This window comes from Daucus carota, chromosome 8 (genome assembly GCF_001625215.2).
Source record: "Daucus carota subsp. sativus chromosome 8, DH1 v3.0, whole genome shotgun sequence".
NCBI classification, from domain to species: Eukaryota; Viridiplantae; Streptophyta; class Magnoliopsida; order Apiales; family Apiaceae; genus Daucus; species Daucus carota.
The window spans coordinates 10,573,223-10,645,311 of NC_030388.2; the positions used below are offsets into that span (position 1 = coordinate 10,573,223).

Here is a 72,089-nt window from a genome sequence, read left to right on the forward strand (position 1 = left end):
GAGGTATTATTATTAATTTAGTAACTGTGGACTTGATATTTATCGTTAATTAATTAGAGAATCTCTTGGATTATAAGAAAGGTAATTAAGGAAATGAGCTTATAGATTATTGGAAGTGTATATTTTGTTACCCTTCATTAATTTAGAAATTTATAATTAAAATATGGTTATAAAGGTATAAAAGATGATATAAATATTTAGGGGTAATTATCTAAAAGAAATTATAAATGATTAAATTCTTAGTGTTAAGATCTAAAGGATATGCTTAATATTATAGAAACTACTCCTAGTAAAGGGGAAATATAGATATTCATCCTTCGAGATTAATTCCTTCGAAGAAAGGTATACTAAATTCATTACTTTATGTGATTTGGAATATTTTACTGTCCGGAAAGGCAGATCTTATCTGAGACGGAATATTATAGCAACAGACGACAGACAAGTTTATTTATTCCCTACTTTTGCTATGCCAATGTGCATTATTTATTTGTTGGATATAATATATGCTATTTGAAATTCTGCTTGCAATCCCGATAATTTTATACTCGAGTATTCCTGCAGATCGAGCAGAAGCAGTTATTTGAAGATTGGACGTTCATTTCTCGCATTTATTATCTAATTTCATTTCGTGATTTGAGTTTATCCATTGTTCGGGTTTACTCACCATTCAAAGAAATTATCAATTTTTCCGATTTTCGAACCCTTATATCTTGTAATCCTGACGAAATAATATTATTATTCCGGCACTTTCATTGCTACAAGGCTAACTCGGTTTGCAATTCTTCACTTTGCTTTCGTCTCAAATGCCTAATTCATTTCTTTGAGTCATTATTTTATTTCAAGAATGAATCAATTAGCTATTTCAGTTTATGATTATTCACGTCATTCAAATATCTAGATCCTTAACTAGAATTCATTCATTCTAAAAAAGATATGATATTCTTGTACAACTTTCGGTTAGCAACTATTCTATTCCTATTCCCGAAGGGTATAATTGACTTAAATTCTTGTTACACCCTCAATCTTATTTAAATCCTAGAGCCCTAATCTTAAAGGGATAAATAATCCGTACAAGGTTTGATAACTAAGAAAGATCGGCTTTCTCGTTCGTTGTTGATTTGGATTACATAATTCTTCGTAATCCAAAAGACTTTGATTTCATTTCGTAAAGGTGCATTCGTTCGCACCAGAAAGTGACTTGGAGCTTTGCTAAGAAAAAAAGGCATTTCTTGTACTCAGGGGAAGAATCTCACAAACTGGTCAACACGAATGATTCTAATTCGTGGAAGAGAAGTGTTATTACTGTTTCTGTGTGGGACAACTTAAAGGGTTGAAAACAATAACTCTTATGCTAGCAACAAATGGGGGAAACTGTGTGTCCCCGTTCGAAGTCGCGATCAGACTGCTAAGGCGTTACGGGGTGGTATCTACTTAGTGGCGGTGATCGAGCCATAGGGTGGAACCATCAAGGATGGAGACCAGTGTTATTTTTATTCTTTGATTTCTTGAGATCCTTATGTGATTATCTGCAGCTCTCATTTTAAATCTGCTTAATTGTTATATCTGTTTAAACTCCTTGATATACATATATCCGTGAAGTTGCACTTGAATTGAGAACTTGCTGAGCAAATCATTTGCTCATACTTGCAATATCTATTTCCTTTAACAGTAAAGACAGAGTATGGCTCGAAAAAGAGGACAATCAGGAAGCGTACCATGGCACGGAAAGGGCAAGGCGTGAAGTCAATGCAAAGAAAATGGTACAAAGACAGACTCTCACAGTAAGGGTGTTTCACTTTATAATTATAGTAGTAGTTGGTACCTTTAGACTTATTATTGTAATCATAATCTAAGAGCATCTCCAGCAGCTTAGCTATATGGTGTCCTAAGCTATTATTATAAGGAATATCACATAAAACACAACTCCAGCAGAGTCCTAGCCATCCCTTAAAAAGTTAGGATGCCCACTTTATTCCTCATTTTTAAGGATTGTGGAACCATTCCTCATACTATTTTGAACAATAAAATATTCACTTCTCTCCTTTTCCCCCCTCTTTCCTTCCTTTCTCTCTCCAACTTACAAGTTCAATATAATATTATAATAATAATAGGGAATAGAAATATGGAATGTTGTTGGAGTTCCCATTCAATAAAATGTAGTAATCCCTTAAAAATTGAATATTTTATTATATATTTAGGGAACATGTTAGGACTCTGCTGGAGATGCTCTAAGACTATGTGTAAGTGCTGTATCGATCCCTGGACTTGTGGGAAGTGTGAGTTATAATATAAGATGATTATGTTATGCTATGTTTATATGGCGACCCAGACTCAGGGAATACAATGGTTATTTTAATGTCACATTTTTTATACTTTTGTTATAAATCATTTATAAATATACTAAAATAGTTAAAATTCTGATCAAGTAATAATCAATAAAATAGATATATTTTTAAAGTAATAATTGATAAATATGGATAAGTCTCGTAGAGTAATATTCTTTTTTGATCTTATTGTATAATATACTAAAACTTTTAAATAAGTGAAATATGTTAAAACTAGTTTTACATATTAAAATTTAAAAAGGTTTTGATCAATATACCGACCAATCATCGATTCAAATATGATATATATATTTTTAATATTTCTTAAGAGCATGGATGTAAAAGTTAAACTTATACGGACATAAATTATATTTTGTCAATTATTATATCAAAATATGAAATAACAAAAATTTGGAGTCAGAAATGCAAGGAAATCGGGCATGTTTTTTGACAAACAAAAGATTTTATTAATACGAAACACAAACCCAGCCTGGACAAACCCCCGAACTGTCAACTACAATCTGATTGTGAAACAAAGAACGAACTAAACGAATAGTCGTTTTGTTTTTAGATCTCTTAACAAATAGAATATTCATATTCTTTAATCTAAAAAGTATTACAATGATATCTCGAGCAATCCAACCTACATCAGTTATGAAACTAGTAGTATCGCAATTGACCTTCACATAAGCATCATCTGTAGCCCAATGTTTAGAACTATCAGTCAAATCAACTGATCCTGGAGCACCAAACGTCCCCAAAACATGAACAATTATTTGTTGTGAAAGGTGAGCTCTTGCAGTATCCACCATCGTTCCGAAATCGATGCAAGTCTTACTGATCTCCCAAAATACCGTATGAATCCTTTTCAGATTGATAATCGAACGACACATCAAGTCACATAAAAATACGAAAACATGACACAATGACATCCCAAAAAGATGGGCACACAATGACATTCCCAAAAGATGGGCACACAACCTTGATAACAAGGTACTCAAACAAGATTAGATCTTGATTTTATTGAAAAACTTGTAAAATAATAGAGGGGATGAGATAGCAAAGGGGTTAATTGGTGAGAAGATGAAGATCTGGGAAGGCGGAGAAGTGACGGCTGAAACCCTAATACAGGAGTCGACTCTCAAAACGAGAGAGAAAAGAAAACCCTACCCGTACTTGAAATCGGGCATGTTAGGTAGTCTTTTAATGAAATTAATGAATTCTAAAAAAGGGATAAGTTTTATGGAGATGACATTTTCATCTGAGACTTGGAGACCACTTATGTACTACAACTAAAATACTCCATAAAAACATTACAAAACGTATTATTTTCCGAATCATGTTTTACAAAGATCATTATTTTATTGACAATTTTGCAAATTTTATACAGTTGGCAAATAAAACAATAAAAAACATATTATTTTACAAACATGTTTAGTGTGCACAACATTTGTTGATGTTGCAGAACATGTTCTGCTTATTTAGCATAAATAATTTTCAACATTTATCAATGAAATAGTGATATTTATCGAATGTATTTCGCAAAACAATAAATTTGGTAGTGTTTTAATTGCTGAATATAAGTGGTCTCCAAGGTCTCCGATGAAAACGTGGTCTCCTCTATTCTCTTCTAAAAAAATATGTATTTATGAAACTTTTAGAAATAAATATTAAAAAACTAGCTATTTCGTATTCATTATTTAGTAAAACAAAACGGTTGTTATCAAAAAAATATATATTTATAATCCTCAAAACCAAATTATCAATCATGTAAAATAAATTCAATCGAAAATACGTAAGACAAATCATGACTAAGAATTAAACTCTGAACTACATTGCAGATATAACTCCAGGGTCGTGTTCTCTATCAACCGGTTGTCAAGGAAAAAGTTATCTAACACACTGTACGGGGTCGTTAGATTTACATTTTAAAAGCTCAGATTCAATTTTGAGTTTTTAATGTATCCGCGGAAAAGAGAACTCCTTTTCCGTGGATATTATCCGCGGAAAGTAAATCTTCCATTTCACGGATATTTATAGCGGATATATTAAAAATTCGGATTGAATCTGAGCACTTGAAATCTAAATCTAACAACCCCGTATTAAATAATCCTTTCCCAACAATAGGTGGGCAGAGAACAGGATCCATAACTCCGGCTCTCTAAACTAAACTTCCCATGTCACGAAATTTGATGTCGTGGCGCCGCCGATTTAGAAGGAGGCGGTAGGTGATCAAGTGGGACTTGTGTTGTGTACGTGTCCACATCTATTTGAGCCCACTTGTTATTGTGTCAGGTCAGCAATCACCCTTCTTACTGCTTCTAGGAAGCTCGACTCTTCCCAATTTTCATCTCCCTGCATATTCAAGTATATCATCGATTAATTTCGACTAATTCGAATAATTCTCAATTAATCTAATTAACTTTTGATTAATTTTTATTTTGTGATTTTATCAATTAAATTCGATTTCCACATTTTATCACACTAATAAAATTATATTAAAATTCCTATTCAGTTCTCCGTTTATGTGAGCCTCCCCAAAGCAGGAGATGCATATATGTATGTATTCATTAGCGAAATTGAGTGTGTAGTGTCAAAAGAGACGTTGGACTATTGAATATGAGATTTTAATCATTTAACTTGGCCAAAGTCTCATGTGAAAACGACGGGTAAATTTTTTGCAAGTTCATGCACATGCAAATATTTATGTGAATGGAGAAGTTTAACACTATTATATGAAGGGGCTGTTTGGGCAAGTTTAAAAGAAGTGACTTCTTGCTTAAACTAAAGAAGTGGAGCAGAAGTGAGAAGTAAATAAATGAATAAAGCGTTTGGAAAAGAAGCAGAAGCTGTGAGAGAGAAGTTAGGATTCCCAGCTTCTTAAAAATGCTTCAGCTTCTTTACACAAACGGATCAAGAAAAGCAGAACCCAGAAGCAGAAGCTGCTTCTAGTAAACAAACAGCCCCGAAGTAGGTTAAATTCCACGACAAACGCTTAAAACTTATTCGTCGACGGGATCTATATATCAAATAAAATATTAATAATATATTTATTATTTTTAAGATAAAATTGCTAAAATGAAATTCAATACTAACAAGAGCTATATCTTTTAATTAATATAAAGAAATGCTATCTTAACATTAATTTCATAATAATTTATGTGTTAAAATTATGTGTTCAACATTTATCATGAGAAGAGCATCGCTCTTCAAATAAACTTTCAATTCTAAATTTAAGAAATATGTAAAAGAATAATGCTCAAATGAGTTTTTACGCATATAAAGAAAATTTTAATTAAATAATATTTTCTCACTTGTACCTCTAATAAATGTATGAATGTATTCTGCACTCATTAATTGTTATACAACTTTCAAGAAGGGTAAATTTGAAATAATATCAATATATTTGCATTGAAAACTAAAAATAAACAAGAATTATGGGAAAAAAATGAAAAAACTGACGGAGGGAGTAATGAATAACAAAAAAGAAATATTATTTTCAGAGCTCATTCTTTATTTCCAGAGCCACCAATCAAATTAATTTTTTCCAAGAGCCTTTTATTGTGTATGCAGGGGATATTTTTGTCTTTTCATTATTTTTTTGCTCTGGAAATAATAAAAGTGCTATGTATATAACATTTTTCATAACAAAACCATATTATACTAACCTCAATCTTGAATCTCCAAACAAAATCACTGACTGCAGCAGTTCCCACCATCTGTGTACTGGCTTCTACAGACAATAACCCCACATTCGCAACTTGCCTCAAGAACTCCAGAACCCTAATCACAATATCTGATATACTGCATTCTCCTCTAACACGCACTCTCAAGTCCAAAACCCGAGCCTCTGATGTCGTTTCAGCCACGTTCGCAATCAGAATGTCGAGCCTGTGATCACCAGCATTGGTTGATGGCAATGAAGTACCACCGATAGTTTCTTGATTGTTTGCTTCATTGGTTTCTTCATGTTGCTGTGAAAGTAAAATCTGGTTTCTTCTGTTTAGCTCTCTAACTTCGGAAATGAGTAGATTCATGTACTCCACTGTGCTATTCAGCACTGATGCTTTGTCCTTCTTCACATGCATGGAATCACAGGCAATATTACATTTAAGTATTTTCGGAGTATACATTAGTGGTGGATCCAGGATTTTTTTTTCCGGGACGCAAAAGAAATTAAAAGAAAAGGGCAAATTCAAAAGTGCGGTAAATTTTCCGTCACGAATTTATTTTCGACTACAACTATGACGGGAAAAGCTGGAGCGAGTGATCGAATTATGCGGTCGAAAATAAATTTACTTTCGACCGGCTTTGTTTTCGTCCGTTTTTAGTTGCTTTTATTATTTGTGACCGTGCTTGCCATCGAAATTAGTTTCAGGTCGAAATTAGCCGTTTCTCTTATACTAAATATGTGTGCCCGTTTCTAGATCCGTCCATGTCAATCTACGAGACACAAGTGTTGTGTATATATGTCATGCATACCTTAGATCCGGGAGGAAGTAGAGATCTCAATGCTTCGAAGTTCTGATTAAGCCTTTCTCTTCGTTTGCGCTCTTTGATCATATGCTGCAACTGATTGCTTCCAGACCGGCTTCCAGTTTGGCTTCGTTCTTGGCCCCTCATTAGGCTTGAACTACTTCTGATGAACTCCACGGCTAACTTCAACATATTTGGTCTACGAGGTCTCGTAATCTGTCTACCAGGGGCTAAAACTGACCTCCTATAAGTCTTGAAAGCACTACTTCTTTGTGGGGGCTGAGGTGAAGAAGCGGAAGAAGTTGGTGAAGGAGATGTAGAAGAAGAAATGACCGCTAGAATGGCTTGTGTGATTGCAGCATCTTCGCTTTCTATGGTGGGGAAATTAACGTTCCGGATTTGATTTAAAGTATCAATGGTTTCTTGGAAAGCATCATTAGTATTCGGGCTTGATACGAGTGGTGGAAATGGTTGTTGAAGAGTAGGGTTTGGATTGTGTGAAGTGCTGGCGATATTGGTGGAAATGGGTAGTAATGGAGGTGGTAATGAAGGTGGAACTGTCTGATCAGTTGGCTGATCAGTAAGCTCTCTTGGAACAACTTGCAGAGAGAATTCTTGAGGAAACAGATTCTTCATTTGGGCTTCAACATTAACCTTCAAACTTAAACACAAAGTTATCAACTAGTCTCACCTTATACAATTTAGTTGTACATAGAACAAATTCAGTTATATATGCATTTACAATGTTTACATGTGATGGAGTCAGGTCCACAAGAGACGACTGCTGCAACATACTTACTTGGGAAACCGTAGAAAAGCCTAGCTCAATCTCTCCACTTCTGCACCCCATAAATATAGAGGTCTGTTCTTAATCAGTCCAATAAGAGAAATGTAAATATGTTATTCATGGCACTGAGGTTGTGCATGATGCATGCCGAAGCACACGATCACTCACACAGACACATCTAACACACATTTCAATAGAAGGCGAAAAGTTAATTGACAAACCTTGATCCGAGCTTCCTGCATGTACAGGTATATGCAATTAGTAATTGTTATCACTTACACATGAGCAAGATATTAACATAATTAAGACTATGAATCAAACCGAAGAACTTAAAGTGCACATTATGGTACCTGATAAAATTGCAGCTGTACTTGGGTGGATGTTAATGTTTGAAGCTCTAATCCCTTATACTCAAGGTATGGAATACTATTCTTGAAAGCAATTCCAGGAACACGGCTACAACAAATTAAAGTTGATCAGTAAACAATAATAGTATTACTCGATCTCAACCGCCTACAGACATGCCATGAAGTTACCAGTTCTCCTAAAACTTAGTATACCGTTTGAGAGTAAATGTTAACATGGACTTCAAAAATTGCATATATCTAAACCATACCCATCATCGACGGAGAGAACTGATTTCTGATACACATAAAAAAGCCTGCTAGGAAGAGAAGTCACTGACAACGACGATGAAGAACCACCAATAGCTAATTTATCAGTGTATTCTTCATGGTAGACTCCATCCAAGAACACTAAACAGCTGCACATTTTGTGTTTGTGTGTCAACATTAAATAGTACATAACATAATAATTAAGAAGATGAGGAGAATTAGAGCATGATATCAAGATTACTTAGAGGGTTGAGGCAAGTAAGACCAAAGGCAAACATAAGTGCAGCCAAGTGAGGAGCTCATCTGGTGGAGATAGGCTGTCCTATCACCTTCACTAAGCTTGAATATGGATTCCATTTTTGTATTTGCTCAATCTCCACTAAATTAAACTACCATATTTATATTAATCTATGTATGTGTCGAAAGTGACATGAGATTTATTGTGTCATAGTGTGTACACACAAATACACACTAGTGTGTGTGTGCATGTATAATGTATAATGGCCATGGAGATGCAAGAGAGATGATGATGGTTTGAAAAGTATTGCAAGGAAAGGAAAGGGCTTGTGATGAGTAAGTTGGTGGGGGCCACATGAGAAATTGGGATATGTTTGGTTTGGGGAAGCTTGAAAAGTAGAAAGGCAAAAATCGATGGAAGAAAAGTATTGTGGGGGTAAACTAGGGTATATGGAGTTGGGAGATGGACCAGTGGGACCCGGTTGGGCCACACAAAAACATTGAAAAGTATGGTCAAAGTCGTCCAAGCTTTTGGATCAGTTGGTATGGAATTTCAAATGGGTCAAGCTAGGAAGCTCACCTTATTAACCACCCCTAATGATTGTTTACCCATTTTCGTTTTTCCAGGTTTATTTTTTCACCTGACTGCAATTGTTGTACTCCTTACGTCTCAATTTATAGGTCCCTTTTGAAAAAAAATTTTGTCTCAAAATATTTGTCACTATTTTCTTTCAATACAAATTTATCTTTATATTAATTGTGATTATTTTGGAACTCAACTGTATTCTCAATTTTCAATACACTAAATCTCTCTATTTATTGTGATTTTTTTTGAAATTCAACTCTATATTCTCATTTCTCAATGCATTAATTAATGATAGATGAGATAAAATCATATATAACCAATTTTTTTCTTAATATGCGTATTTATTCCAAAAGGGACCTATAAATTGAGACGGAAGGAGTAGTATTTTTCTTTTTTTGAAAAACAACTGTGTCCTCCCTCATTCCCATTTTATGTTAGTTTTCTTTAACTTTTACGTAGATTAAGAAAAAACTAGTAAAAAAGAATATATATAGTTGAAAAGTAGGTGAAGTAGTGAGATCTAACACAATTTAATACTATCTTCGTCCATTTTTACTTGTAACTTTGATTGTTTGCACATAATTTAAGGTGATTAAAGAACATATTTCTACTTATTATTTTTAAAATTTTCATTTTCTGAATTAAAGTTTATAGTTTATATTTTTATTCATAAAAAGAAAATTTTAAAAATAATGAACGAAATTATGTTTTTCAATCATCTTAAATTACGTGTAAAAAATCAAAGTGACAAGTAAAAAGGGACGGGGGGAGTAATAGATTTGAGATAGTTGACGAAAGTAGTGAATGTAATAGTGTTAAAAAGGGTATAAAATATAGAACTAGTGAGTCTAATAATAAAAAGTAGTGTTCAAAAATAGTAAGTATAATAGATTTATCTTTTTGGGACGTTCCAAAAAGATATAAGAGGCACATAACATGAGGGAGTAGTATTTTTAAGAGTTAAGAGGAGTTTGTAGTCCTTGTAATCGCAGAAAAATATTCATATTTTCAAACTTAATAATCGTCCTTCAAACCTAAAAAAAAAAATCAGTTTATAAGTTTTTATTAAAATTTTCCATTGATATTAAATATGAAGTATTAGTTCAGTGGTATTTTCGTACTTACACAATACCATTTTTGGTTTTTATCGAAAAATTATCTAATAATTCGATTTTATGCCTAAAATATTTTTTTTACTTTAATAATAATAATACTCAAAATATCATTACTTAAAAGAAATTAAATATAAGATTAAGTTTTTTTTACAATTTAAGAAATTAATATTTGTGAAAAAATAATCTGGATAATTTTAATGAGATTGAAATTTTTATACTTAATTCCTGTTAAGTATAATAGTTGGGAGTACTAGTGTCAAAGTAAAAAAAAATATATTGGGAATATGTCATGTATACTACTTTTTGGATCTTATTTACAAATATACCACTCTCTAAAAATCTTTTAAATATACTATATTTTGAATCTTATTTTCAAAAATACCACATTCTCTAATTCATCTTTTCATTTCTTATTACTTATCTTTCCTCCTCTCTCACCTCACCCCCTCTCTCTCTCTCTCCTAAAATCAATTAATCTCTCTTCAATACCTCTCTCCTCTTCGATCCGCACTATCATCTTCTTACTCTTCAACCCCTCTCTCCTCCCCACCACCCACCGCTCGTCCCCGCCCATCCCCCTCCCCGACGAACTCTCCAACCTCTATATCTTTTTGATCAGAGGTTGAATCGATCATCAGAAGAAGAATTAGGCAAAAAATTAAGATACATTCTGGGATAATCAAACTACCATCGAAGAGAAGCAAATGAAAGACTTTCATAAAAATTCTCGTAGAATCGAAAATAAAGTTTTCTTTCTGTACATGCCAAATCATGAATTAGTAACTGCATCCAATTTCCAAAAAAAAAAATCCCAATTGTTTCGAACTTTCCATTTCTCCTAAAATCAATTTCTAATAAATTGTTGACGGAGGTGTGGGGGAGTAGCGGCTTGCCGGAAACTATTGTCCCCGGGTAGTGTTTAGTGAAAAAGGAAGATGAAAGAAGCTAGCATGTGCAGAGTGAGTATGCGTTGTTGGTGGTAGTGACTGGGTTGTTTGCTGTCGGTGACAGCATAGTTCGAGATTTGAAGCAAGCTGTTGGTATTTAAGAAAAAGGGCGAGAGTAAGGGTGGCTTTGTTTATAATAGGCCGTAGGAGGAAGTCTGGTGGGTTGTTGCGCCGTCGATTGGAAAACAGTGGGCTCAGTGGATTGTGGTGGCATTTTGTATTTGTGTTGGTTGAGTTTGGGTGTTTATACATGTATGTATCCGTGTGTGCATATTGGTATGAGTGTGTTTAGTCAAAACATTTGGTTAAATTTCTATTTTTAAACCCCTCCAAATCGTAGACATAGGATTTCCAGTTTTCTTTTGTTTTGTTTGATATTTTGAGTTGAATTTTGAGTTGATTTCTAGGTTGTTGTTGTAGTTGTTATTTAGGTTCTAATGTTTGGCGCCGCGGTGGTTATTTTTCTACTTGCAACCGGTTACAATTTAGTATGCAAACAAATATAATTTTCAAATTCTTTTTTCAAAATTATATTTCTGGTTGCATATGGTTGCTAGCAGTTGCATATATGGTTGCATATGCAACCACCGTATTTTTGAAAATATTTTTAGGAATAATAGCTTTTTTGCAATTTGTTTTAAAAAGTGGTAGTATTTTCGCAAAAATTCTTTTAAACTTGGTTATGTATAAAAAAAAAGCCCTTAAATATTTAAGGTACAAAATTGAAATATTAAATAATTTTTTTATATAAATAAATAATTCTATTATAAAAGTACGAAAATTGCCCTGGACTAACTTTTCATATCTGACATTAACGGAAATTTTTAACGATGAGTTATAGACTGAATTGTTTTTTGAAATTTGGAGGCGAATTATCAGATTTCAATACGTTTCTATGATTGAGCCAAAATTAAAGATTACAAACCGCAATTGACTCTATTTCCAAAAAAAAAAGAAATTATTGAAACCAGATAGTTAATCGCACATGAACAACATTTGGCATATCTAGAGTGTTTACTCTCTTAACCTCTTCCTTATCATAAGCTTAACCTTTTCATAATTAAATTATCATTTTATTCGTGTTACGTGTCGAACTGTTATTTTTTAAATAAAAATGGACTTGTTAATATATAAATATAAATATAGATTATTCTGATATAATTTATACAATTTAATTATGTAAATATAGATATTAATTTTTTATAAATAATAATATTGTTTTTTATGTCCACTAGATATAATTAACTATAAATGTCGTTGTTATTTATTAAATAAAATATATAGTAAATCGAATTTTTTTCAATTAAAAATTACATAAGGATCGACTACTTGTTCAAGAATCACAGAATGCAATCCATTCTCCTAATTTGAGAACATAAAATCTGAAAAATCTAGGTTCAGCTCATCCTGATTCCTGAATTTTACGAATGCTGTAACATCCCAATTTTTCGGAATATTAAAACTAAATTCAAAAGTAAAATACAACTCAATTTATTAATTTAAAATTCTATGACAATGATATCTATTACCAACACGCAAGTAATAACTATAATCCACGTGTCAAACTTCTCCTAATTTAATATCCTAAAACTCTAAATACAATGCACAACAACTTGCTTTTGAATCAAACTTGAAAATTGTAAAACGGATGAGATACACAGCTCAGCAAGTAACAATTTGGCTCCCAATTAATCGCGAAATCAGAGGGCGTTTTTGATAAAACATTGTTCCTCAAGATAGTAATAATTTTTAAAATACTTGTAAAAGCAAATACAACCCACAGTTTATACTGTAGAACAGAAATAAAAATCTTATAAGCACGATAGTCTTGCTCTACGGCCACACTTTCCCAGTGACCGATATCTTATTCTTATTCTTTTACCACATTTACCCAGTGACTAGAATCTAAACTGCAATAATCACGCGCCCTTAATAGGAATCTAAAGTTTGACACTTGTGCGTCTAGTAAGGGTGTCTAAGAGCAAGTCCAAGAGTGCCCTAAAATCATGCTCTAACTCAAAATCTAAAGCATTTGAAGTAAAATGGTGTTCCAACAATGTCCTAGTGGTGCCTCAAAACACTAGGACATCTAACAAATGTCTTATTTTTGAGGCACAATCATGCATGCCCTAAACCAATTTTATCAATAAAATATTAGCTTACTTACATTCCAACACACCTCACTCCTCTCTCTTTTTCACTTCCCTCCAACAATAATTCAAATATATTATTATTTAAATAATAAGGCACAATATTAAGGCATGTTGTTGGAGTTGTTATCTTAAAATGATGTCCTAAATCTCTAGGCCAATATTTTTTATTATATATATAAGGCACTTGCTAGGACACTGTTGGACTTGCTCTAAGGCTAGTTGCGAAACTATAGTATAAATTTCGAACAGGTTCAAAACATAGAGACTAGGTCATCAAAGATTCTCATGTCTTATATCTTATAATTTATAAATCTCGAAACAAAATTCTTATTCTTATATCTTATACAAATATCCGAAATTTGCAAAATCAAAATATCTTTTTTGAAAATAAAAGAAAGTCACAAAGTACTTACCTGACGCAAGCTCAAGAATTCACGGCATCGTAGATTATATATCCAATCTTTCATCAAAATCATCTCATCTAAAACTCCAAAAACCTCCATGATTCAAATTTGCTCAGACCGATAATCACCTGATTTGACCGCCTAAACGATATTTTATGGAAAAACTCAAAACACAAAATTTGTAAAGGACAAAAAGACCTTTATGAAAAGGTATTGATCATTAAAAACGAAGTCATAATGAATCGAGAATTTAATAAACATCTGCTGATCCGAAATTAAAAGAGAAAAATGGGATCTGAATAAGTTTGCTAATTTTGTGAACTAAAGTTGTAGATATTTAAAGAGTTTTTAAAAACATCAAGAATAATCAAATAGTATCGGATTAAGGCGAGTCGAAACGGTCCTAGTATTACTCTTATTCTGTTATGATTTAATGTAATTAAATTTGTACTCATAATTTCATATGTATCTACGTGATTATGTTTTTAGTCATATTTAGAAAATTTGCACGCACTTAACTTATTTATAAAATAAAATAAATTGTTTTTAATAGTGTGTATCGTATGAATCTTTCAAAATTCAATTATGTCAATAAAAATCTCATAAATTTGAAAAGATTGATTAATTTGATTATGTGAATCTTTTTTCAACCACTAAAATAACAAAAATTTTGTTTTCGTAGATTGTAAATATTCATTGTAAGATTTCAAGAAATTAATCCTTCTCAATTTAATTTTTGTTTATTTTATATTATTCATATCATTATAACTATTTATTTATCCATATAAAGTGATGTTTAAATTAGATAAGAGTGAATTTAATCCTGTAAATTGAACATATTTTTGAAATTTTAGTATGACTTTTTTGTATATTTTTTAAATTTGAACTTTTGGGTTTCATCAAATGATATATTTGAATTTTTGAGAAAATTTGAATTATATTGAATATTTAATATATTTAATTTTATAATACTTATTTGGGAAAATAGATTTTTTTGTCACCGAACTTATTATGCTTTTAGAAACTTGCCACTCAACTAATTTTTTTTTCTTTTTAGTCACTGATGTTTGGTTCGGAATTTTTTTTGCCACTAAAGTTAGGTTCGGATTTGATTATTACCATTATATTAATTTTTTGTAGTATTATTAAAATATAGTGATAACTTGTAATATTTTGATGATTTGATATATGTCTATCTTTATATATAGTACTTTTATGTACCTAAGATTGTTTATCTTCGGTGATAAGAGTTAAACACGTATTTTACGGTTTCTAAAAGTGTACTCTCATAAATTATTTTATTTTTTCTTCCGAATAAAAATTTAGTGTTTGAATTTATATATGCAAAAAGAAAATCTCATAAATCATTGAAGATTAAGTTTTCCTCTCTATTTATTTATCTTTATCTTGAAAATTATAATAAGATAAAGTTATTAAAATTTATGAGGATAAATTTAAGAGAGATTTTAGGCTGAACTAGGTGATTGAAACTTTAATAGTGAAAGATGATGCATCGTATCACTCAATAAGTTCGGTGACAAAAAAAATCTATTTTCCCTACTTATTTTAAGGACTCTTAAATATTAAAATTATTTACCTTTTAGATCAATTCTCTTTTCCATTATATAAAAATATGAGAATTTGAAAAGATAATTAAATTTATATCATTTGAAGTATTAATTTTTAAAAAAATACAGTTATTTAATATCAAATTATATAATTCTGTTTGTTAGTTATCTTAGATAGATTTTGAATAAATCTATACTTGTTTGATTATTTATACTTGGTCATATTTAAATAATTACGTGTTTATATTATTTCAATTGATTTTAAAATTTTAATGTCAACCAATATTTACAAAAGTTTTATTAATATTAATATATGATAATGTATTTTTTGAATAATTTAAAAACATTATTTTCATATTTCCTATTTTTAAAAAGGTTAAAAAAATTATTTTAGCAATGATCCAAAATATATGACCAAATTCTACTACAAATTATCCTTATGTCCATTTAGTGATAAATTTAAATAATAAATATTGATTCATAATATAAATCAGAATCATATAAATATATAATTGAGAAATTATATAAAATACTATCTTTTCAGAAATACTATAACTTTGATAATTATTTCTAATTACTAATTTCTTAAATTTTATTTTTAAAAGTATGTTTGAATTTTTTTAAACTAAAAATACGATTTTGATGTAATTTTTGAAAAAATTGATTTTACAGATGATCTCTCGTATAAAACCACACAATGTGACAAAAACTCTTGTTCTCGAGTAGAGCTGTAAATCGATACGGACTATCCGGTGTCTCGGCTTATATCCGGCTCGAAAATATGATACATGTCTCATATCCATTTTGAAAATGATCCAAATCTGGCGGAAAAATTAAGCCCGTATAATATGATCCCGAATACGAGCACACCTATACCGCTCAAATTCGGTCTCATATAACTTTTCATAATATGATTCTACCCGAATAACCGAATATGATCCACGGTTCATATTCGATTCAAACTCATATACATATTATATTTTAACACCTATCATATTTGCAAATAAATGGTCATCATTTTATAAAATTGTAATATCTTATTTAAGTTTATATCTTCATAAAATATGATTTATTTAATGTGATCATACTTATTATCTTCATATATATATATAATAAATGACATATACCAACATATAACTATAAGTTTTAATTCAAAATTATTATACTTTATAATATTATGTTTATTTAGACTAAATGATAATTATTTGAACAACTGAAATAATAATGATATTTGATGTTAGTGGATCATATCCGGCTCATATTCGATGGATCATAAATTATCCGGTTAAAAAACAGAAAATACGATACTGGATTATATCTGGTTCAGATTCGAATTTCAAATACCCGGGATCGGTTTATATCCGCATAAAACGATCCCGGACCCAAATCTGGACAAGCTAAATATAATATGATCCAGTACTTGAGCATAGGGGTACCCGAGATCACCCGGATCATTCTACTACAAATTATCCTTATGTCCATTTAGTGATAAATTTAAATAATAAATATTGATTTATAATATAGATCAGAATTATATAAATATATAATTGAGAAATTATTTAAAATACTATCTTTTCAGAAGTATTTTTAAAAATACTATCACTTTGATAATTATTTCTAATTACTAATTTCTTAAATTTTATTTTTAAAAGTACGTTTGAATTTTTTTAAACCAAAAATACGACTTTGATGTAATTTTTGAAAAAATTGATTTTACAGATGATCTCTCATATAAAACCACACAATGTGACAAAAACTCTTGTTCTCGAGATGGGGATGCGTATGAAGCTCGTTCAAACTTCATGATGCCCTCATAGTATTTTGATTCGAATTGTTTTCAGATCACTTTCGAGACAATGAGGCAATCCAGGTGGATTAATGATGTGTGATCTTTATGATTTTATTTTTTTCCTCATATTTTAGTTTTTTTGCATTAAATTGGATATTATTTAATATATATTTTCATGTTTTCTCGTAGAAAATATGTAATTCTTGTAATAAAACGATTTGAGCAAAAGTTGCAATATGTGAAGTGATATCTAGCAAAGTTCAGATTTTTGGGATAAATGTGTTATGTTCATTATTTTGATCATAATCGGAGTTCTACAAGTTTGTTTTCAGTCCGTAAAAAGTCATTGTAAAACTTGTGAGAAGACCTTTAATTCTAGTATGGTTTCATAATTTATTGAAATTCCAATCAGCATAGAAAATGGCTAGGAGCAAACAGTCCGAATTTTCTACTTTAGAATCCTATTTTAGATAAGAAACTCCTTTGTATTATTATTATTACCATTATTATATTCAAAATATAATATACACTAAAAATAGTTCAGATGTTGTTATTTTTGTAATGGATTTGGGAGTTACAAGGGCAGTAGTTACACACAAAAATTTACAAACAAGAGGATGTACACAGGGAGAGACACATCTAAGAAGTTACTGGAAAGAGAGCAAGGAGGAAGAAAGCAACCGGAAGAAGACAAAATATAGAGTTTTCCTTCTCTTCTTCACCTTCTTAATTGTAACATGGATTATCAGCCTTCATATTTGTGTTTAGTACTTAGTAGAGTGATGTTGACCTAATTTCCCACATAGGCCTTTAATGGATTCTTTTGATTATAAATAATTTTATTTTCATTTATCTATTCTCGTGGTCATATATATTAATTGCTTATGCTGATTTGTGTGTATTACTTCTCAAGGAATGATCACCTTTGAGATTGAACTAGTACCTTAAAAGGACTTGAGAAAGTAATCTTAAGTTTAGACTCAATCAATATAGCCTAAGATTAGAATTTTGTATTAATTTGTGGTTGGGGCAGAATGCTTAGGTACTCGATTAAGGTGAGGCTTATTGCTATTTGTAAGTTTAAATTCTACATAATGATATAGGGGTTAACTCATAAATAAGAGTCATTTGAGATTTAGAAAGTCCTTATGAATACTTGTTATCCTTAAATTAGTAATTAGACCATAAGAATTGATAATACTTGTTGATATCAAAATATGAAGTTATAGGCTTGCTTGGGTTTTTTGGTGAAGGATTTTGGGCTTTGACCCTAGATGGTTAAATCCCTAAGGCTATATGAGGAGGCTTGCAAGCTTGCATTGGAGACCGTAAGGAGGCTTTCATATGGTTGGGCTTCATCTGATGACGTTTAAAAGGCTACCTTTGTCAGGGCTTTCCACTAGGTGCATCTTCGGTTGCAGTTGTCAGCTATGTGGTTGCAATTGGCAGGGCTTTAGTCACAGCGCTGCATCAGCTTGAGTAGGCTGACTAACATGACTCCTACTAGGGATCTTATTCCTACAATCTAGGAAGACGAATTGGAGGATCATCAATTAAGATAAGTATCATAGAAATGGATATAATTACAACATATATACAAATTACATGCATGTATATATTCAGATTCTACATGGGATATGAAGGCTTCAAGTGGAATACTTGGAGTAGGACTCCTTCAAAAGACAATCTACATCAGGATAATCACCTCATCAAGTGGAATAAGGGCTTTATCCCCTAGTTATACTTATCTCAAGAACTACATTCTTGAGTATAAATAGGGTATGTAGGCACTTTACAAAGGGTTCATAACTTCTGTGATTATTTTCCGAGCACCGGCGAGGTGGAGTAATATTATTCCGGCTTCCTTGCCTGGAGAATTTGCAAACTCAGCCCCAAAACGCCACCAAATCTCCATATTTTTCAGCAGCTGCATCCCCTGTGCACAGCCTATCATTCATACAAAAATCACGGATATCCATATAATTACGGCATGTAATTCAGGGGGTGTTGTACTAAATCCCCTCACAACACTTTTTGACGCTAGAAGGAGGGGGAATTCAGTGTATCTCAGAGAGGAAAGATGTCAGAAAATTTTTGAAATCATAAAATACCGGAAGAAAATATGAAAAGTGATGATGATGCTTTATTGAGAGAATTAAGAGAATGAGCAAGAAGATTGCTTCACTGAGAAAGAAGTCTGAAAGGTCAAAAAAGGCGTGGGAAATCACGCGTACATGATTGGATTTTGAAGAAGAGGACGACAGAAAGGAGGATTCCAACCTTGAAAGGGAGACTAGTTCCGGGGAGAATGAAAAGGAACACTCGCCAATCGCTTGCATGAGCGTTTTTTATTGTCTGGGTATGAAGCTTACTGACCATGATCTGAGCCACATGCTTGATATCAGGCCTGCTCACAGGGGTAGATCAGAAGGGTCGGAATCCAGGGCTCCCCCCAGCCGCCATCAAAAGCACCTTTTTCCCCAACAGAGAATGAAAGATCAGGCTCCCACAATTATGAGGAGGCCGTTAGAAACAAAGGTCAGGCTTACGGTGATGAAGATAAGGTTGCACTCGTTGACAAAATGATAGATGCAAGATGGAAGAGCTATTGAAAGCCGTGGAGAAAGTGAAGGCTGATAAGAAGTCCCATACTGAACTCACTGTGAAATCTCCCTTCACTAGGAGAGTCAGGGAGTCACCCCTACCACGCATTTACAAGGGAGTAGGCGACTTGAAATTGTTAGGAATCAATAATTTTCGATGATAACATAAACATTTTGTAACATGTCTTACTTATAATCTTTATCAAATTTCAGTTGTAATTGTTATATTTCTTATCTTTGGGAATTATCAACGGATGGGTAGAATAGGATGGCTAATTGTAAATATCCAATGCCATGTAATTTTATCTAAGTGAAGGCTATTCAACTGATGAGATGTAACTATTCAACTGAAGAAGACTGGATCATGTTTCAACTGATGAAAACCAAGCATTCAACTGAAGACAAAGTATTCAACTGATGATGCTAAGGAATTCAACTGATGAGACTGGAACAGCATTCAATTGATGAAATTTGTAATTCGTTCAACTGATGAGCCTAGCACAACATTCAACTGATGAAGTCAAGAGCAGTTGAAAGTAACCAGAACTTTCAACTGATGAAGCAAAGAGCAGTTGAAAGTGACTAGAGCTTAAGTCTGACAAATCACATGGATCGAAAATCACATGGATCAAATTACACTAAAATGGACATGGAAGCCTGATTAGGAAAATAAAGAAGAAGTAGAAACATTCTTATCTCGTGCAATGCAATCTGGATCAAATCAAGATGATGGTCAAAGATGAAGACATTTCAGAAAGCATGCATAAGACAAAGATGTGCAGCATAGTTTTAGATTAGAGTGCAATTTGTATTGTAGTTAAAAGCTTTGTAAAACTTGGAGTATATAACCAAGTTAGAAGCATCAGTTGAACTTGTTTGAAACACTTGAGAGAAAATCTGAGAGTTAGAATTTGTTCAAGTGATGAACCATCAGCTGTGCGAATTGTAATCAATCCACAGATTCTTCTATATAAAATCTCACGGGTGGATCATTCAATCCACCCGTATTTTTAATACTTGGTGTTTTCTGTTTTATTGTTTGAAAGTGTTTGTTCTTGAATCTTTTAAATTTGTAAAAGATTGTATTCAACCCCCCCTTCTACAATCTTTCTTATAGTTGGTGTAAAATAACAATTGGTATCAGAGCGAGGTTCCCAACAAACAGGGAAAAAGATCAACACTGCTAGAGAAAGATGGGAAAGAAGGATGCTGGAGTGAAGATTCCTGTTCTTGACAAAGACAACTATTTTCACTGGAAAGTGAGAATGCATTTGCATTTGTTGAGAAAGGACCTCATGTCCCAATGAAGGTCTACACCAGTATGGGAGCTGATGGTGAAGATATGGTAGGTAAAATGATTCCAAAACCTATCCATGAGTATTCTCAAGAAGATACTGAAGAAGTGCACAAGGACAAGAAAACCATGAACCTTCTGTTCAATGGTTTGGATCAAGAAATGATTGATAGTGTTATCAGCTGCACAAGTGCCAAAGAAGTTTGGGACACGATCAGGACCATCTGTGAAGGGAATGAGCAAGTAAGAGAAAACAAAATGCAGCTTCTGATTCAACAATATGAGTCATTCCATTTCAAGTCTGGTGAAGGTTTGAGTGACACATTTAACAGATTTCAAAAACTGTTAAATGGTCTAAAACTTTTTGGAAGAGTATATCAAGTTAAGGATTCAAACTTGAAATTCTTAAGAGCTTTTCCCAAAGAATGGAAACCTATGACAGTCTCTCTCAGAAACACACAAGAATTCAAAGACTATACTCTTGAGAGACTTTATGGAACCTTAAAGACATATGAGCTTGAAATGGAACAAGATGAAGAGATTGAGAAAAGCCAAAAGAAAGGGCATTCATCTGTGGCTCTAGTTGCATCTCTTGATGATGCTGTCAAGGACAAGGGAAAGTCTCAAGTTAAAGAAACTGAGAAGTTGGTCAAAGAAGAGAGCTCAGAGTCAAGCAAAGGAAAAGGAAAAGAGAAAGATGTAGCTGATTCTGGTGAAGAAAGTGATGGAATTGATGAGCACCTAGCCTTCCTGTCAAGAAGATTCTCCAAACTGAAATTCAAAAAGAATTTCAATCCCAAGTCTGATAGAAGCATGGTTGACAGATCAAAGTTCAAGTGCTTCAACTGTGGGAATGCAGGTCACTTTGCAAATGAGTGAAGAAAGCCTAAAGTTGAGAAGAGGTCAAGTGAAAACATTGACTATAAAAAGAAATATTATGAACTTCTCAAACAAAAGGAAAGAGCATTCATCACAAAGGATGATTGGGCAGCTGGGGATGATTCTGATGAAGAGGAGGAGTTTGTCAATCTAGTCTAGCTCTAATGGCCAACTCCACAGATCAAGAAGAAAACACTGGAAGCAGTAGTCAGGTATTCACTACAAACTTAGTTGAGTTAACTAAAGATGAATGCAATGCTACCATAAATGAAATGTCTACAGAATTGTATCATTTGCATGTTTCTTTAAAATCTCTCACTAAGGAAAATAGTAGGATTAAGGAGGCTAACACCTTTCTTAGTGACAGAAACAATGCTTTAGAAGCTCAATTTATTGCGTTTGAGAAACTGAAAATTGAGTGTCAGACAGCCAAAGATGATCTCTTGGTTGTTCTGAAAAGAGAAGAGATCATAAGAAAACAACTTGATAAGGAACAAGAGATTATTGCTAAATGGAAATCTGGGAAAAATGTTTCCACTAATATCATCAACATGCAAGGTAGAGAAACCTTTGTAGAGAATGAATGGAAAAGGAATAAGAAAGTTCTTGAGATTTCTGAGATCAGCTCAAGTGATGAGAATACTGATGATGATCATCAGTTGAAAAGTAAAGCCTCAATTGATGAAAGTCATCAGTTGAACAAAAACTCATCAGTTGACAAGAAAGTTCTCAAGAAACTTAATAAGAAATATGGTCCTGTTAAAAAGAACTTTGTTAAAGGTGAGAATGATTCTTCTGAGACTAGTGAGAGTGTTAACAACACTCATAAGACCAAGAAGAAGTTGGATGCTAGTGAGCCTAAATCAGAAGAGACTAAAAAGAAGAAAGGAAATAGAAATGGTAAAATTGGAGTCAATAAGCACACTAATTACACACCCAATGCCAGTGCTCCTGGGAAAACTTGCAGTAAATGTGGTAGTGTAAATCACTTATCTGCTAATTGTAAAACTGTGATTGCTCCTAAGTTATCATTGCCTATTCCTATGCCCTCTGTTCCTCACATGAACTTATCTGCTATAAATATGATGCCTGGTTTACTGCCTCATAATCCATATTCTCAGCCTAGCATTCCATATATGTTCAATCCATATTTCAATGCTTTTAACATGCCTCAATTCCATTCAAATTTGCATGGTATGAATAATGTATGCATGCCTCAAATGCCTGTGTTTAAGAACAATGTTGATGTTCCAATCTCTCAACCAAAACCAAAGATTGAACCAGTTCAATCCAAGGGAAAAGTTGAGAATGAGGGAAAAGCTGTTAAGACTAACAAATCTGGACCCAAAGCAATTTGGGTACCAAAATCAACTTGATCTGTTTGTGAAATGTGTGCAGGGAAACCATAAGAAGAATTTGTGGTACTTGGATAGTGGATGCTCCAGGCACATGACTGGTGATTCTTCCCTGCTCACAAATTTTGTAGAGAAAGCTGGCCCTAGCATTACCTTTGGAGGTGACAGCAAAGGATATACTATAGGATATGGCTTGATTGCAAAAGAGAATGTCATCATTGATGAAGTTGCATTGGTGTCTGGTCTTAAGCACAACTTGCTTAGCATCAGTCAACTTTGTGACAAAGGATACAAAGTAATTTCACTCCTGCAGCCTGTGTTGTCACCAAGAGAGATGACAGCAATGTGGTACTAACTGGACAAAGAAAAGGAAATGTGTATGTAGCTGACTTCAACTCTGTAAAGTCTGAATCTATCACTTGCCTTCTTAGTAAAGCAAGCTCAGATGACAGTTGGCTATGGCACAAAAGATTGTCTCATTTAAATTTCAAGACTTTGAATGAGTTAGTCAAGAAGGATTTGGTGAGAGGAATATCAAAGCTGGAATTCTCCAAAGATGGTTTGTGTGGAGCTTGTCAGCAAGGAAAACAAAAGAGAAGCTCTTTCAAAAGCAAATCTCTTTCATCAATTGCGAAACCTCTTCAGCTCTTGCATATGGATTTATTTGGACCAGTCAACATAATGTCCATTTCAAAGAAGAAATATTGCCTAGTGATTGTTGATGATTTTTCAAAATTTACTTGGACCTTCTTCCTGCATTCTAAGGATGAAGCTGGGAAAATCATTATCAATCATATCAAGGCATTAGACAACAATCCAGATATCAAAGTTGGAAGGATAAGAAGTGACAATGGAACAGAATTCAAGAATTTTGTGATGAAAGAATTTTGTGAAGAAAAGGGAATTATTCATGAGTTCTCTGCACCAAGAACTCCACAACAAAATGGTGTGGTTGAAAGGAAGAATAGAACTCTCACTGAGGCTGCAAGAACCATGATTAATGAAGCTCAACTTCCAATCGATTTTTGGGCTGAAGCTGTGAACACTGCTTGTTTTACTCAAAACATTTCTCTAATTACCAAACCTCACAACCTAACTCCTTTTCAGCTCTTCAAAGGAAAGAAGCCAACAATTAGCTTTCTTCATGTATTTGGATGCAAGTGCTATGTTCTAAGATATCAAGGTGAAAATCTTGGAAAATTTGAAGCCAAAGCAGATGAAGCTATTTTTGTTGGATATTCTAATGGAAAATCATTTAGAGTATACAGTCTGAGAACCAACATTGTTATGGAATCAATTCATGTAGTTTTTGATGATAAAAAAAATCCAAGGATTGACAGATGAAGGATTTCATGATAATCTCAGATTTGAGAATGAGGGTGAAGGTGATCTGTATGACAGTGATGATGATTATGATGACTCTGTTCAGAATGCTGGAATTAATCCTGGAATTAATATTCCAACTGATGAGACCTTGGTGCAAGAAACAACTGAAATTGGAAACTCAACTGAAGCATCAGTTGAAACTACTTTGGAGGCTTCAGTTGAAACCCCTCAAGGATCATCAGTTGAAAGAATGTCTCAAAATTTCAATCAATCTAGAAATAATGAGATGTCAAATTTAGGGGGAGCTTTGCAACATGGAAATCTGAACTTTAACAGTGAAGCAACATCATCAAGACAATCACTTCCACCTCAAAAAAAATGGACAAGGGATCATCCTTTTGAGTTAATTATTGGAGATGCAAATGCATCTGTGCAAACAAGAAGAGCCACTCAAGATGAGTGTTTGTATAGTGCATTCCTTTCACAGGATGAACCTAAAGTCATGGAAGATGCTCTCAAAGATGCTGATTGGGTTCTTGCTATGCAAGAAGAATTAAATCAATTTGAGAGAAACAATGTATGGAAGCTGGTGCCCAAGCCTAAGAATAGAAAAATTGTAGGCACAAGATGGGTATTCAGAAACAAGATGGATGAAAATGGAGTTGTCACCAGGAACAAAGCAAGGCTTGTGGCTAAAGGATACTCTCAATCTGAAGGAATTGATTTTGATGAGACATTTGCACCAGTTGCAAGATTGGAAGCCATAAGAATCTTCTTGGCCTATGCTGCTCATGCAAATTTCAAAGTTTATCAAATGGATGTCAAAAGTGCTTTTCTAAATGGTGAACTGGAAGAGGAGGTATATGTGAGTCAGCCTCCTGGTTTTGAAGATCCAGAATTTCCAGAGTATGTTTACTTTTTATTAAAAGCACTTTATGGACTAAAGTAGGCACCAAGGGCATGGTATGACACTCTATCTCAATTCTTGTTAGATAATCATTTTTCCAGAGGAACTGTGGATAGAAGACTATTTTACAGAAATGTAAATGGTGCCTTTATTCTGGTTCAAATTTATGTAGATGATATAATTTTTGGTTCTACAGATGAGAGACTTTGCAAAAAGTTTGCTAATCTAATGAAAAGTCAGTATGAAATGAGCATGATGGGAGAGCTCACCTACTTTCTTGGTTTACAAGTTAAACAAGTAAAGGAAGGTATATTCATAAATCAAACTAAGTACATCTATGATTTACTTAAAAAGTTTGATTTAATGGATTGCAAAGAAGCTAAGACTCCTATGCCAACAGCCACCAAATTAGAGTTAAGTCCTAATGAGAAATCTGTGGACATCTCTAATTATAGAGGCATGGTTGGTTCTCTTTTATATCTGACAGCTAGTAGACCAGATATTATGTTTTCTACATGCCTCTGTGCTAGATTTCAATCTGATCCTAAAGAATCACATCTTATTGCTATAAAAAGAATATTCAGATATCTTAAGGGAACACCAAATCTTTTTATTTGGTACCCTAAAGACTCTGGATTTGATCTAATTGGATATTCAGATGCTGATTTTGTAGGATGCAAAATTGATAGAAAAAGTACAACAGGCACATGTCAATTTCTTGGTGATAGGCTGATTTCTTGGTTTAGCAAAAAGCAACACTTTGTATCAACCTCTACAGCTGAGGCTGAATACATTGCAGCTGGAAGCTGTTGTGCACAAATATTGTGGATGAGAAATCAATTACTTGATTATGGTTTAAATCTCTCAAAAATCCCAATATTTTGTGACAACACAAGTGCTATTGCTAAAACTGAAAATCCAGTACAACACTCAAGAACCAAGCACATTGACATCAAATACCACTTCATAAGAGAACATGTGATGGCTGGTACTGCTGAAATGCATTTTGTTCCTAGTGAAGAACAAATTGCAGATATTTTCAAAAAGCCTCTTGATGAATTCACATTCACAAGGTTGGTAAGTAAATTAGATATGTTAAATTTCTCCTAATTTATATTGAATTTTTCTGTAATTTGGCAGCCAGAATTTAATTAATTTTGATTTATCAAAATTAAGTTAGTTATAATTCTGGATAAAATCTGTAATATTTCAACTGATGAACTAGTGAAATTGTTTCAACTGATGTTTGAAACAATACCCTCTTGTTTTGTTTTTCATTCAACTGATGACACTAGTTGAAAACACTTTCAACTGATCATCATCAGTTGAATAGGCAGTTTAAAGAGGCGCTTATTTCATCCGTTGAAAATATTATTAGATCTGAGCCGTTGAAATTTCTTTTATCTCTCTCCTGCTTTATACACACGATCGTGTGTGTAATTTTTGTAGAGTTCAATAAGAGTAATTTCTTCTCAACGGTAATTTCTCAACCAATCACAGCAATTTTCTGAGAAAGTATTTAAGTGTTTTAATTTATTTTCATTTCTTTTCACTTCACTCTTTCGAATTCACAAACTCTCTCTCTCTCTCTGTGCAAAAACAAGTTCTTATTTTCTTCAAGCTTTTTCTTGTAACTGCAATGGCGCCCATGAAGAAATACTCCTCTCCAACTGGCTTCATCTATGAGAAGAACAAGTTTGCCTCCTTTTTTGACACTAAGGCTGTGGAGGAAAAGGAGTATCATAGGATGATGGAGTTCATCAAATCCAGCCAACTGTCTCATGCCATGCTCTCAACTCCAACTATCTACCATGAAGTTGTGGAAGAGATGTAGACCTCGGCTAAATTTAATAGTGAGGATGACACTATTTCTTTTACTCTTAAAAATAATGTTCATGAAATTAACTGTGATGTTATGAATGCATGCTTTAGAATCCATGAGAATACTGTTTCCACCTTGTCTTCTGATATCCAGTTAGTTAACATGCTTTATGCCATGAATTATGTGTTACCAACTGATGCTTTAGGTAAGATTGAGAGGAGAGGTTTGAGGAGAGAATGGAGCTTTTTATGTGATGCATTTGTTAAGTCTTTTTCTGGTAAAATTAGTAACTTTAATGCTGTTACCTCTCAGATTTTGCAAATGCTTTACATGTTTTTGACTAATGAGTATTATAATTTGGGTACTTTGATGATCCATGAAATTGGGGAGAAGTTAGGTGATAAGGTGGATAGACCTAGAAATATGTACTATGTTAGATTTCTTATGATGCTGGCTAATCATATTGATGATAAGCTAGTCATCACTAACCAGGAAGCCAAGCTTCCAAGTTTTGTGCAGGAGAAGAGGGTCTTCAAGACCTCTTAAGAATGAATCTCTACCCCTCCTTGGAGATGTCTTACCTGCCAATCATGGAGCCTGGAAAAGAAAAGGAGGTACATGGCTTTCCTACTACTCTTTCTCAACCCTCACCTTCTTTGCTTTCTGCCATCAGGGCTGTTGAAGAGGCCCATCAACAGTCCACACAAGTGGCACAACCCTCTAAAACCAAATCTTCTAAACCAACCTCAGGTGCCACCCAAAAGGCATCTGTTGTAAAATCCAAGAAGAACAAACCTGAGGGGAGTGTGATTGGAGGATGTGAGGGGGAGGGAAAAGGTGAAAATCAAAGAAGCCTTAAGGATAAGGATGGAGAGGTGAGTGCTAACCAGCCTAGCCACTCTGCAGTCTCCCAAAAGACTGTAGATGTTAATATGGAAATTAGCACATCCCTAGCAGCATCCTCCCAAAAGGATGTTACTATTGAAAATAGTCCCCATCCAGGGACACAACAAAAGAGGGGGAGGGACACTACTTCTTCACCTATAAAAGCCTATGGGAGAAAGAAGCAAAAAGGTGAGAAGGTAAAGCACACTGCACACACACAGGCATCCATTCTGGATTCTATGCCTGTACCTTCTTCTCAAAGTATGCTTGATGTGACTCCAATAAATGTGGAGTCACAGCCCCCTTCTTCTTCTCAACCTATTGTACATATACATGATCTTACCATATCTACTACTCAAACACAATCCCCAACCTCTTCTGTGGATGTGGAATTAATCCACACCACACTTGTAAATTCTCCATCTTTGGATTTCTTGGAGAAGCCCCCTTCTGAGATTGATCATCATCATTTTGATGATTTGTTGGATCAATCTCATCAAAATTATTCTACTGTGACAATGTGCTCTGTGGATTTACATGCAAAATCAATCACCACAGACTCAACTGTCACAGCTTCTAAGCCTATTTCTTCATTATCTTCAACTGATCTCCTTCATAAGTTGAATAGTGTTTGTCCTTCAACTGATGTGCTTGACAGCCTTCATCAGTTGAATGCCTCCTCTACTCATGTTTCAACTGATGTCCCTCATCAGTTGACAACTGCTGTTACTTCAATTAATTTGCCTTTTTCTACAGCAGTTGATCACATGGTAGCACAAACACTATTAGGATTGAGTGATGTGAGCTCAGGAGTGGAGAGGCAGCCTTGGGTACTGGCAAAAGGAGAGGGAGCGGAGAGTCTGGCAATTTCTTCTAGCCAGGAAAAAGGAGAGGAGTTGAGTGGCCCTTTAGAAAGGGTAAGTGAGGGAGAGGTAAGAAATGCAGGTGTCAATGAAGGGTTTAGTGAACAAGAATATCAAGCAGAATACAGATCCATATTGGATAGTGTCTCACTAGACCCTGAGACTTTTACTCATGGGATGTCTTCTGTCCAAGCTTTTGCAAGGATGGATAATCAAGCAGCTGAGAGGAGTCTAAATCTAATTCACACTTCATCATCTATGCTTAGAGCAAAGGAGGCACTTACAGCCCTGCCTGCCAATGCTGGAGATGATTTTCACTATGATGACAGTGATGAAGACCTCAATGATGCTCTTGAGGAATCTCTTGGTGAAGAGCCTACAACCTCTCTTCCATCTTGGCTCTCCATTCAGTCTGCCAATGCAACTGCAGTTAGCATGGAGCTACAAAGGCAAGTCTCCTCCATTCTCCAACCTCAAGCTGGGAGCTCATCTTCTTCTCCATCCATTTCAGCTACTATTGCCAGTCAGGCTCTGGACAATCTTAAACTACACAGGTATCAATCTCTCCACTTTCAGAAGGAGGTAGAGCATCTCAACTCTCTCATCACTTCTGTCAAAACTGATCTAACCAAACAGATTGATGAGAAGACTCCTGCTGAAGTCAAGTTTGCAAAATCTGCAACTGAGGAAAAGCAAGTTCAGTTGGAAAAGCAAGTGGAGGCTCTGGAAGAAAATGTCCACATTTTAAATTCTAGGATGGAAGAGATGCTCCAACACCAAAGAGTGCAAACTAGACTTCTCCAACATCTTCTTCTGGCCTCTGGCATTTCTCTTCCCAGTCCTTCCACTACACTTGCTGCTAACAAAAAGGGGGAGAAAGAACCCTTGCCTACTCCTGCAGAGTTGGTAAGCAGAATTCCTCCTTTTTTCCATACTGAGAAAGAAAAGAAAAGACTTGAAAGACTTGCAGTTCTGGATTCTATTGAGAAGAGAGTAGCTCTATTGGGAAAGAAAACTTCTGCAACCTCACAATCTTCATCTGCAGCCACCACTGTTCCAACCTCTTTTCCCACAACAACTACAATTCTCAGGGTGATCACACCTGAAATTGTTATTCCTTCCAAGAAAGAAAAGGGTGAGCCATCAATTGTGAATGAGTTCAAGGCCATCCTATTTCCAAACAGTTGTGGTTACTCCAGGCCTGGAAAAGACTCAAGCTCAATATACTTTCCACTAGCCAGGCCTGACAAGAATGAATACAAGCTTTTGGGCCAAGAAATCAAGAGTTACAAAGATTCTACAGATTTGGCTTTAAAATCACATTTTGCCATCATCTACAGAGAAGGCCAAAAGCTATTTATTGGAACTGGCCATCCTCATTATTCATTTTCAAAAGCTGAAGAGGTGGCTAGAGAATGTGAAAGAAAGGAATTTGAATCTCAACTTTCTGTAAATCAAGAGATAGAGGTTGATGAAAGGTATTCTATTGAGCTTGAAGAGGAGTTGGCAGCTGAGCTACAAAGTGAAAATAGATTGGCTCTTGAAACTTCTCCAAAGAAAAAGAGGGTCAAGTCTAGATCAAAGATGCCTGAGGCAGCCAAGAGAAGAGAAGAAGTGCCTGAAGAATCTGTTCCTATCTCAAAGCCTTCTTCTCCAATCAAGGACACCACAGTGGTACATCTAGATGTCAACTTCCATGATGAGCCAATAATGCCAAAGGAGGAGCCAATTGACCTTGAAGATATTCCTATCCCAGCCTTTCTTGTTCAAGAAACTCCAAAGCCAAAGAAGAAAGGGAAGACTGTGGCTAAGAGAATGGCTAACCCTCCTAAACCTCCAAAAGAACCTGAAAATCCAGATGACTATCTTGTCACTGCCAATATTGAAGAAATTTCTGAGTTAGAGCTGGAGCTGGATGATCTTCAAGAAGTAAGAGGAATAGAAGCAAGGGTGTTCTCCTACAAAAGCAAGGGTGATGTCACATGGCCTCTTCACAGAGTTCTGAATTCTGAAGGATTCAGTTCTTTAACAAAGATATATGCTTCCATGAAGAGGATAGGAAGATTTACACCACCTGCAAAGCAAATAGTGTTAAAGAGAATCCTTGAAATCAGGAAAGAATGGTCCTCAGATGCTACTCTACAAAGAAGGCTGAAAATCCCCTACAATGGAAAGAAAATTCACCATGAACCAACTCCAATCATGGAGTTTAGGGACAGTCAAGGTGGTAGGAGATTTTTCAGACCTAAAGATCAACTTAAGGTTGCTAGCATGAACACTCTGAAGACTCTCCAATCCAAGCTCAACAGGCAAGACAGTGATGAAGAATGGTTCTACAGGATTTTTCAGAAACAGATTGACATTCTTGAAGAAAAACTTGAGTCCAGAAGAAGAAGATCTTCTAGGAACAAGTAACTGCTCAGTCTAGAGGGGCATAATCATCTGTAAACTTTTCTAACTCTTGTATTTAAATTCTGCATTTTATTTTATTTATGTTTTGTTATCATCAAGTGTAGAATTTATGTCTGCATCTTCTCCAGTCATAAATTGGGAGAGATTGTTAGGAATCAATAATTTTTGATGATAACATAAACATTTTGTAACATGTCTTACTTGGAATCTTTATCAAATTTCAGTTGTAATTGTTATATTTCTTATCTTTGGGAATTATCAACGGATGGGTAGAATAGGATGGCTAATTGTAAATATCCAATGCCATGTAATTTTATCTAAGTGAAGGATATTCAACTGATGAGATGTAACTATTCAACTGATGAAGACTGGATCATGTTTCAACTGATGAAAACCAAGCATTCAACTGAAGACAAAGTATTCAACTGATGATGCTAAGGAATTCAACTGATGAGACTGGAACAGCATTCAACTGATGAAGTTTGTAATTCGTTCAACTGATGAGCCTAGCACAACATTCAACTGATGAAGTCAAGAGCAGTTGAAAGTAACCAGAACTTTCAACTAATGAAGCAAAGAGCAGTTGAAAGTGACTAGAGCTTAATTCTGACAAATCACATGGATCGAAAATCACATGGATCGAATTACACTAAAATGGACATGGAAGCCTGATTAGGAAAATAAAGAAGAAGCAGAAACATTCTTATCTCGTGCAATGCAATCTGGATCAAATCAAGATGATGGTCAAAGATGAAGACATTTCAGAAAGCATGCATAAGACAAAGCTGTGCAGCATAGTTTTAGATTAGAGTGCAATTTGTATTCTAGTTAAAAGCTTTGTAAAACTTGGAGTATATAACCAAGTTAGAAGTATTAGTTGAACTTGTTCGAAACACTTGAGAGAAAATCTGAGAGTTAGAATTTGTTTAAGTGATGAACCAGCAGCTGTGCGAATTGTAATCAATCCACAGATTCTTCTATATAAAATCTCACGGGTGGATCATTCAATCCACCCGTATTTTTAATACTTGGTGTTTTCTGTTTTATTGTTTTAAAGTGTTTGTTCTTGAATTTTTTAAATTTGTAAAAGATTGTATTCAACCCCCCCTTCTACAATCTTTATTATAGTTGGTGTAAAATAACAATTGGTATCAGAGCGAGGTTCCCAACAAACAGGGAAAAAGATCAACACTGCTAGAGAAAGATGGGAAAGAAGGATGCTGGAGTGAAGATTCCTGTTCTTGACAAAGACAACTATTTTCACTGCAAAGTGAGAATGCATTTGCATTTGTTGTCCGTTGATGAAAGCTATGTGAACTGCATTGAGAAGGGACCTCATGTCCCAATGAAGGTCTGCACCAGTATGGGAGCTGATGGTGAAGAAAGGACCTCATGTCCAGATTATAAGGCTGTGACGTAGCGACTCTTGGCCATTTTACGTTATCCTTTTTATTCTCCAACTTTGTTCGTTGTCGAAAAATTGATTTTTAGATGATAAATATATGCAATGGCTTTAGAAGCATGCATCTATGTCCTATCTAGGATAGCGTTCTAGGTCGACGAGGCTTTTATGACCAGGAAGTTCATCATGTAAGTGGCCTGTCGTGGCTCAACTCCCATTGTCACAAGAAGCGGGATCATTTTTCAATCTTAGACTCCACTCCTTTGAACCCTATATATTGACATGTTAAATAGATGATGTCAACTGTGAGTTAGCATATTACATCTTCTCAAAGGTATCATAGAAGAAGATGTCTATAGAAGCTTCATTATTAACAAGAACTCTTTTGACAGATGAGTTTCCCTAATAACGGGAGTAATCATTAAAGAATCATCATGCGAGAACTTCACCCCTTCCAATTCAGAATCATCAAAGGTTAACAAAACCTCAATCTTTGCTGTCTTTGGGAGTTCACCGAGGGTGATCATCACTTCTTGAGTGTTGTGCCATAAAATCTCCCTGGGTTTATTTTATAGCCCATCATATTATTTGGGCTTTACTTGGGCTTATTGGAGTTATTTGGTGAATGGTATTGGGCTTCACCATGGCTGGGCGAACCATGGAAGGCATACAAAAGGGTATACGGACTTGCACTAGAAGCATAATGGAGGCTGCCATTAGAATGGGGTTGCACCTGAAGGCGCTTTAGGGGTTACCGCTAAGTGCATCCTGGCTTGCAGTTAGGGGATGCCGCTGGCAGGGCTTCCGCCGCCTGGGCAGAACGGCAGGTAGACTCCAAGCAGGACTCTTCTTCCTTGTTTCGAGGCGGACGAGTTGGAAGTATATTGAGAGTATATCAGCTATCATTCATCTACAAATTAAGGGATAAATACGTGTATTATGGAGATAATTACAATGAGGGGAAGATAATTCATGAATATTCGGATATATATTGAAGATGAAGGCTTCAAGTGACCTACTTGGAGTAGGATGCCGCAAGATAACTACAAGAGGATGTTGTTTTATCCTAAACTAGAGGGGATAAGAGCTTATCTCTTCAGAGTCCTAAATCGAGAACTACATGGGCTTGATCCCTATAAATAGGGTATGTAGGCACCTTGCAAAGGGACAGATTCGGATTCATTTACTCACGAGTTCTACACTCTAAAGAGAGGCACGTGTAACCTTTGTGACGTACGTTTCCGAGCAATTGTAGGACGGAATTCCATTATTCCGGCCTCATTGCTTGGTCCTTTGCAAGCTCAGCCCTTAAACACATTTGTTTTTCTTTAGTTTATGTTAACGGTAGCCCCTAATAGCTAGCCGTGATTTTCGTAGTTGTAATAAATATCCCTATAATTATGCTATACGGTTCTGGGGGTGTTGTATCAATTCCTCTCACAACACTTTTTGACGCTAGAAGGAGGGGATTACTGATCTTAGAGAGAAGAGATGTCAGAAATTCCCGAAAACACTGAAAATCCCAACACCCGGAAGGCGCTGCGCAAGATGAAAGCAACGTTTCCAGCGGGGAATTAACGCACGAGGAGATGAAGGCAAAAATGAAGAGAATGAGTAGGAGGATTGCCTCCTTGAAAATAAAGTCAGCAAGGTTGAAAAAGGCTAGCAAGGTGACTCCCACCAAGCTAGATTTTGATGGAGAAGGCGACAGGAAGAAAGGTGGCAACCCTGAGAAAGAAGCTAACCCCGAGATGAATGATGGAGAACACTCACAGGCTGCTAGTGTGTTCGATCGCCTTGGAAGGAAACTGACCAAGCAGGACTTGCGGCACAGGCTTGGCAACAAGGCCCCTAAACGGGGATGAACCTGAAGGCTTGCAACGCAGGGCTCCTCCCAGCCAAAGACAGGAGAAGCCCGTGTCTGAAGCTCGGTCAATGGATAAAAACCAAAGTCCGTCAAAAGTTATCTCCATTCATGATGATGAGGAAACCTCAGGGTCGCACAATGATGAGGAAATAAGCAAGAAGAGAGATCAACCCCTGGATGGTGACTATGAGGTTGCACTTGATGATGGGGATGATAAGTGCAAGATGAAAGAGCTGCTGGAAGCCCTAAAGAAGGTGAAAGCCGATAAGAAGTCGAAAGCCGAGCTTACCGTCAAGTCACCCTTTACTAAGAGGGTTAGGGAGTCACCCCTGCCGCGTATCTACAGGGAGGTTGGCGACCTGCGATTTAACGGAACCACGGATCCCGTGGAGTATCTTAGCCGGTTTGACACTGAGATGGAGGTCTACCAGATTCCAGATTCCTGCTAATTCTATCAGCTCTTGGAGGAAAATGTGTGAGCTGTTTGTGGGACAATTGAGGGCTTCCGTTACTTATGCCCCACCTGCCAACACTCTAGCTAATATTAAGCAAAAGGAACACGAGACATTAAGAGAGTATTTCAAACGCTTCAACTCAGAGGTACCCCGAGTTAGGCCAACATCAAAGAAAACCCTGAAGAATTTCTTGATAGCGGGGGTAAGGCTTGGAACAGACTTCTGGAAGGAGTTGCAAGGGCGGGAGCCCGAAACCCTGGCTGACTTCTTTGCTAGGGCAGAACCCCATAAAGTGATTGAGGAATCTCTAGCTAAGTTGAAGAAGGAGTCGAAGTCTGAAAGCTGTAGTAGCTGGAAAAACAAGAGAGACAGGTCTTACAGCCCAGATAGGAGGAACACCTATAAGAGAAACCCTTATATAAGGCCTGCTGGTGAGAAATCCTCGAGCCAGGACGGCAAAACCTCACCCATTATTATGAATACAACCAGCTCACAGGGCTTCGACAAGTCAAGGCTAACGATGAGGAAGACAAGAGAGGCAAGGTACCATGAATACACGCCTCTGACAGCTCCCATAGATCATATTTTCGAGGTTGGAGACAAGGCGAGACTCTTCCGGAAGCCCTTTCGAAATGGACCCCCTGAAAAGAAAGACCAGGGGAAATATTGTGCTTTCCACGACTTAAACGGGCATGACACGATAGAATGTGTGCATCTCAAGGACCACATAGAGGACCTAATCAGAACCGGGCACCTGACCGAATTTGTAGCCCAAGAGGCTAAAAAGTATAAGGAAAAGAAAGCTGAAAGGACAAGTAACCAGGAAGCCAACCGTAGCACTCGGGCTGGAAATGTCTGAATGATCATCGGGGGACCCTTCGTGGGAGGCCAGGGACGCAGTGCTATGAAGAGATATGTATGGGAAGCCCGAGGGCCGCCCTTAACCAATGTGTGCCATCTGTCTGAAAGGCCTCCCAAAATATTCAAAGGGGAGACCATGGGCATTACCTTTACTGAGGGGGATGCACGCGCGGTACACCATCCTCATAGCGATGCCCTGGTGGTAACAGCCATGATTGGGAATTTCAATGTGCACAGGCTTCTCATCGACAACGGAAGTTCTATCAATATCCTTGCCTACAACGCGTACCAAAGAATTAAAATGGCAGATAAAGACATGATGGCCTGCTACAATGAATTGTATGGTTTCACGGGGAATGCCGTCCGGATTGTTGGAAGGGTAAGGCTCCCAATCACCCTTGGAGTAGAACCCCGGGCTACCACTCAAGTCGCAGAGTTCATGATAGTAAATGAGAACATCTCATATAACGGGATCCTAGGCAGACCTATCCTAAGGGACATGCGTATCATAACCTCAATCTACCACTTATCGATGAAGTTCCCAACCCCCAACGGGGTAGGATGTGTGCGAGGATGTCAGGCTGACTCCTGAGAATGCTATAGCAGAGCTTTGAGATCCGTAGTGAAGGCCTGCGAAGAGATCCAATTAATGGACGGAGACATCCCCGAAAACTGTTACAAGCAAGTGGAGATAGAGGAGGAACCCGAAACTAAGGCTCAGGGAAAAGTTCTGATGAAATTTGTGAAAGAGACCTGCAACATGGTGATCATTGTGCAACATCCGGGGGAAGACCCATACCTTGAACCCTCACATGCCGTGCATAGAGGGCTTACCCTCACGGATGCACCTCTAGTGAAAAATATTGATACAGCTGAAACCCTGGTTGAGGGTATTGTGGAAGATGTGACTGACAGTGATTCTGAAGGGGCTAGTCGGAAGCAGCCCCAAAATAAAAAGCAAGAAAATAAGTGCGAGGCACCTTGTGACTTCAACAGTGCTATGGTAACCTATCAACTTGGAGACCACACACGGCTTCCCGTTCATGAAATCCTGGGTACGCAACCCCGAGAGGGTGGCAACAAAGAGGTTACCGTTGAGATCGACCTCGACCCAAGGATGCCGGAAACTCAGGTGAAGACTGGAGAAGCCGAGGATACCCTGTCCATCTTGGTGGATGAGTCCGACCCCTCTAAAGAACTAAAAATTGGGGAGCAATTGGGGCCGGACCTAAGGGAAACCCTGGCCGCATTCTTAAAGAATAATCTGGACGTCTTTGCTTGGAACCACTCGGATATGATCGGGATTCACCCAGAAGTCATGTGCCACCGCCTCAATATTGACCCAGACAGAAAGGGAGTCAGGCAGAAGAGAAGGCCAATTAGTGGGGAAAGGGCTACCGCTTTTCAGGAAGAGGTAGACCGACTACTGAAGGCAGGCCTAGTAAAAGAAGCTTTCTACCCTACATGGCTAGCAAACCCGGTGTTGGTGAAGAAACCCAATGGAAAGTGGAGAACATGCATAGACTTCACTGATCTGAACAAGGCTTGCCCTAAGGATAGCTTTCCGCTTCCTCGAATTGACCAATTGGTGGATTCAACTGCGGGGCACGCACTGTTAAGCTTCATGGACGCTTATTCGGGCTACAACCAAATCCCCATGTTCGAGCCAGATCAGGAACATACCTCCTTTATCACTGATAGAGGGCTTTATTGCTATATTGGGATGCCGTTCGGTTTGCTAAATGCTGGGGCTACTTATCAAAGGCTGGTCAACAAGATGTTTAAAGAACAGATTGGGAAAACGATGGAAGTATATGTGGATGACATGTTGGTCAAATCGAAGGAAGCTTATGATCACGTAACACACTTGGCAGAGATGTTTGACATACTAAGGGATTAGTAGATGAAGTTGAATCCCCAAAAATGCGTGTTCGGGGTCGAATCTGGCAAGTTCCTGGGCTTCATTGTCAATCACTGGGGAATCGAAGCTAACCCTGCGAAGATCAAGGCCTTAATTGAAATAAGGTCGCCTAGGAATGTGAAAGAGGTGCAATGCCTTACAGGCCGGGTTGCCGCCCTAAACCGGTATATCTCGAAGTCCTCAGACAAATGTAGAGAATTATTTGCAGTCATAAAAAAAGGGCAAAAATTTGAATGGACGACAGAATGCGAGGCTGCCTTCCTAAAGCTGAAGGAGCAACTTAGAAGCCCACCACTGTTGGCAAAACCAACGGAGGGTGAAGCCTTAATCCTTTACCTAGGGGTTTCCGAGTTCTCAATTAGCGCCGTCCTGATCAAGGAGGAAGAGCAAACCCAGCAGCCGGTATACTACGTGAGCAAAAGGTTACTTGATGCTGAAACCCGTTACTCGAACATGGAGAAGCTGGCATACGCACTAATTTTCGCTTCCTGTAAACTAAGGCCTTACTTCCAGGCTCACAAGATTGAAGTGCGAACATCCTTTCCTCTCAGACAAGTCTTACACAAGCCGGAAGCCTCTGGCAGAATTATGAAATGGGCGGTTGAGCTAGGCCAATTTGATATAGAGTACAAGCCAAGGATCGCCATCAAGGGGCAAGCACTAGCTGACTTCATCCTAGAGTTTCCACCCACTTTTGAAGTTGAAGGGATGGAATGTGTACCTGAACCTCAGTCTCCAATAGCCATACCCGAGAATTGTTCCCCTTGGTGGAACTTGTACGTCGATGGGGCTGTCAATGGAAATGGGGTCGGGGCTTGCATCGTCCTAGTCAGTCCGGAAGGCCATAAGCTGCAATGCTCCATTCACTTCGACTTTAAAGCCACCAACAATGACGCGGAGTATGAAGCCCTGATAGCGGGGCTGAAGCTAGCCTTGGACATGAGGGTGGAAAATATGAATGTTTATAGTGACTCAATGTTGGTAGTCTGGCACATTCGAGGAGGCTTCCAAGCTAGGGGTCCCCGTACCAATCTCTATATGCGGTATGCCCAGGAACTAATTGGGAAATTCAGAGAGATCAAGCTAGAGCAGATACCAAGGTCTGAGAACGCAGATGCAGATGCCCTGGCTAAGCTAGGTTCATAAAAGGATGCACATATGCTTGGGGTGATCCCCCTCGAAATCCAATATCAGCCTAGCATCCCTAAAATTGAAGTCCTAGATGTTGAGGTTGGAGAGTCTGACCTTTGGACAACCCCAATTCAAGAATACATAGCCAACAGAACCCTGCCTACAGATAAGGATGAGGCCAGAAAATTGAGATACAAGGTGGCCCAGTACGTGATTTATGATGGAATTCTTTACAAAAGAGGGTTCAACCGACCCCTCCTTAGGTGTGTTGCTGGGATAAGATGTGAATACATTATGCGCGAGGTGCATGAGGGAATTTGTGGGAATCACTCGGGGGGTGCCTCCCTCGCCCACAAAATTCTTCGCCAGGGCTACTACTGGCCTACCCTCCACAAGTATGCTCATGCCTTCGCCAAGGCCTGTGACAGTTGCCAGAGGTTCTCTAATACAAATAAGAACCCAGCGGTACCCCTAAAGACCTTGACAAGCCCCTGGCCGTTTGCTGTTTGGGGTATAGATCTGATTGGTGAATTACCCAAAGAAAAAGGTGGGGTAAAATATGCAGTTGTGGTTGTAGATTACTTCACTAAATGGGCTGAAGCTGAACCCCTGGCTTCCATCACTGCAAGGAATATGGTAGACTTCGTTTATCGAGCAATCGTCTATCGGTACGGGGTTCCCTACAAGCTCATATCAGACAATGGGAAGCAGTTTGATAGCAATGAGATGATAAATTTTTGTGAACACCTTGGCATAAAGAAAGGGTTTTCCGCGGTGTGCCATCCCCAGAGTAACGGTCAGACGGAGGCCGTAAACAAAATCATCAAGCACACCCTGAAAGCCAAACTAGAAGAGAAAAAGGGGTGTTGGCCAGAAGAACTTCCAATGGTGTTGTGGTCTTACAATACCACTCCAAGGTCTACCACTGGCGAAACCCCGTTCACCCTAATATACGGGTGTGAAGCCATGGTTCCCGTGGAAGTTGGAGCAGGGTCCTTTCGAAGGGATAACTATGACCCTGAGAATAATGAAGTCAACCACAGGCTCTACCTAGACCTGATTGAAGAAGTAAGGGATACGGCTTGGTTGAGACTTGCCGCATATCAACAGGGGACCCGTAAATATTTTGATAAGAAGGTGAGGGCTCGACCCCTCAAAACGGGAGACCTGGTTTTAAGAAAAATGATGCCTAACATGAGGGTTCCCGCTCATGGGGCCTTCGGTGCAAAGTGGGAAGGCCCATATATTATCAAGACAGTTCTTTGGGAAGGTACCTACCACCTTACAGACATGGACGGAAGACTCATACCACGGGCATGGAATGCCCAACACTTAAAGAGGTATTACCAGTAGCTTCACCCGGGTAGTATTTCTGTAGGCTTCGACTTTGGGGTCAAGACAATAAAGGCAGTTTATTAGTTGTAATCGCTATGCGTTTAGGAAAATTATCAGGCTACTATTTGCTTTACTTGCTAGGATGCTCGGGGGGTGGTGTCTTCACACCCCAATAATTATGTCAACTTTTTACCATGTGATTCAATAAAATTTCGCAGCTTTCCGTTACAAAAATCTTGTATATACTTGCTTCCTTACCATGATTGTTAATTGAATGCTTCATGTATGCTTTAAAGAGTATTTAGTGTTTCAATTGCATCTAGTTCTCCATCATAATTGTAATTATGCTTCATGTATGCTTTCAAGGTTTCAAGCTTGCAAGTAGCCCTTCAAGGTTTAAAACCTATCAAGGCTTTCAAAACTTTCAAGGTTTCAAGCTTGCAAGGTTTTGGGCTTACAGTAGCCCTTCAAGGTTTAAAGCCTATCAAGGCTTTCAAGGCTAAAGCTTATCAAAGCTTTCAAGGTTTCAAGCTTTTCAAGCTTACAAGGTTTTGGGCTTACAGTAGCCCTTCAAGGTTTAAAGCCTATCAAGGCTTTCAAGGCTAAAGCTTAACAAAGCTTTCAAGGTTTCAAGTTTTTCAAGCTTACAAGGTTTTGGGCTTATAGTAGCCCTTCAAGGTTTAAAGCCTATCAAGGCTTTCAAAGCTTTCAAGGTTTCAAGCTTTTCAAGCTTGCAAGGTTTTGGGCTTATAGTAGCCCTTCAAGGTTGAAAGCCTATCAAGTCTTTCAAGGCTAAAGCTTATCAAAGCTTTCAAGGTTTCAAGCTTTTCAAGCTTGCAATGTTTTGGGCTTACAGTAGCCCTTCAAGGTTTAAAGCCTATCAAGGCTTTCAAGGCTAAAGCTTATCAAAGCTTTCAAGGTTTCAAGCTTTTCAAGCTTGCAAGGTCTTTGGCTTACAGTAGCCCTTCAAGGTTTAAAGCCTATCAAGGCTTTCGAGTTTAAAGCCTATCCAGGCTCTCAAGGCTCACTTGGTGGAGTCATTGCAAGGCTTATTTGGTGGAGTTATTGCAAGGCTTACTTGGTGCAATTACTACAAGACTTACTTTGCGAAGTTGTCTCGAAGCTTATACTTGGAGATTACTCTAAAGGATTACACCTAGGGATCACTTTAAGGCTTACGCCCAAGGGTATCCCTCGAGGCTCGCACTTGGGGCTTACGTGTGAAATCCCGACGCTAATCTTGCACATGAGATCAAATTCACTTGTGTTTGGGGGGATTATCACAAGGAAAGACTAAGTACTTTTATATACTATCGAGGAATTAACACAGTTACATCAACACGCATTCTCAAAGAAGGAAACGACCCTGAAGAATGAGGTCCCAAGGGTCACAACCCCCCAGAAAGTGGACAATGTATACATTTTCAATACAAGGGTTACCCCCTGTATTCATTCTTTCTACCTGCATGGAAGGATTAGATGGCAAATATAGCAATATGGGAAGAAGTACAAACAATACACATAAAGCAGATGAAGGAAATGAAACGATTGCATAAAAGGAAATACATTGCAAGGGAAACTCCTCCCCACACCAACAGGGGGAGGCCCTTATAATGTTAAAATATCTTGCGCGGCATTCGGAGGTGCCCGCACCCTCATCCAAAAAAATATATTAAATTCGTGACGACAAGCGCCACACACAAATTCGTAGTTACAAATAAAGGTTTGATTAAAACACTAGGGACGGAGCAGTTAGGAGGCAGCTGGAGAGGAGGAGGCCTTGGGGACTTCATCGGTTACCGGAGCGTCTGGGGAGATTGCATTATGGGAGGAAGCCGCAGCTAGGGCCTCCACCAGAGCCACCACGGGAGGTTCCTGAGGGGGTGCCGTTTCAGCCTCCTGTCGGTCTTCAGCCGTAGTTTTTCCCTCAGGGGTACCCCCATGAACTTCCCGGGCGTTGGCATCTTCGACTTTTGCCTCCTCCAAGGCAAGGGCAGCATCGAGCCCCAGCTTAGCCCAGTCGTTGTCAGGGAAGAAGCGATAGGCCGATTTGACACAATCCTTCACCCCCGCGGCAACCCCGGACTCGAATACGGTGGCCTCTCGCTCATTCCTCGTTGCCTTTCCGACAGCAGCAGCCTCCTGCAGCTCTTTCATTTGGCTCTCCAGCCTTTTGACCATCTTCCCAAGGCCATCAGCTTCCTCCTCCAAGGAGCGCCTCATGGCATCCTCCTTCCTCCTCTCTTCGCGAACCTTGGCTTCCGCCTCCTTCAGCTCCTGGTTGGCCTTCCGCAGAAGATCCCTGTCCTTGACAGCGGAAGCCAGGTCCGCCTTATCCTGCTTCAAGTCCGCCCTCATCGTCTCGTTAACCCGAGCGGTATCAGCGACGTGCTCTCCTATTTTCAAGTCAAGGAACAGACTCTTAGCGTTGGCCACCACCTTGTCGCGGGTAGCCTCAGCTATCGAGAGCCTGTCCCACTCTCGAATGATGGCTTCAGGAATGTGGTCGCCCAGCATCCGCTGATAAAGCTGAGTCTTTTGAGTGGAAGAGAAAGCGGGGGAGCTGCGGGCCAGGGCCACCCTGGGCTTCTTACTCGTGCGGCCTTTAGCGGAAGACCTAGCCTCCACAACCTTGAAGGGATCCCTCTTGCGGCTTCCGGAGGAAGCCCTCTTCTGCTCCATGGAGGGGGTAGGCCGCTGAGATACAGGCTTAGCGGGGAGAGGAGTCTGGGAGCCGGAGGCCTCCCCGAACAGGTCCTCATACTATGTTGAACGCTTGACAAAGCTGGGAATGTTGGCAGCCATATCTGCAGGTGAAGACAAAGGAAAATGGTCAGAAACTATGCAATTGATAATCGAGAAACAACAGGATGCAAGCATGGCAAATGGCAGAAAAGTTATAAAGCATGCACAACATATAACAAGAAATTCGCAGGAAACATAGCATCGACAGTAAATAAGGTCAGGGTTGCAAGTTAAAGAGGAAACTTAGGCTTCCCGTCCCCTCAACACCTGCACCCCCCTCGTCAACGGGGGATGCATCAACCACCGTGGTGGAAAACTCGAGCCTCTCCAGATTCTCTGGAGTAAGCAGGCTGAAGCCATCACCTAGCTTGGTGGATAGCCCCAATACATGCTTGGCTCTCTCAAGGGACTCTCCCGCCAAAGGGGTCTGCACTGGCATGTCTACAAAAAACACAAGCATAAGGAAACTAAACGGGAAGCCTAGAGGGTTAAACCAGACAATGGACAAGGAGAAAACTGGCTTACTGGGGGAGAGATTGAAGTCCTTCCTGTAGACTGGGCAGTCATAGCAGTAGAGGAAGAGCTTCTGCCAATCCGACATTGATTGGCGGTTACCCTTAATACCCTTCCTGTGATGGGTATTTTAGGCAGTTAGGTAGAAGAACCATGGGGTCCTCCCGGTGAGCTTCAGCTAGAAGAACCAGCCCAACTCCAAGGCAGACATCCTCACCCCATGTTGGATGTCATAGAGGATGTAGAGGCAGACCGCCATTCGGTAAGAGTTGGGGGTGAGCTGCATGGGGGAGACCTCATAGAAGTCTAGAACCTCCAGCATGAAAGGATGGAGAGGAAGAGACAGGCCCAGCCTGAAGAACTGGGAGGAGAGCACGGCGTTGGGGTAGTTGGTGTCCGGCTTTAGGGTGTCGAAGCGGTGACACCTCTCCCTAGGCTTCGGGATCACCAAAGTGCAACCAGGGTTGCAGGACTGAAAGGCATATGTTCAGCCTATTTGTATTTAAAGAGGTACAACTCAACTCAGATAAGAAAGCTCAGTAAATAGCAAGTCATCGGAATCAGTACGAAGAACGTCAAATGATTTATGGAAATCATATGTCAGATAAGTTCCAGGATGCTGCTGCACACCACTGAAAGAAGTTCATTAATATGTTCAAGCCTCAGTGCACAAATAATCTTTTGTGGCACGTCCAGGAATTCAGAAGACATAAAGTTTCTATACTTTATTTCATCAGAAGATTCCATTTAATGAAGATGTACGTACAAGACGAAGACTCGACGAACTAACCAAATTCTTATTGTTTATTTGACGAAGAATATTTGATTTAACTAGATACAGATGAACCAGACAGTACATCTATGTATCAGTTATTCAAATTAAATATTTGAAGTCAAGCAGAAGTGATAGTTCGCTCGTTCGACAAATCAAGAAGAAATTATTCAAGTTTAAAGAAGACCGGAAGTTGTTCTACTGAAGATTGTGTGATTAAAAATTTTAATAGACTATTATTTCACTTCTCAAATAATTATATTAATTATGTAATTTATTTATTAAATTAATTCACTCTCGAATTAATTTAATTTATGAATTTATATGATTAAATTAATTAAGTGAATAATTTTCTATTTTAATATACTATTTTATTTCTTTATTTAATCACAAAAACCACCTCAGCAAGACAATTCTGGATTGTCTTGCCGAGTGGATTCATTTAGCTTCCAAGACAATTCTCCATTGTCTGCCTTAGCCTTGATTGAATCAGCAAGACAATCTCTAATTGTCTTGCCGATTCATTTCAATGGTGTGCAAGACAATCCTTGAGAATTGTCTTGCCGAAGGCATGTGTAAGACAGCAAGACAATCTCTTTGTCTTGTCTTGCCGAGAGACACACTTCCAGCAAGACAATCTGTTTGTCTTGTCTTGCCGAATGCTTAAAGGTGTGCAAGACAATCCTCCATTGTCTTGCCGTTTGTAGTGTTTGTCTTTCTGACAAAGGAATTGTCTTCCCTTCCCTTTTGATTGTCTTTCTGACTTGGTTGAAGCTTGGTAGACAATCTGAGATTGTCTTCCCTTGCCCCTTTTTGTCTTGCCCAAGCCTAGATTGTCTTACCCTTCTTGTAATTGTCTTTGCTAGCTTGTAATTGTCTTGTCTAGTGATTGTCTTGCATGTACAAAGCTTTGCCTATAAATATGGCTTAGTTTCTTCATTTGAAAGTGTTCATTCACTTGTATTCAAAGCATTTGTAAAGCTTTCAAGTTGTTAGTAACTTGCTTGTTCGTTATATCCACAGTTTTCTGTGCTTTGATAACCCGGTTGTTTTAATCACTAAATCTAGAATATACCCTGTCGAATTTATTCTACGAACTTTAGTGGACATTAAAACTGAACCATTTTAATTATATAACGACTTCAAACATTGTTATATTAATTAATTATAATCTGATTAACAAATCATATTCAATCAGATTCACTTCCGCGACGATTTGGTACTGATTGTATTCAACCCCCCCCCCCCCTTCTACAATCATATCTGGACCTAACAATTGGCATCAGAGCGGTTGATACCATTTTTCCGTATCAGATCCTATACACACTCTGTAACGTCCAAATATTTTTTATTCGAATTAATTTTATTCCAAAAATTAATTTTGATTAAAAATATTTTTCTTTCAAAAATCTAAATCTCTCCAAACACTATTCACTTTAAATCTCTAAAAAATGAGTACGCAAAAGATCAGTAGCATTAAAATCCCACCGTTCAGCCAGGAACACTTTGGCCTATGGAAAAGGCACATGTTCCTATTCCTCCGCACTGCGAACAGAAAATACATCGGGATTTTGGACAAAGGTGTTACTACTCCGATGAAGGTCATATTAGCACACGAAGAGGATGGTGTGTTGATACCTCATCAGGTCATTCCGAAAGAACTTTCTGAGTACACTGATGAAGAGAGTGATCAGATGAACTTAGATGATGCTCTTCAACTAATCTTGGTTGAATCTCTAAATCCAGTGATGTACAATGCTGTTGTTAATTGTACGAACGCCAAGCAAATCTGGGATACATTAGAGATTATCAATGAAGGCTCAGAGGAAGTTAGGGAAAACAAGAAAGAGATACTGATGGCTCAGTATGAACAGTTTGGTTCCCATCCCGGTGAAGGGATTTCAGAAGTATTTATCAGACTTAATAATTTGATAAATAATTTAAATCTGAATGGGAAATTCTACGACAAGAAAGAGGTCAACATGAAGTTTCTCTTAACCCTTCCTGAACATCTGGAACACAGAATCACTGCCATCAGGGAAAGCAGAGATCTGAATGAGATTTCTCTGGAAAGACTCTACGGAGTTTTGAAAACTTATGAACTGGAGCAAGTTCAGAGTAAACAGAGATATGGCTGGGGTAAAACACAGAACCATTCGAGAGCTCTAGTTGTTGAGTCACCTGTACTGGAAGAAAAGAAGAAGGATGTTGTTGTTCCTTCTAAGACTACTCAGGAATTTGTTGTACCTGAGATGGGTCAGACTGCTTCTACCAGTGGTGACGAAGAGTTCTATACAATGGAAGAGCTTGAACAGTTAGAAGATCAATCTCTATCACTGTTTGCCAAGAAGTTTGGAAACATGAGATTCCGGAAGAACCCTTCCTATAAATACAAACCTACTGTTAGTAAGTTTCAGAAGGGAGGCTATTCATCTTCTACAAGCAAAGGAGGATACAAGACTGGGATGGTCGACAGAAGCAAGTTCAAATGCTTCAATTGTGGTGAACCTGGACACTTTGCAACTGAATGCAAACAGCCCAAGGTTCAAGGAAAAAGGAAAGATTCGTATGATGAGCTGAAGCAGAAGTATGATGCACTGGTTAGAAAGCATCATGGTACTTATGGAAGTCAAAGTTTCAAAAGCAAATCTTATCTGGCAGAAGGCAAAAGCTGGGATGATACAGATAGTGATGAAGAGGAGCAGCTAGGGAATGTTGCTTTCATGGCTACTACTGGATCATCTTCACCTCCTCCTGCTGGAAGCTTTCAGGTAGATCCTACATGCCCTAAACTGTTTATGCAATTAGGACTTGAAAGAGATGATGCTATTAAAAGGATGAAAGCTGCTAATCTTAAAATTGATGCTTTAGTCTTAGAAATTCATGCTTATAAAATGAATGAGATGAAAGTATTAAAACCTAAAATAGAACAATTGACTATGGATTTAGGATTACAATGTGCTAAAGTCAAAGTTCTAGAGAAAGGTGAGATTGCTTTAAGACTTCAGCTAGACGAAGAGAAAGTGAAATGTAAAGCCTTTAAGGATGCCTCCTTAATAGTCAAAGAACTTAATGATAAACAAGAGATCAAGAGAACTGTTGGAATAGGCTTTGACTATAACAAATCTGTAGGTAAGGCTAGTAACATTACTCCTTTTAAGAAGAGCGCTGAAGAGAGAGGGATTCCTTTTGTTTTGAAAGATTCCCTTAAACCTTTGTTTAAAACCTCAGAAGCTGAACCTCTTTTAGAGACTCCTGTTGTCATTAGATATGAACTAAAACAGGAAGACCTTAAAATGAAAGAGAGTAATGAGATGAGAAATGAGATTCTGACAAACCTGAAACCAATTAAAGTGAAAGGCAATGTTAGGTTGCCTAAAGCTGGTTTAGGTGTCAACTCTGAGAGAACTAAATTCAACAAGCCCAATAATTTTGTTAATAGTAAGAACAAGAACAATAGGTGTCATTCTACTGAGAACTTTAAATCTGATAACAAGGTTAGAGTAGAATCTATTGATGTTCCTACTACTATGACTGATACTTCTGCTGTTCCTGCTTTTGATGCATGTCATAAATCTTGTAGTGTTGATAATTGTATGACTTGTGCTTTCAATTTGATGTCTGCTTATTTTAAAAATTTGCATGCTAAAAATGAAAACACATCACCTAGACAACACACAAACAACAAGCATGCTAGATCAAAGACTGCTAGTCCTACTCATGTTAGGAAGGAGACTTATGTTCCAAAGCCTAAAACTAAGGTTTATAAGGCTGTTGTTAAGGAAGTAAGTTCAGTCAAGTCTGAACCAAGTATCAGTCCAAGAGGCTCTGTTGTATTACCTAATAGAAATCAGTTCTTTAAGACTGCCGGACCCAATCAAGTGTGGGTCCCAAAGACTGTCTAATCAAGTTGTCTTTTGCAGGGTGCCAATGGAGTTGTTCGTGTTACCTGGGTGCTTGACAGTGGGGCGTCAATGCACATGACTGGCAACAAATCCCTGCTGGAGGACATAAGAGAAGGAGCTGGCCCTACAGTCAGTTTTGCTGATAATAGCAAAGGTCGTACTGTGGGATATGGCAAGTACAAAATTGGAAGGATCATCATAGAAGATATTGCAATAGTTGAAGGACTTCAACATAATCTCCTGAGTGTCAGTCAATTCTGTGACAAAGGTTATTATGTTCATTTTGAAAAAGAGATATGTATCATTAAACATATCAAGGATAAGCGTCCTTCACTATGTGGCATAAGGAAAGGCAATATATTCGTAGCTGATTTGTCTTCAGGACCAGGAAACGAAGTTCACTGTTTCTACGCCAAAGCGTCTGCTGAAGATAGTTGGTTATGGCATAAGAAGCTCTCACACCTCAACTTCAAAACCATGAACTCTCTAGTCAAGAGAGATCTAGTGAGAGGGTTGCCTTCCCTGGAATTCTCAACTGATGATCTTTGTGAAGCTTGTCAGAAAGGAAAAGCGAAGAGAGCATCTCACAAAGGCAAAACCATCAATACCATTACAGATCCACTTCATTTGTTGCATATGGATTTGTTTGGCCCCGTGAATGTTGCATCTATTAATGAAGGAAGATATGCCTTAGTCATTGTGGATGACTTCTCGAAATTTACTTGGATTTACTTCCTGTCTTCCAAGGATGAAACTCCCCTAACAGTAATTGATCATATCAAGTTGGTTGAGTTGGAAAAAGGTGTTTCTGTAAAAGCTGTAAGATCAGACAATGGAACTGAGTTTAAAAATCAAACTCTAATCAACTTTTACTCTGAAAAGGGAATTAGAAGGCAGTATTCAGCACCAAGGACTCCTCAGCAGAATGGAGTCGTCGAAAGAAAGAATCGTACACTGATCGAAGCTGCAAGAACTATGATTGCTGAAGCAAAGCTTCCTCTGTACTTTTGGGCTGAAGCTGTGTCTACTGCCTGCTATACCCAGAATAGAACTCTGATCAACAAGGATCATATGAAAACTCCATTTCATCTGTATAACAACAAGAAACCTTATGTCAAACATCTTCATGTCTTTGGAGCCAAGTGTTATGTTCTCAAGGATGGTGAAGAGAACTTGAACAAGTTTGAGCCAAAGGCTTCTGAAGCAATTTTTGTTGGTTATACAAATAATGCTTATAGAGTTTTTATAATTGATACTCTGTCAGTGAAAGTTAGTGTCAATGTTACATTTGATGACACTAAACTTCCAAGTATACAATCTGCTGATCCATCTGAGTCTCTGAAGTTTGACAACTATCCAGACTCTGATTCAGATGATGATATTCCACCTGAGGTTGCAACAGGAGATGACAACAATGATAATGATCCAGGCAATGGTGGAGGAAATGGCAATGATGCTGGAGATTCCACTGATGCTAGTGGTGGATCATCAAGTCATCCTGGCAACAACTCAGGGGGAGCTGGTGGATCAACTAGTCATACACATCAGCCAAATGATAATACAGCTGAATCATCAAGGACACACCTTCCAAGGGAAAGGATTTGGAGCAGAGATCATCCCTTCGATCTAATTATTGGTGATCCTGATGTTGGTGTAAGGACTAGAAGTGCTACGACAAATGAATGCCTATTCTCTGGGTTTCTATCACAACTAGAACCAAAGAAAATAGAAGAAGCACTTGCTGATCCTGATTGGGTTCTTGCCATGCAAGAAGAACTCAATCAATTTGAGAGACAAGAAGTCTGGGCCCTGGTTCCAAGACCAAAAGGAAAATCTACCATTGGAGCTAGATGGGTCTTCCGTAACAAGTTAGATGGTGATGGCATTGTTGTAAGAAACAAAGCCAGACTGGTTGCAAAAGGTTATTCACAAGAAGAAGGAATTGATTACGATGAAACCTATGCTCCAGTTGCTCGTCTTGAAGCCATCAGAATATTTCTTGCATTTGCTGCACACTCCAACTTTAAGGTATATCAAATGGATGTGAAAAGTGCATTTCTGAATGGAAAGCTAGAAGAAGAAGTATATCTGGAACAGCCCCCTGGCTTTGAAAATCCAGAGTTTGCTGATTTTGTATACTTCCTATTCAAAGCTGTCTATGGACTCAAGCAGTCACCAAGGACATGGTATGACACTCTCTCTGAGTTTTTAATAGAAAACAACTTTACTAGAGGTGTCATAGACAAAACTCTCTTTTACAAATTGCATGATAAGGATATGATATTTGTACAAATATATGTTGATGATATTATATTTGGTTCTACTAACGATAACTTGTGCAAGAGATTTGCTAAGTTAATGCAGAGTAACTATGAGATGAGTATGATGGGTGAGCTGTCCTACTTCCTTGGTCTTCAAGTAAGCCAAAAGGATGATGGAATATTTATTTGTCAATCCAAGTATGTCAGAGATCTTCTTCGAAAGTTCAATCTAGAAGACTCTTCACCGGCAAAGACACCCATGGCCACTGCCACAAAGCTTGACCAGGATAAATCTGGTAAGAAAGTTGATATCACAAGCTATCGTGGTATGATTGGCTCTCTACTTTATCTTACTGCAAGTAGACCAGATATCATGTTTGCAACATGTTTGTGTGCTAGGTTCCAAGCTGATCCTAAAGAATCACATCTAATAGCCGTCAAAAGAATCTTTAGATATCTTAAGGGTACACCTGGTTTAGGTATTTGGTACCCTAAGAATACTGGTTTTGACTTAACCGGCTATACAGATTCTGATTATGCAGGATGCAGGATTGATAGGAAGAGTACGTCTGGAAGCTGTCAATTTCTAGGACGTCGGTTGGTTTCCTGGTATAGCAAGAAGCAGCACTCAGTGTCTACCTCTACTGCTGAAGCTGAGTATATAGCTGCTGGTAGCTGCTGTGCTCAGATCTTGTGGATCAAGAATCAACTAAATGATTATGGTGTTGTAGTGAACAAAATTCCTATATTTTGTGATAATACAAGTGCCATAGCCATTTCCAACAATCCGGTTCAACACTCAAGAACCAAGCACATTGATATCAGGTATCATTTCATACGAGAACATGTCATGAATGGTACAGTGGTGTTACATTTTGTACCCACGACTGAGCAAATTGCTGACATCTTCACGAAACCACTGGATGAATCCACTTTCTCTAAGCTGGTTTGTGAGTTAGGGATGTTAAATATGACATAGTTCTCTTGTATATATTTTTCATATGTATTATATGTGTTTGTATACTTATTGTGAATTTTCTGTGTAATTATATCTATATTATTAAATTTTATATGATTTCCTGTATATTATCTGATAATATTCTAATTAATTATGCATGCTTGTAAATTAGTAAATGATTTTCTAAGTGCTCATATACTCCCCTGTAATATTCTCTAGGCATTTAGATAATTATTTGTGATTATTTTGTATCTTTCAAAATTAATTAAGCATAAATATTTGATTTTAAGTTAATTCATTTTATTGAATTAAAGTTAAAGTCATAAATATTTATATTTAACTAAAGTTGAAATTTACAAAATATTCATGTATTATATACTATTGTCTTTATTATAGATTTTTGATTTTAATTGCAAAATGTTTTATCTTTTAATATAATCAAAAATCATATTATTATTAATTGTTTTTCTGCAAGACAATGTAATTGTCTACAATTAGGCTCGGCAAGACAATTAGATTGTCTTGCTGAACCGGTTTTTCACCGTTTTTCAATCAACTCGGCAAGACAATCTCATTGTCTTACCGAGTCTGCCAATAGTTTTGCTATATATCAGTAAGACAATTCGATTGTCTTACTGACACATCGTTTGTCTGTCTTAGCGAATCTCGGCAAGACAATTCTAATTGTCTTACCGAGACCCCTCCTCCTTTGTCTTACTGTGCACACATATATATACTAACAAGACATTTGAGCAAGACAATTGAATTGTCTTGCCCACGACTTCATCTTCTCCATTAGTCATTTACATACACTCTACACAGTTGTTTTCAAGTTTCGTAAAACTTGCTGGGTTTGATTCTCAAGCTTCATTGCTTGCTATTACTCGATTAGTGCTGTGTTCTAAACGAAACTCTGCCCGATTTTTGCGAGTTTCTGATCGATTTTCCAACTGATTTCGTCCGCTCCTTGATCGAATCGCGTCTGTTTGTGATTGTTCCTGGTGATTCTTTGCTTATTAATCGATTTTGTGAATTGACTCAGTACCGATTGCTTGCTTACAGAAACTAGGGTTCTTGGTTGATTTGGGGATTTTTCACAATTAAGGACTTGTTTGGTTGTGTAATTTGTTTAAGCCTAAGGACTCGTTTGGCTTGTGATATTTGAAGTGGATTAATTGACTAAGTACCATTTTCATTAATTAACTTTTAATTCGAGATTATTCTAATATTTCGAATTAATAATTAATTAATCAAGTTTAATTATTAATTGAACTTTGCGAGATAATTGAGAATTAATATTTTATTTGAAAATTTCTCGCTTAATTCAATTTTTAATTACTAAAAATGGCCGGAGAATTTGAGATTGCTGAGACCAACTATTGTGCTAACCTGAACTACGAGGATTGTTCTGATCGTTTCAAGGAGTGGATCCGCTTTCTGACTCAACAAAGTCTTGTCAGTACTGCACTAACCGCTGATGTTCCTATTCAAGTGCAACCACTCTTCGACTTCTACTCTAATGCCGTCAACTCTACAACTCTCGAGAATTATAAGTTGATTGGTGATCTACCAAATAGACGAAGGATTGTTATAACTGTCGATGATGTGAACAGGATTCTAGGGTTTCCAAGGAATAACTTTCAAGTGGAACCAACCAGTGCTGAGTTAACTCAATTCTTCCAAGACATCCACTACCAGGGACAGATTTTTCTCCCTAGAATGTCTAAAAGCAAATTGAAGGCTGAATGGGATGTCTTCTTCGATACTTTGGCAAAGGTATTTGCTCCAACTACGAGGCAGAATTTTCACAATATATCTTCCATGCTACAAATCTTTGGATTCTCCGTGGCTTACAATCGTCGAATTAACTTCGGGAAGATATTACTAAAGGAGATTATCAGAAAAATGGGTTCTGTCTCTCAGAGATCCATTCTTGAAAATGACAAGGTGGAGTGTCACTTTCCAAGGTTCTTAATGCTATTCTTAAGTGACAAGATGAATGATGCTGATAGAGCAATGTACGTTGATTCTGCAGTGGTGCCCATTCTAAGAACTTGCACCAAGATTCAATCAAGACTTGCTAATCAAAAGAAGCATGAGAATGTGCCTCTTGTTGTGACTCCTTACATGTTGGAACAGTTTAATGTTCCCCTTCAACCTGTCCAAGTTCCTCAGCCACTACAACAACAACAATATCAACCGGATCAACCTGAACTTCAAGATAACCAACCTCAGGAACAATCTCCTCCTCACAACTTCCAACCACTTCAACTTCTACAAGATTATCAATCATCCAGCCAATCCTCACATTACTCTCCCTACAACCCTCCTTATAATTCACCACAACAATCACCTCACCAATCTCAACATCAATCCCCTCCACAATACAACTTCTTCCCAGACCAACAAGCCTCCATTCTTCCCTCTCAATCTGAACCAACACCTTCACCTACACTTCCACATACCATTCCTCCACCACAATCCACCTCTCAGCCTCTGCCTGCTGATTCTGCTATCAATCCAGAGCTACAGGACTTCAGGACAGATTTACAGGTAGCTCAGGTACTTTCTAATCTCACTGATACCTTTAATATTGATATTGCAGATTTTGATTGTGATATTGGATTTGATTTCCAGACTCCCAGCATTGAACCTGTAAACACCCAGGTTCATAACCAAGCTGACGTTTTCGTTTCAACAACTGATTCTTCGTCAAACACATCAACCGACACTACTCAAACACCAGTTGTTCGAAAGGTAGCCCGGAAACGGAGTGGTAGTGCAATTCTGAGAGAACCCGCAGCTCTGTCTCATAAGAAGCAAAGGGTGGCAGAACCGGAGACAACTGCAGCCGCATCCATTTCCTCCCAAAAGGATTTGGACACTGACATGGTAAATATACAGTCTCTAGATTCATTCTCTCCACAGAATGCATTTATTGAAATTGGCCGTCCGACCGCGGTATCCTGTAAAGAGTCAAGCACACAACTAGCACTCACGCTAGTTGAACCTTTGTCTTTTGATTCTACACTTAGAGAGAGCACAGATATTCAAAAATTGTCATATGAAAAACTTTCTGATCACTCTTTCTTTTTGGATCAGGCTATACTTGGCAACCTGCAAGTACTTCAGCCTTCACAGGCATCTGAAGGACAATTTGTTCCTTCACAACCTACAGTTCCATCTCAGGGAACTATGGTTGTCTATACAGGTACTGGTGACGGTGTGAAAAACACGAGTGAAATCAGGCAAACACCGAGCGAAACACATGCACGAGAGGATAGTGATAAATCTTTGAGTGTTCGTGAGGTGAGTGCACACACCAACACTGATCTGTTACAGGAACAATTGGCTGCTATGAAAGCTGAGATTTCAAGGTTGAATGCTGAGAATGCCAGATTCAGAAGTGGAGAGTTGGTAACTCTACAGGAAAAGGTTGTTGATCCTTCATATTCTTCTCTCAAACAGGAATTAGATGCTCATGTCAAGGGTATTCATTCTAGGATGGACCAGTTTGATCAATCTCAGGAGCTCTGTCTGACAAAGCTTGGAAACTTGGAGCAAACTCTGGCTCAAGTTATTCATCACTTAAAGCTTAATCCGTCAACAGCTCAGTCTACTCCAGAGGATCCCTCAACTAAGGGGGAGAAGGATAAGGAAGATAAGGACAAAGATGATCACAGCAATTCTGATGCTGGTGATAGGAGTGACAAGGGTGGAGAAAGGGCAAGTGGTAAAGAATCTTCTGAAGCTGATAAAAGATATAAAAGGTTTAAAGGCAAAGAACCACTACATCAATCTGAAAATGTCTTCAACACTGACAATTATGATGATTATCCCAAAGACATGGATGATGATGACGTATTCGATGCTACCTATCGTCAGGCTGAAGAAGAAGGTAAATTTGATGAAAGCTATTTGTTTCAGGAAGAACCTGTTGATCCTGAACACGAGGAAAATGTCAGGAAGTTCAAAGCAGAAAATGAAGCCAGGAAGCGTAAGCTTCGTGATTATCAGAAACTCCTGGAAGACAAGTTGATCACAGAGGAGCAAATCAAGATTGAAAAGCAGAAAATCTATGATGCTGCGATCAAGCAGAAGAATCTTGAAATTAAAAGAAAAGAAGGAAAAGGCTGGGACATTGCTAGGAGAATATTCAATGGACCTCAAAGGGAAACTTTCGATGATAAGAAGTTCTTATCTCTGATATATGATCTTCGAGAGGTGAACCCTGATGAGGATGTGTTTATGCATGCCTTTGCCTTAGAACTGGAATATGTAACTGTTGCTGTTAGGGGACTGCTAGAAGAATGGGAGCTGATTGTCTACACACAGAGGAATGGTTCATTCAGACTATCTGTCGAATTTCTCAAATCATTCTCTGTATCTGAGCTCTGGGTACTTCGCAACAAAGTCAAGCGTTGCTCAAACTTGAATGAACTTCTTCGTGACAAACTGTTGGATTGTGCTGTTTTCAACAGTCCTCAGGTTGTTAAGAACCCATACTGTGTCAAGTTTGTTCACTTGGAAATCCTCTGTACTGTCTATCTAAATGAAGAGGCTTTGCCAAAGTACCCTGCCAAACGTCTGGCTCTAGCATCCACCTTACTAAGGACCAAGGGCTTCGCATCTAAAGCCAAGTCTGATGCTGATGATGTAATCTCATCCTACTGCACTCGAAGAAACATTTCTCAATACTTTCGGAGGATGAAGGGTGTAACAAAATCTCAGCCATCTGACTTCCGTGAAGACCCTGTGGATCTGGAAGTTCTTCACCAGCTAGCTCTGGCTCGTGAAAGAAAGAAGCGTGGAGAATCCACTGCAGCTGAAGAGCCTACTCAGAATGAGCCTTCTACTCCAATCATTCACTATTCTGATGCTGAAGAAGGAGAAGTCACTCGTTCTGAGTGAATAGATTGATTAGGATATTTGTTAGATATGTTCAAGGAACATCCTTTTGTAATCTATTTGTGATCATGGTTTAATGTTTAATGCAAGCCATAAACTTTTGCTATTTACATTCTATTGTTTAAATCTTTGTCTTATCTGTTAGTTGAGTTATCCTCTAGGAAATTTGCATGTTATGTTAACAAACAAATAGGGGGAGATTGAAAGGCATATGTTCAGCCTATTTGTATTTAAAGAGGTACAACTCAACTCAGATAAGAAAGCTCAGTAAATAGCAAGTCATCGGAATCAGTACGAAGAACGTCAAATGATTTATGGAAATCATATGTCAGATAAGTTCCAGGATGCTGCTGCACACCACTGAAAGAAGTTCATTAATATGTTCAAGCCTCAGTGCACAAATAATCTTTTGTGGCACGTCCAGGAATTCAGAAGACATAAAGTTTCTATACTTTATTTCATCAGAAGATTCCATTTAATGAAGATGTACGTACAAGACGAAGACTCGACGAACTAACCAAATTCTTATTGTTTATTTGACGAAGAATATTTGATTTAACTAGATACAGATGAACCAGACAGTACATCTATGTATCAGTTATTCAAATTAAATATTTGAAGTCAAGCAGAAGTGATAGTTCGCTCGTTCGACAAATCAAGAAGAAATTATTCAAGTTTAAAGAAGACCGGAAGTTGTTCTACTGAAGATTGTGTGATTAAAAATTTTAATAGACTATTATTTCACTTCTCAAATAATTATATTAATTATGTAATTTATTTATTAAATTAATTCACTCTCGAATTAATTTAATTTATGAATTTATATGATTAAATTAATTAAGTGAATAATTTTCTATTTTAATATACTATTTTATTTCTTTATTTAATCACAAAAACCACCTCAGCAAGACAATTCTGGATTGTCTTGCCGAGTGGATTCATTTAGCTTCCAAGACAATTCTCCATTGTCTGCCTTAGCCTTGATTGAATCAGCAAGACAATCTCTAATTGTCTTGCCGATTCATTTCAATGGTGTGCAAGACAATCCTTGAGAATTGTCTTGCCGAAGGCATGTGTAAGACAGCAAGACAATCTCTTTGTCTTGTCTTGCCGAGAGACACACTTCCAGCAAGACAATCTGTTTGTCTTGTCTTGCCGAATGCTTAAAGGTGTGCAAGACAATCCTCCATTGTCTTGCCGTTTGTAGTGTTTGTCTTTCTGACAAAGGAATTGTCTTCCCTTCCCTTTTGATTGTCTTTCTGACTTGGTTGAAGCTTGGTAGACAATCTGAGATTGTCTTCCCTTGCCCCTTTTTGTCTTGCCCAAGCCTAGATTGTCTTACCCTTCTTGTAATTGTCTTTGCTAGCTTGTAATTGTCTTGTCTAGTGATTGTCTTGCATGTACAAAGCTTTGCCTATAAATATGGCTTAGTTTCTTCATTTGAAAGTGTTCATTCACTTGTATTCAAAGCATTTGTAAAGCTTTCAAGTTGTTAGTAACTTGCTTGTTCGTTATATCCACAGTTTTCTGTGCTTTGATAACCCGGTTGTTTTAATCACTAAATCTAGAATATACCCTGTCGAATTTATTCTACGAACTTTAGTGGACATTAAAACTGAACCATTTTAATTATATAACGACTTCAAACATTGTTATATTAATTAATTATAATCTGATTAACAAATCATATTCAATCAGATTCACTTCCGCGACGATTTGGTACTGATTGTATTCAACCCCCCCCCCCTTCTACAATCATATCTGGACCTAACAAGGACTCCAGGAGGGATTGCAGCCTAGTAGGAGTCATGATGGAGTCCATATGCTCGCAAGCTAGGACAACAGCTGGAGACTCCACCACCTCAACGGAAGCCTGGCTTCCCGTTCAACCTCCTCGGGGTTCCCCTCGAGGGCTTCAGCAGCAGCATTTAGCGGGAGGTCCGGGGTCCCATCCGCCTGGCTGGACTCAGAGATGGTCCAGTTGAGCTCCTTCACCACCGAGCTGCGCTTGGAGCGGGTCCTAGAGCTAACCCCCAGGAGTTGCTAAGCAGGATGCGGGTCTGAGCTGAAAGAAGACCCCGTGTCGACCGCAATCACGGGAGCCTTGCTGGTGGCTGATTGGGAAGAGTGGGAGGACATGGATCCTTGAGAAATCTACAAGAGGAAAGGATGAGTTAACAGAGGACTCAACAGGAGGCGAAAGGGTCGAAAGAAAAAAGAAGAGAAAATAAAAAGAGGGCCTGCGAAAAGCTGGGCTGCAAAAAGTGGGGCCCTATGGGCGTAAAGCAGGAATGGAAAGGCTCCAGTTGGAGCCCTAAGGTGCAAGGGGACAGTCTCCCTCGAAGGAGAATGATATGGGCTACGGACGACGGTTCGTCTTCTCCGCTTGCTAACGGGAAGCCCAATTCTAACCCTAACCCCAACCACAACAATCGACGTTCACTAGTTACTCTAAACTACAAGCTAAGCAAGTACAACACAGCAAATCACACAACAGGGCATCCAAGGCAGATAAAAACACACAAAAGGGGTTCAATCGTAAGAGAAGGGTTTCCCCCTAGAGGCGATTGGGAACCTAGGGTTTACAATCTAGGGTTACGATCAGGGTCCAAAGCAAGGCAACAACACCAAGGGCGATAACCCAGTCGGGAAACAAACAGAGCCTAATCGGAGTCAATTAAAGCCGGTGGTGTGTGCACACTCATAAAATTAATGTGTGCGGTCGATTACAAGAGCATGCAGGGCAAAGTAGCAGTTTAATCTGACATAATAACCTCAAGCAAGGCAAATGTGGGTGTGGGCACGCATGCCAAGGTGAACAGTCGAAAAGGAAAAAAAATGTGAAAATCAAGCATGGATCATATAAACATGTAGCCACAGACATGGAGCAAATGCAGAGGAAAAATAAGGACAAAGGCTCGAAGAAAGCATACCTTTTGGTCGGAAGTTGGAAACGGAGATGGAGAAGTGAGCGCCGGTGAAGAAGAGCAGATTGCGTCTGGAAGTGCTTCGGTTGGAAGAGGGAGAGTAAAGTGAAGAGTTTAAGAGATAGAAGAAAAGAGGAGTGAGGCTTTGTGCGTGTGTATATATAGTAGTAGGGAGTGGGGAACAGCCCCGCCAGGTGGCACGCTGTGAGTGGAGAGACGCAGAGGTAGCCTTGATGATGCAGGGCTTCCCGAGGTCTAGGTGGGTGGCTGAAGAGGTAGAGGTGTGATAGGCCTCTACGACTGCACCACTTATTTAGGGGGTTTTTTACAATTCAAATCAATTTGAATTTAAATTAATCCCCGAAATCTTTGGGATCAGCCTTATCACTAGCTGACGTAACACACGCGGGAAACTGAAAAGGTGGAGCAAAAACTGCGGTAGCTCAAGAAAAATTTTGAAAATGGTTTTAATTATTTTCGGGAACACATATTCAAGGCTTACGGTAGTTGCAGTAAATTAATATAATTGGTTTTATAATTATGTACGAGGTATATCTGAATTATTTCTTGTTTCTTACACCGGGCTACGCCCACGTTAGCTTAAAAATAATTTACGATTAACCCCTAACATGATTCGAGGGCTTGCAGCTGGAAAGTTGAGGGTTACCGTTTTTAGGTTCCTCTCGTATTTAATACTTCAAGGAATTGGGGGGTAGTTGTCGTGCCATAAAATCTCCCTGGGTTTATTTTATAGCCATCATATTATTGGGCTTTACTTGGGTTTACTGGAGTTATTTGGTGAATGGTATTGGGCTTCACCATGGCTGGACGAACCATGGAAGGCATACAAAAGGGTATACAGAGTTGCACTAGAAGCATAATGGAGGCTGCCATCAGAATGGGGTTGCACCTGAAGGCGCTTTCGGGGTTACCTCTGGTAGGAGTTACCGCTAAGTGCATCCTGGCTTGCAGCTGTAGGGCTGCAGTTAGGGGATGCCGCTGGCAGGGCTTCCGCCGCCTGGGCAGAACGGCAGGTAGACTCTAAGCAGGACTCTTCTTCCTTGTTTCTAGGAGGACGAGTTGGAAGTATATTGCGAGTATATCAGCTATCATTCATCTACAAATTAAGGGATAAATACGTGTATTATGGAGATAATTACAATGAGGGGAAGATAATTCATGAATATTCAGATATATATTGAAGATGAAGGCTTCAAGTGACCTACTTGGAGTGGGATGCCGCAAGATAACTACAAGAGGATGTTGTTTTATCCTAAACTAGAGGGGATAAGAGATTATTTCTTCAGAGTCCTAAATCGAGAACTACATGGGCTTGATCCCTATAAATAGGGTATGTAGGCACCTTGCAAAGGGACGGATTCGGATTCATTTACTCACGAGTTCTACACTCTAAAGAGAGGCACGTGTAACCTTTGTGACGTACATTTCCGGGCAATTGCAGGACGGAATTCCAGTATTCCGGCCTCGTTGCTTGGTCCTTTGCAAGTTCAGCCCTTAAACACATTTGTTTTTCTTTAGTTTATGTTAACGGTAGCCCCTAAAAGCTAGCCGTGATTTTCGTAGTTGTAATAAATATCTCTATAATTGTGCTATACGGTTCTGGGGGTGTTGTATCAATTCCTCTCACAACATCGAGCATAAGTTTTCCTTGAGAAACTGGGAGTACCTGCGGTAGTCGGTGATTTAAGGCCGACGGAGCTAGTTCAACGCTTTTTAACCTCTGAACGGGCTCTTTCAACAATTTTTAACCGTCGGATGGGACCATTTTATCCCATCCAGTGGTTAAAAAACGTTAAACTTATTAAAAAAATTGTAATCTTGCGTAATCCTGATCACCGGATATTCATCCAATGACCCAGCAATCATATGTTAGATAAATCAGTACTCCAGTGAAGAGACCAACACCCATTATATCTATACATTTAATTTTATAATTTCAGTCTTAATTTGAGATTTAGTCCCTATAGCATGTCACTTTAATACTATAAGAGCATTCCCATTGGGTTCCTCATACTTTCCATATCCCTATAATTTAGAGAAATTCTTAACTTTATGTCCAAATTGTTGTTCCATCCGAAACCCGAAAATGGGGTTGAGTTTTAGGGACAAAAACTAAAATCCCATATTTGGGGACTTACTATTCATTCCCCATTTCTTTTCTTTTCATTTTTTAGTTTTATTTATAAGTGTAGTTGATTAGATAATAGATGGGAGAGAGAAAAAGAAGTAATATAAAAGGGAATATAGGGACGGGGGAGATAAGATGGAGAATGAGATGTAGAAAATTTTTAAATTCATAAAAATAATTTTAGGGAATTACTAAATTTAGTAAGAAAATAGGGATGGGGATGGAGAATCCAATGTGAATGCTCTAATAATAACCGAAAACACAAACAAGGGTTATTATTAAATTGCTCAAAAAAAAAAGGTTATTATTGAAATTGTCATTTAATATAAAATTCTATTTCTTTGGAGTTGAATTATTTAACATATATTTAGAAAACATCACAGAATACTACTAAAGATGCTCTAAGAATGCATGAAATCCGATTGTACTAATCAACTAAAGAAGCTTCCAAACAGACGACCCATGACCTTGTGTAGCTATAGAATCGTCATCGTATTATTCTTCAGACAACGAGGTTCTGAAAGATATGCTTAGGGAGTTGACATGAATATTGGACATAGTTAATAATGATGAATGAAGATATGTTATGAAATGTAAGGATGAGAAGGGTATGGACTTTGTTTGTTCACACCTGCAATTGAACAAAACTTCACCACAGAATCTAGTTTGAAAGTCCAGTGCAAGAGGGCATTGACATATACACTTGTCCATTGTTAGCGAGTGAATCAGCGAGTATGTAGAATTTTATATTATTATTATTATATATATAATATACTTCCCTCTGTCCTTTTTATTTTAATTATTTAAATATATTTAATACATACATAAATAATTTTTTTTTTGAATAAAAGTTTGAATATTAAATTTTATTTAAATGAATGAAAACTAAAATAATTTATAAGAGTTTAATATAGCAATTTTTAAATTTTAAAATACTTGACAATCCCTTTGATACCAAATGTTGACAATGGCATTGCACGGCATGGCCGTCTAGATAGGTTAAAAGAACTGATATTTTGCTTAAAATAAAAAAATGGAGTAGAAATGGGAAATAAGTTAAAATTTATAAGTGATTTCAAGTGGAGTACAAGTGAGAAGTATATTAAGATCAGTGTTTGAAAAATAACTAAAATTCGTAAAAAAAAATTAGTGTGTTTTTAGCTTTTTTACATTAACACTACTACGAACAAGTTGTCGAGAAATTTTGCTTTTAAACCCACTTAAACACCCATCATTATTACGTATACAATTTGACTTGACATATAACTCAGCCTATTTAGTATAAAGAAGTTTCGAAAGAAAGTCATAAGCAAACTTGGGTCCCTGTAAATTGGAATGTTGAAATCTTTTGATAACTCATTTATTGTTAAGAAATATAATTTTACAAAAATATATAGAATCAGTTAAAATTTGTTATTGCTAGAGATCCAAAAAAATCTAATATAGACGTAATGTAACTTTTTTCCTATATAAAATGACTAGAAATCATAGCGTGATTTTACGAATTATAATATTTTAAGAAGATTGAGTATTTATTAAAATGAAGTATATACAAAATTTGTGAAAGAAAAATATTAATAATATAAATATCAGGTTTGTCATATATTGATTATAATTAAAATTATAGTAATATACTCGTACATTTATATTATTGTTATTATTATTTCAAATATTTTAAATATCAATTTTATACAAAAATTAATATTCAATTTCATGCTTATAGCATGACTATCAAAGCAATTACTTATATCATATAATAGTATTATTATTTGAATCCATCTCATATAAAAATGTTGAATCACACATTCGTAATAAACCGGAAGAGATACCAGGATGCGATGCAAAGAGACACACCATGTGAAGTTAGGTGGCCAAGTTGATTTCTTGGCGAAAGTGAGAACAAATACTGATGGTCAATTAACGAGTAAATGAACGAGTGAATTACCGAGTGAATATTTGGATATTTAGTTACATGTATAGGCTTTTTGTTTTTTGAAAATACGTACATGTAGTCATGTATTGACTTTTTTGATTTTAAATATGCATGAGTAGTACTCCCTCCGTCCCACCAGATTCTTTACAGTTTCCTTTTTTAGCCGTCCCATCCAATTCTTTACATTTCAAAACTTACCAAAAATAGTCAATAGGTCCCACCACTACCCAACTTTTTCTTCTTTTTCACACTATTTTTACTTCCTTTTCACACTACTTTTACTCCACTATCTCCCTTTTATACATTAAAAATTAGTGGGTCCCACCACTTCACCCACTTTTCTTTCTCTTTTCACTACTTTATACATATTTCTTAACCTCCGTGCCCAAACCAAACGTAAAGAATTGGCTGGGACGGAGGGAGTATCATCTAACTTTACTGGCTCTATGGCTCTATTGTATTACATTATTATAACTAGTTGAGAAGCCGCGTGTTGCGGCGGCTTATAAAAATTATATCAATAATATAATATTAATATTTGTAGAATGTAATAATTTTGTGGCTGTCTAAAAAAATATATTAATGATTAAAAATTAATATTTGTAGGATAAAATAAATTTTATGTTATAAAAATCTTGATGTAATACCGGTACTAATATATAAAATTGCAAAATTGGACTATAATTCATGTTGAAAAAAATAAAATAAATTTCTACACGTAATTAACAATTTAAAGCACAACGAATCTAAATTTTATTTGTGTTTTTTTTTTGTTGAAAAGTAATCATGTTCTTACATTGTCACCTTCCTCCAATTTTTTTGGATTGATTGTGCACAAAAACGTTTAACTTAAATCCGTGAAACAATGGTCTATAACTACCCTTGCTTGTAACAACCTTTATTTTTTAATACTGGAGGAATAGTCTTCACTTAAAAGTTGCTTAAACGGAGCAAACAGATAATGCATGAATAATATTTTCTTGTGTACAAAATAAATCATATAAAAAATAACAACAACAAACATGTCTGACGAACAAATTAACAAATATTATAAAAGAATAACCAACAAACATACATCACTAATAGTTAATTTATTGATATCATCCATCAATATCATGTCAAGACTATATTCTTCTCCCATGTTTGGATTTGTCGACTCCCACATAGCAGTCTATAACTACCTTTGCTTGCAAAAATCTTTATTTTTTTAAATACCGCATAAACAGCCTTCACTTAGAGGGGTGTATTGGGTTGGGATTTTAAAGCATTTTTTTGCATTCATGAAATCCGAGGGTATTCGATTGGGATTGTTTGAAATCCTTTAAAATCTTGAGGTATTCAATTGGGATTTTAAATTATGCTACAAAATCCGGTGGTATTCAATTGGGATTTTAAATTATGCTTTAAAATCCGATGGTATTCAATTGGGATTGTTTAAAATCCATTAAAATCCGATGGTATTCAAATGCTGATGGATTTTTTTGCATTTCATAAAATGATGGATTTTGTGGCATTCTTCAGTGTATTTTAAGTTTTTTGAAATCCCACCAAAATCAATGGGATTTTGAAGCATTGTGCTTAAATCCTATAAACTCTGCGACATTTTATCAAGAATCTGCACAAAATCAAAATCACACACAATCCATTAAAATCCATAGACTAAAAACAATCCATTAAAATCCCAATCGAATACACCCCCGTTATTGTTGCAGAAGAACGGCATCGCCGAGTTAGAAATCAAGCAAGAGAACCATCACTAGAGAGAGTTTGAGTTGTGGTATTGAGAGAGAGTATGTTGTGTTTAGATGATCTAAAATCGTACAACCTATAGGGTATTTATATGTGTAGAGTGACTTGTGTGCTACTCTTTTCCATAATTAAATAATCTGAAACAAAATCAGATTAAAACTTTTAAACTACTATATTCCATAAATAATCTGAAACAAAATCAGATTATGAAACTTGTTTCTAATATATTCGAAACTAAAAAAGGTAGTTCTAATTTTGATATTTTTCATCCGAAAATTCCAGAAAATTAGAAAATTAAATCAGATTAAAACTTTCAAGCTAACATATTCCATAAATAATCTGAAACAAAATTAGATTCTGAAACTTACTTGTAATATATCTGAAATTAAAAAAGGTAGTTCTAATTTTTGATATTTTTCATTCCAAATTTCAAGAAAATTAGAATAATAGAACGGAGCGATTTGAGAGGTGCCACCTACACACCCCTCGCTTATGCTTTATATAAGTATACTAGTTGAGAAGCCGCGCGTTGCGGCGGCATGTAAAAATTATATTAATTATTCAATATTAATATTTGTAGAATAAAATAATTTTGTGGCTGTCTATAAAAACTATATTAACGTTTCAAAATTAATATTTGTAGGATAAAATAAATTTTATATTATAAAAATCTTGACGTAATATCAATACTAATATATAAAATTGTAAAATTGGACTATAATTCATGGTGAAAAAATGAAAATAAATTTATACAGGTAACTAACAATTTAAATCACGACGAATCTTAATTTTATTTGTGTTTTTTTTTTGAAAAGTAATCATGTTCTTACATTATCACCTTCCGCCAATTTTTTTGGATTGATTGTGCCCAAAAACATCTAACTTAAATCAGTGAGGTTGTAGTATTGAGAGGGAGGAGGTTGTGTTTAGATGATCCAAAACCTTACGTTCTACAGGGTATTTATACGTGCAGAGAGACTTGTGTGCTACTCTTTCTCATAATTAAATAATCTGAAACAAAATCAGATTAAAATTTTCAAGCTACTATTTTCTGTAAATAATCTAAATTAAAATCAGATTCTAAAACTTGCTTCCAATATACCCAAAACTAAAAAATGTAGTTCTAATTTTTGATATTTTTCATCCAAAAATTCCAGAAAATTAGAAAAATAGAACAGAGCGATGTGAGAAGCGCCACCTACACGCCCCTCGCTTCTCCGCCATATTTTCCTGTATACAAAGTAAATCATATAAAAATTAACAACAAACATGTTCGATCAACAAAACAAATATTATAAAAGAATAACCAACAAACATATATTACTTATAGTTAATTTATTGATACACCGAATTAGAAATCAAGCAAGAGAACTATCACCGGAGAGAGGTAGAGTTGTGGTATCGAGAGAGAGGATGTTGTGTTTAGATGATCCAAAATCTTACGATCTATAGGGTATTTATATGTGCAGAGAGACTTGTGTGCTACTCTTTCTCATAATTAATTAATTTGAAACAAAGTCAGATTAAAACTTTCAAACTACTATATTCCATAAATAATCTGAAACAAAATCAGATTCTGAAACTTACTTCTAATATACCCGAAACTAACAAAGGTAGTTCTAATTTTTGATATTTTTCATCCAAAAATTTCAGAAAATTAGAAAAATAGAACGGAGCGATGTGAGAGGCGCCACCTACACGCCCCTCGCTTCTCCTTTATATAAGTATATTGATTGATTTGAAACAAAATCAGATTATGAAACTTGCTTCTAATATACCTGAAACTAAAAAAGGTAGTTCTAATTTTTGATATTTTTTCATCCAAAAATTCCATAATATTAGAAAAATAGAACGGGACGATGTGAGACGCACCACCTACACGCCCCTCGCTTCTCCTTTATATAAGTATATTTATATAAGTATATTGATTGATTGAATATTGATGATTACATATACACGAGTGATATAGCGAGTGAATATTTGGATATTAGTTAAATGTATAATATTTTTTATTTCAAATATATATGATTTGTATCGTCTAACTTTATTGATCCCATTATATTATATTATATTATTATAATTAAAAAGACATGTATACTACAAATGTAACATATATCAAATTATATATAATTTAATAACAAATTGTTATTATATTTATGAATTATAATTTAGTAAATTTGTACCTATTATATTTATGAGGTTTTTTTTTGAACTTATTATATTTATGAGTTGAATAACGTTTATGTTTGACAAAGGGGAAATTATTACTATAATGCGATGCAAGAGACACGCCATGTGAAGAAAGCTAATAGGTGGGCAAGACGATTCCAGGGGAGCGTAAAAACAAGTACTTAAAGTTAAATTTTGTCCGATCCTGCCTTCTTTTGTGGTCTATAAAACTTGAGGAATGGTTGGATGAAATTGGACGATATTTTCGTACTCCCCTCCTGTTTTACGTGAGCTTATTTGACTTTCGGATGTTTAGAAAAAGATGGTAAAAAGAAGTAAATTTAGTTGAAAAGTGGATAGATATTAAAATCTAATAATAGATTTGATATAGCGGAAGAAATTAGTGGATGTACTAGTGTTTATTTAATAAAAAAAGTATAAAATAGAGAAGTAGTGGGTGTAATAATGAAATGTAGTTTTCAAAAATAGTAAGTATAATACATTCATTCATATAAAATGGGACAGATGGAGTAATATTTTATGAATTGATTTCATGCAAATGAAGGGCCGTTTGGCGGGACTTAAAAGAAATGTTTTGTTATTCAGACAATTCAGACAATAAGTTAGATTGTAGAAGGGGGGGGGGGGGTTGAATACAATCTACAAAAATTTCAATAACTTTTTGCACAACAGATCATATTCAAATTACAAGAGAATATAAAAACTAAAACAGAAATTTAAAGAACAAGGATCTTAAAAATTTCAGGTGGATTGTTTGATCCACCTGAGAGATTTTTATATCAAGAACTTTCCAAGTAAAAATACTTGGCTGCTTACAAAAGAATGAAGAGCAGAAGCTTACAATTTCTTGCTAACTTTCTCTAAATGCTTTGCTCTTCAGTTCTTGGTGTTTGAATACTTTGAAATGTGAAATTACAAAGTGAATATATACTACTACAAACAAAACTAGTCTGTAAAAGTATTTTCCTACTCACTTTCTAGCTAGTACAAATATAGAATTTCTTGGACTTGATACTGCATTTGGCAGCTTGAAATTCTTGTTGCTTTGCCAGAAATGGTAGGCTTCGAGGTTCTCAATATTTGACTAAACTCCTTTTGGTTTAGCTTCCAAAGCTGGTGTAGCATCTGTCACATCAACCCATGTGAACTTTGTCTTTTCCCTGACTTGTAGCTGTCAATTGCTGATAATCAATTGCTAATATCATCAATTGATGATACACTGAAATAGCAGTTGATAGTCTTCTTTGAGTTATGGGATAATGATGATGTTGATGTAGCGGTTGATAATCTTCTTTCCAAATAGCCATTGATACTTTAAATTACCGATCGATCTTCACTTCACTTGAATAGATTACATGACTTCTCATATTTACAATTATGTCACCCTATCTAAACATCCATTGATAGATCAACTGCTAATCTAAAAGTACACATTATTTTTACATCAACTGCTAAAATACTCCAGCTTTGTTACAATATCTCATCAGTCGTTGATGGGTCAATCTGATCAATTGATACTGTCTTAGCATGATACCAATTGATCAGCTACATGCAATTTTATTCTAAGTAAGAATAAAATACCTTGTATCATCAAGCATCACATATTCCTAACAATCTCCCCCTATTTATATCTGTAGGAATTTCAGATATAAATTTGAGGTGCTTGATGATTGCAAAGCACATAATAAAGAAAACAAATATCTTTGCATTAAAGAGAAAAATTTAAATTGCTGAAAGTAGGGGTGTCAAACGGATAAAACGGATACGGATTTGCCCATATCCGTATCCGGATCCGCCTACTGAAAACCGTATCCGAATCCGGATCCGTATCCGCAAATTTTTGAAAAATAATACCCGTATCCGTATCCGCCGGATATTATCCGGATACGGATAATATCCGGATCCGTTTTTTCAAACACCAAAAATGAAATATACATAACGCATGTTTTGAACCAAAGAATCAAACAAAACTCGATTGTTAAATCGAATCTGCAACCAAAGAATCAAACAAAGCACAAATCATTGCTTGTTAGATTAAAAAACAAGAATCAAAGCAGATCCGGAAAATATATAAATCACGGTGATTTATAAGAACTAGTCGAAGACAGATGCGGAAGACTGATTCGGAAATCAGATCGGAAATCAGATGCGGTGGAGATTCGGACTTTGCTTTTAGGGTTAGAAGAGGGCGCGGCGACATTAGGTTTTGTGATTGTTGGTTTTTGGTCGATTGACTACTGCTACTCTGCTGGTTCTATTACTTCTTCACATGCGTCACTGACTTGCAAATGGATAATTGTATTAAGCCCAATTCATCTTTGTTTTTTTTACTTTTAAATTTAATGTTTTTATTCTAAAATATTAATAATTCTTGTTCAAAATTTACATTATAAAATAAAAAAATATAAATGCATAATAAATTTATATAGGTAATATTATATTTATTTATTTTTGAATTCAGGTAATCTTATATATATATAAAAGATTTATATATATATACATATATATATATATATATATATTTAAATATTTTCGGATACGGATATTTTCGGATACGGATACGCTTATATCCATATCCGTATCCGCAATCCCCGGATTCGAATATGGATAATATCCGCTTTTTTTCGGATACGGATTATATCCGCATTTTCCCGAATACGGTAACGGATTTTTCGGACGGATATCGGATTTTTCGGATTTTTTTGACAGCCCTAGCTGAAAGATAAGAGTTTTACAAGGATTGGATTTTTGCTCCTCTAGACTGAGCAGATATTCATTGTTTCCTTTTCTTCTGTCTGGACAATTTCTTGTTGATCTCCCTCTCTAGATCTTCAATGAACTTGGCCTCTTCTGTGATCTTAGAATTGAGTTTGTTCTGCATTGCCCTCAAGATGTCTATATCAGCATTTCTAGCATGATCCTTTAATCTGAAAAATCTTTTAATGCCTTGATCATCTCTAAAAGTCATCAGTCTTGAGGGATGATTGTGAATGCAGCTACCAGTATTAGGAAGGGACAATCTTAAGGGGAGATCAGAAGGTTCATTCCATTTCTTCCTTATATCTTCAATTCTTTTAAGAATTTCACTTCTGATTCCCTGTGAGTATGAAGTTCTGTTGTCCAGCTTCAGGTACACTGTCTTCAAATCATTGTAATCTTGATCTAAGATCCTTTCTAGTGGCCACACAATTCTTGCTTGAGATGAGTAGTGGAACTCCAACCTTTTTGGAAGCTTCTTTGTCCTTGTCAAGGCCTTCACACTTAGCAATTCATTCAGACACAGATTGATTGGAGGCTGTTCACTGATATGAAATGCATAAGCATAAGTAGATTTAGGAACCTTGACAATTTCTGGTACAGGAGGGATCACTATTTCTCTTGAGGGAGACTTAACTTGAACGGGTCCAACTGGATCATGCCTTTTAGGATTTCCTCCTTTCTTTTTGATGTTACTAGGCATGCGTTTGGCTTTACCTCCAGTTTGGTTTTTCTTTGGCCTTAGAGAGTCTGCCAGCTCATCCTCTTTAGTTACAAAGATTTTTGGAAAATTCATGGATGAGATGTCAAATTCTATAGGTTCTTCTTTCAGCTCTTCTGGATTGAGAAATGGTTCTGGCTGGGGAGTAGAAGTAGGGGGTGGATCCTGTCTTGGAGATTTGACCTTCTCTTCTTCATGCATCACAGTTAAATTTGATACAGTTTTCTTTACACCAGCCCTAGACTTCTTTCTAGCCTTCTTCTTCAAATTCTTTTTGGCTTCATCCAGAATTTGTGGCTGAATAGCAATGTTGGACTCATCAGCCAAGTCACCAACTTCTTCTCCAAGTTCTTGCAGCAACTCTGCAGAAAATCTTTCAACGTCTGCATCTTCATTTACAGAGTGCCCTTGAGTTCTTTCTTGTTCTTCTTTGGCCTTAGCATACAGGGGGTGTCCAGGAGGCACACATATAACTTCATTGTTCCTTGTAATGTAGGCAAATTCAGTTCTCCACACAGAGTCTTGATCTAATTTGCCAACAACTAGCTTTGGCTTGACAGGCTTCCCTTCTGCAAGATCTTTGGCTTCTTGCTCAGCCCTCTCCTTTTCAGCTTTCTCTCTCTCTTTCTTTTCTTCCTCAGTCTCATCCCACTTCTTGCCAAATTTACCCATATGAATGGCAAGACCAAGTAGCTTAGATTTATCTGATTTTGGCATGGGGAAATCTATAGCTAACTTGTTTTTACCATGTGGCTTTATTGGAGATGGAGGATCAATCAGGCAAGGCTTGAATTCATTCACTGAAGATGACTCACCTTGACATTTAATGCTCTTGACTGTGACAGTCTTAGCTTTCTTTGGTGGCTTCTTCTTCTTTTCAACTGGAGGAGCTTTGGATTTTGACACAGGAGCAAGTTGCTCCCCCTTAGATAGTGGCTCCCCCTCAGATGTAGACAATTGTTCTCTGGAGGGTAGAGGCAGATTTGCAGGTGGATTTTCAGAGATGGTGGTTGATGTTAGAGTTGATGTTGATGGTGGTGTAGTAGAGACATTAGAGATAGCAGCAACAGGAACAGGAGTAATAAGAGAAGTAGTAGTAGTAGTAGAAGTAGTAGCTCTTGAAGACTTCTCCCCCTTTTTGGAATCAACAAGCACATCACTAGGAATTGGGATGTTCAGAGCTTGAAGGAGAGTAAGAAGTAACCTCTGTTGAGTGTTTTGATTGATAAGAACTTGATTGAGTTGACACTCAACATCTGATACTCTTTTGTCTAGAGCATCAA

General features: G+C 37.0%; 2 protein-coding genes across 3 annotated transcripts; one reads left to right on the forward strand and one right to left on the reverse strand.

The window, feature by feature from the left end:
- Positions 1 to 4,071: 4,071 nt before the first annotated feature.
- LOC108192519 (putative transcription factor bHLH041) lies at positions 4,072 to 11,555 on the reverse strand. Of its 2 annotated transcripts, none has more exons than XM_064082532.1 (8): positions 8,443 to 11,555; positions 8,204 to 8,350; positions 7,938 to 8,043; positions 7,809 to 7,823; positions 7,600 to 7,662; positions 6,807 to 7,454; positions 5,993 to 6,397; positions 4,072 to 4,679 (listed from the first exon to the last, which is right to left on the reverse strand). In XM_064082532.1, exons 1-8 carry the CDS (start codon positions 8,556 to 8,558, stop codon positions 4,608 to 4,610), a joined length of 1,572 nt encoding a protein of 523 aa, XP_063938602.1. In that variant the 5' UTR covers positions 8,559 to 11,555; the 3' UTR covers positions 4,072 to 4,607. The 2 variants fall into 2 exon arrangements, with proteins under 2 accessions (XP_063938602.1, XP_017227923.1); XM_017372434.2 differs by having other exon boundaries at positions 5,993 to 6,400; positions 8,443 to 11,554.
- A 23,531-nt stretch (positions 11,556 to 35,086) lies between these two features.
- Positions 35,087 to 35,929, forward strand: LOC135148463 (uncharacterized). Its single transcript, XM_064083690.1, has one exon. It carries the CDS (start codon positions 35,087 to 35,089, stop codon positions 35,927 to 35,929), a length of 843 nt encoding a protein of 280 aa, XP_063939760.1.
- The last annotated feature ends 36,160 nt before the right edge of the window (positions 35,930 to 72,089 follow it).

Bases quoted from the DNA above. Each gene is read 5' to 3' on its own strand.
- LOC108192519 (XM_017372434.2), bottom strand. From the start codon at position 8,558: ATGGAATCCATATTCAAGCTTAGTGAAGGTGATAGGACAGCCTATCTC. The intron at 8,044-8,203 runs GTATGGTTTAGA...AATTTGTTGTAG, and splicing joins GTTCTCTCCGTCGATGATGG to CCGTGTTCCTGGAATTGCTT. The intron at 7,455-7,599 runs GTAAGTATGTTG...TTAAGTTTGAAG, and splicing joins GCTTTTCTACGGTTTCCCAA to GTTAATGTTGAAGCCCAAAT.
- LOC135148463 (XM_064083690.1), top strand. From the start codon at position 35,087: ATGTGTGAGCTGTTTGTGGGACAATTGAGGGCTTCCGTTACTTATGCC.